Here is a 70,262-nt window from a genome sequence, read left to right as displayed (position 1 = left end):
GCACCTGCTGCATCGCCGACCTCGGCCTCGCTGTCAAGTTCAACAGGTACGCTGCTTCTCAGGAGATTCACGGCGTTTGTTTCTTTGCTTCCATGGTCAAAATCCTCTTTAGTCTCTTCGCCATCAGCTGTGTCCGAGGCCGAGTTATGTCGTCGACTCTCTACTCGAACATGAAATCACTGTAAGCTTCATCTGACTGACAGCGCTCTTGTTTGTTTGTTTGTGTTGCCGCAGCGACACTAACGAGGTGGACATCCCTCTGAGCACCCGGGTCGGGACGCGGCGCTACATGGCCCCCGAGGTCCTGGACGAGAGCCTCAACAAGAACCACTTCCAGGCTTACATCATGGCCGACATGTACAGCTACGGCCTGGTCATCTGGGAGATGGCCAGACGCTGCGTCACCGGAGGTAAGAACACACAAAGAAAACAACGTTTTTTTATTAACGTACGTCGTTTCATCGCTCCTCAAATGTGACGTCTCTGTCTGTTAAGGTATCGCGGAGGACTACCAGCTGCCGTACTACGAGATGGTTCCCTCCGACCCGTCTTACGAAGACATGCTGGAGGTGGTCTGCGTCAAAGGACTGCGGCCCACCGTGTCCAACCGCTGGAACAGCGACGAGGTGAGACTCCGGTTCAGCCCCGCGAGGCTTTTTAGCTGTTTCTGTTTCTGTGTTTCTGACTCTGCTCCGTGTCGCCGCAGTGTCTCCGGGCCATGCTGAAGCTGATGTCGGAGTGCTGGGCTCACAACCCCGCCTCCCGCCTCACCATCCTCAGAGTGAAGAAGACGCTCGCCAAGATGGTCGAGTCCCAGGACATAAAGATCTGACCGCTCCCTCCTCCTCCTCCTCCTCCTCCTCCTCCTCCCCTTTGTCCTCCTCCTCCTCGGACTCACCTGAACCCAGAACACACTCGACCTGACCTGGACCTCATCCGACCGCACCGGATCCCCAGCCTCAGCTCATTGCTCTTCATCAGGAGGAGGAGGAGGAGGAGAAGATGGGAGATTTAAATATGAAAAAGGACCCGCCTCAGGGCTGAACTGTGCGTCTCCTCCTCCTCCTCCTCCTCCCTCCTCCCTCCTCCATCGTCAGTCATCTGCGGCCTGGAAACAAACATAGGAGTCCTCCTCCCTCCTCCTCCTCCTCCTCCTCCTCTTTCTGTGCCGGTGTTTGACGCTTTCTGTGAAAGCCAAACGAGACGATAATTTTGATGAGCGAGGAGGAGGAGCTTCATGATGCTCGTTGTGAATGAACCGAGAAACAATTGAGATCTCCTTTTTTAAATTTTATGTTTTAAGGGCCCTCCTCACTTCCTCACCTCCTCGTCTCCTCGCCTCCCCCAGCCCTCCTCAAAACGCTAAAAATGCCAATTTTGTTGTTGTTGTTGTTGTTTTCTCTTCAGGACTGAGTTCTCCTGCCATATTGAAATATATCTCCGCTCTAAAGTAGAGTTAATTATAAAAATAAGGTACTATTATAATATGTGAATTTTAAAGTGTACATAGATGTTCTCATTAGACGCCGTGCCTCCTCATGAGAAGATTTTAAAGACCAGAACACTTTGCTGCAGACGTCCAGCCGACTCCTCAGAGACGTTGACAGAAAACGATGGAGTCCCCACGGAGAGACGTCTCCCGTCCTGTCTGTCCCGTCTGTCCTGTCCTGTCCTGTCTGTCTGTGTCCCGGTTCGTGTTTGTCCGTCACGTATGAAGAGGAGCGGAGCTGCTCTGGTGGCAGAGGAAGCGTCTCATTGGTGCTTGGAGTTAAACCTCAGCTGGGTGGAGTCAAAAGAGCCAGATCTAAGTCAGCTCTGCGAGCCAGTCAGAGAGAAGAGAACTTGTTTTTAATTTAAATGTATTGACTTATAACGAGCAAACGAACTTAACGTGTCCAAACCTCCTTTGTCAGCAGCTGTAACCAAAGATAACAAGGCGATCCACGTACGTTTCATCAACCTCCTGCCGGCCTTCCGTCACTGTTTAAAGTTTAAAACTCTTCGATCAAACGTGGGAAGAAGTTAAAATATTTTTAGATATTTAGTTTGTCATACAAAGACGTTAAACGTTAAAGATAACGGAGCACTGAGCTTGTTCCCGTTACCCCTAAATTCCACCGGACGCGGTCGCCGCAGCGCTGTAGTCGATGTGGTACCGTGGTCCGGTTCTCCTACACACCGAGCACCTGGAGCTGACAGGAAGCCAGACACAGAAACAGCATAGAGAATCTGGTGGATTTTCAAAATAAAACACCCCACGCAAACAGAAATGAACTACGCAGCATATTTACACATGTAGAAGCATTTTTAGAAGAACATAAACCAGGTAGGGTGACGGAGACGTGTCCGTGGTTCGGTCTCATCTTTGTCGCTCGGCTTCACCCTAACGTGGTATGCAAATTTAAAAAATTTGGCTCCTCCCACTGAGGTTTCACCCATCCAATCAGACGATTTCTTTCTTTCTGTGTAGAAGATTCATTTATTCCACAATAAAGAGTCAATTTCTTTTTCTTTTTTTCTTAAATTTAAGAATTTTCTTTCAGTTGCATTTTTTTGGGACAAAACATTTAAAATATTTGGGAAACCGGTCTTGAATGCCCCGGACCTCTGTGGATGAAAGTCGCCTTTAACGTTTGGTTTTCTCTCCTCGGCAGCAGGACGACGCGAGATTGTTGTGAATGAAGCTAACCTTTCATACCGTAGCTATTTAAGAGCAGTAACTTAGTGTTTTTCTCTGTATTAAATATGCAAGAAAACCCCCAGTATAGAAATAATCTCTAATATGTAAATCTTTTTTTTGTTTTGTTTCGGTGTTGTTCTTGTTGTTGTTGTTGTCGTTTTGTACAGCATCTGGTTCGGTGCCTTATGAGTTTACCAAGGAAATGAAAACTCTGTAAACAGTCTGTCCAATGTAACGATTTTTAAGTAAATAACCTTATTTTAGTACACAAGCTCTCAGCGTCCGCTCGCCTTCTTTCATTAACTGCACGTTTATTTATCTGTATGAGACGTGACGTCACCCACAGGTTTCTGAAGACACGTCTCAAACAAGCACCCACCTGTCAGTCAAAGCGTCAATCAAAACTTTAAGCCTTAATATAACCTGAACAGGTGAGTTGTATATAAATTCACCCTCAGTACAGTTGTCATGAACGGGGAAATTAGCTACAGAGACCAAAACTGTTTTTTGTACCAGGCTGTAAACATGTTTATTTCTGCTGTGAAGTTGGACATTTGAACATGGGGACTTATGGAGACTGACTCACTTCTGGAGCCAGCCTCAAGTGGACGACAAGAGGAACTGCAGGGAACGATTTGAAAACAATTTTCTGTTGAGTTAGATTTTTATGCTTGACGTTAAAATTAGTAACACCGTCACTAACGTCAGGTATACCCGATATAATATCCCGGATAAAATACAGTTTTTGTCAATTTATGTAAAAGTACAACACTGCCAAATTCTAGTACTCTTATATATTAAATATACAATATTACATAAAATAAAATAAAAAGGTACCATGGGGGACCTTTAAAAATGCAGCAAAATTATTGAAAAATCAGGAAATCCTTAACGAGAAATTTATGTCCACCCATTCCTGAAACATGTGAGCTTTGTCTGGTGAAGGCACAGACTTCCTGCATCACTGACGTCGGATCAGCTGTAGTAAGACTTGCCAGCTGATCAGGATTGGACTCATCTACAGCTACGTGGCAACTTGTCTGTGCAGTCACATTGAGACAGTGCGGTGAGAGGTGTGTGCAGCTCCCAATAGGTCAGTACTGTCAATATCTGCACATGTTTGATGCTGTTTTTGTAGTTTTCAAAGATCTTTGTGTTTGATTTCCACAGGTCTATAGTTCCTTTGTTCCAGATCATGTCTGCTCCTGCTACTTCTCGTCGTAAACGCCTAAAACAACCCTGACTCCTTTTTCTGTATTTGTGCTAGTTTCACCATTCCAAGTCAGAGGAAAGCAAACATCAGTGCGTTTGTCCAAAAAGCATATTTTACATATGTTAAAGTCAAACTCTGTGATCAAGAAAACAAGACATGGCCCCCTCACAAAGGGTGTGGAGAGTTTACGGATGTGGACCAAAGGAACACGTGAAGTTGGCGTTTGGTATCTCTAAAAAGATCATTGCACAAACTGTTACTTTGGTTTAGTGAAAACAAGCACATGTCTGTTCACATTTTTTAATAAAACAGGGATCCTATAGTTCAAAAACTTGACGTGATGGAGAAAAACTGAGATCAGTTTTGGATTCTGCTCCCAAAAATTATTTAAAAACAGCTGTCAGACCTAACTCAGTGTTATCTGAGGTTCACTATGTTTCCAATTATACTAATTAATGTTCTAATTAGTATAATTGTTACTGGTAACACCTGTGTTTATCCTATTTCATGTGGGAAAAGATCTATTGATTCATGAGCCTGACCTGAAAGTCAGTTTGCATCTTAATGTCAAATATAAAATCCAAAGATTTTCATGTTCTGGGGCAGTTTGCTCTCCACATGAACATTTCTTTGGTCCGTTTCTATGGAGATACACGTGGACACATAAACACTAAACTGCTTTAGTTCAATCTTGTAGTGACTCAGAAATCTGCCGACAAAGATATTTTTCCATGCACAGATAGATTCACTTTTATTTTGAAGCTCAGACTCACCTGCACAGCGTTGTAAAGTCCAAAATGTGTTGAACAAATCAAAATGTTCTTCAGTCAAATAATCCCTGATTTCTACAGTTCAAGTTACTAAAACTTTCAGACATTGTGGAGTATCAAACTGCTCCGATAATCTTTTTCCGATAAATATACAGAAATGATTCATTATGCATGAGGGGAGTTATAATTTAAGGGTCAAAATAAACTTTAATTTGGACAATGAGGAAAAGGTTTCTGTGTTTCAGTCAGTGGAACAGGTTAAAATGAGGTGCAAGCACACAGGGAGCTCTAAGTGTTGTGAGGTTATTGTTTCTCTTCGTGTATGTGTAGATTTTATTTTTGTTTTGTAATAGAAATATTTTATTTATCTGTAAGTATCAGGTATATCTAAACACGTTGCGAGGAAGCTTGGTGTTGTCGTTCATTATTTAAAGAGTTTATAAGTTAGTTTTCTTCTCACTCCTTTTCAAATATGTATTTCTATGTTTAAATGTTTTACCTTATTTTTATTTTGGTTTGCATGTTCGAAATAAACATTTCAATCAATCAGGCACACCTGTGTTAACGAGGCGGTCTCACAGCTCTAACACAGAATATTTTTAAAAAAGCTGAAATTGTAAATTCAGATGTTTTACTTTATTAAAGTTGATTTAAATTTGTTCATGTTCTGATTTTCAGAACAATGTGCAGTGATATTTCTAGTCTCCCTCTGCTGGACGTGCTGTGTTACTGCACCTCAGACACACACGGGAAGCAGCTGCTAAGAAACTTTTTAACAAGTTGAAACGATGTTACTCATCAGTTCGTCTCTCTAGTTTGAATCTCCTGCAGCTCCGAGTGAAGTCTTTAAACTCTGCATCGTCTGTCAGATCAGGAAGTGACTCACTTCCTCTTTCAGTTCCTCTTCAGAGCCCGACTGGACCAGCAGACAGCAGCTTTCTGTGCTGCGACTGCACCATGAGCAGGTTTTATAACAAGTGTTGCTTTGTGGCACTTAGAAACTTTTCGGTCGGCGTTTTGCAGATTAAACTTGATCTTAGGAGCCGCAGCTCTTCTCACCTTTATAAAGTCGTCCGATCGCTCGAGTACGGCAAACAGCAGCAGATTTAAGTCTAATTAAATCTGAACTTCTGTAATTGTAACTTTCATTGGTTCAGCAGATGCTGTGAGATTCTTGTGAACTGTTCTTGGCTCATCTAGCGCTCAGGTTTAACTGAACGTCTAACCTCAAACCTCCAGAAGAAGATAACCGACTTGTAACCCGTCAACCCTCGGTAAATTAAAGACAAGAGTCTTTGAGTTGTGTCAAACGTTTTCGTCTTTATTAACGCCCATCAGTCTGTCCCCGTCTACTTGTCCTCAGGCTTGTTGAAGCAGTAGGTCAGGCAGCACTTGCCGCAGTAGTGACGGTCGAAGTGGCTCGCCATGAAGACGCCGGCGCCGCACTCGTCGGCGGGACACTCACGCCTCAGCCGGTGGATTTTACCGTTCTCGTCAACCTGGAAGGACAGAAAAGGAGTCAGAGGCCGCTGCAGCACCGCCGGACGCTCGAGAACGGACAGTTCAAACCGTCTTTACCTTGTAGTACTTGAGCACAGCGAGCTTGACCTTCTTTCTCTTGTGCTTGTTCTTCTTGGGGGTGGTGTAAGACTTCTTCTTCCTCTTCTTTGCACCACCACGAAGTCTCAGCACTAAGTGCAGGGTGGACTCCTGAGGAGGCGGAGCAAACATTTAATAAACCCAAAACCTTAATACAGCTTCAAGCACTTTCAAGGTTCCCAAAATGTCCAAAATCCAGACCCTTGAATCCTTTATCACCAAGTCTAAACTGTTCAGATTCAGATGTGGACGACAGATAGTTTCAAAAACATTTTGAGTCCGTGAATTCAAGCATATTCCAAACCTTGAAAAGTTAGAGTTCACTATAGAAACTCACAGAGTGAATGAAGTACAGTTCACAGGTTTCATTCAGAGCTCTGACTCTGAACTCGGCTCACCTTCTGGATGTTGTAGTCGGACAGCGTGCGTCCGTCCTCCAGCTGCTTTCCAGCGAAGATCAACCTCTGCTGATCGGGAGGGATACCTGAAGACGAGAGAGCGACCCGTCAACACAGCAGCTACAGAAACACGAGCTGCATCCTCGAGTGCGTCAGGCTGAACTTCACGTTTCATGTAAAAGCCGATCACAGGAAAGTTAACATCTAAAACTTCAATGTTTCCTGTTTGCTCGACGCGAATATAAAAGAGACATTTGTTGCTGCAGCATCCTACGACTTTAACATGTTCGGAAATACAAAAGCTGCCGTCACTGACATCTAATAACACTTTAACTTAAACTGACAGATCAGGCTGATTTTAATGTAACATGATGAAAGACACTTCTGTCTGTTCACTGGGTTTGCCCTTTTTACTTTACTCTTGTAATGACGGTACACTTTTTTCGCTGCTGTTACCAAGTGAGGTATAATCTTAATTTAATGTGAAGCTGCAGTGAAACTAAAGTTGATTCTCACTTCATAAGAGACCGTATTATAATCTGTTTAACCTATTTTTAATGTTGTGTTCTTGTACGTTGATATACTTGTATGATTCTTTGTTTCTGTTATTTGCTGTCTGCTCTCGTTTATTGTAAGGCGACAGAAAGGCGCCTATGAAATAACAGTCTGTCGCCCAAGCACATGTATTATTATTATTATAAATCAATCTGCATGAGGCATGATGGAGGTTTTACTCTGAGTTTGTTCACTAACGATCATTTCCATTAGTCAATGATACTTTTGTAGCGATGGTACATTTTTTTTGCTGCTGTTAACGGGTGAGATTCCGATGTGGGACAAATAAAGTTTATTATAACGTGAAGCTAAAGTTATTCTCACTTTAACGACCATTAATCAATCTGCATGCGGCACCACGAAGGTTTTAATTTGGAGTTTGTTCACTAACGATCAATAAAGTCTGTGCTCAGCCTTTCACAGAGAAACTGAAGTTTATATACGAAGAAAGATAAAAACTAAATGTACAGTCACAGCAGGCTGCAGAAGAAGAATTTAAGTTAATTATTTATAGCAGAGACAGACGTCCAGGAACAGATCTGTGTTTTAAAAATGATACTGCATCTTAATTTAAAGGGGACTTAAAGAGATCTGCTGGTTACTGTAAGTCACTGATATCTGCAGCTCACAGGACCCGGGTCCACACACAGACGGACGACCCGGGTCCCCCACACAGACGGACGACCCGGGTCCCCCACACAGAAGACTCGGGGTCCACACACAGATGACCCGGGTCCCCCACACAGAAGACCCGGGTCCACACAGACATCCTCTCACTCACCCTCCTTGTCCTGGATCTTGGCCTTGACATTTTCAATAGTATCTGAAGGCTCAACCTGAAACAAGAAGAGGACGGGGACAGGTCAGCCGGTTCTTCCGGTCACAGCTTCAAACCACATGCTCGGTACAAAGAGTGAACACTTCATCTGTGACGTCAGCGTGACTTCAGGTCGTTAAACCCCGGTAATAAGCGCAGTTTAGAGGAGGCACGGCCCGGTTCAGCCCGGCACGTGTTTACGGTGCTTTAGCTTAGCCGCCTCGTATTTAACGAACAGCGGGACGTGTCGCGCAGTCAGCTGCAGTTTAAACACTCACAGTGATCAAACATGTTTATATCAGACTACACATGTGATGAAACGGGAAATATCCCGCCGGTGTCTGTCGGTAAAAGTCGGTTAAACTCGGCTAACGAGCGGCGCCTCCATCCCAGCTCACCTCGAGGGTTATAGTCTTCCCCGTGAGGGTTTTGACGAAAATCTGCATCTTGGCGTTCAACCCACCTGCAAAACACACACAGGCAACGTTTAGAGTCGGTTCAGAGCCGAAACGAGTTTTTAAAAAAACGTTTTTTCACGTTAATTAACGTAAATTCACGGAGCGCGAGCTTACCGCAGGTCACTGCTAATGGCGGATCATGAGAAGAGGTCTTCCCGAGGCGGACACGGGGTTTTCTGCACGCGTCCGCACGGGTCAGGGCGCCCGTCCACGGCGCCTGATCGAAAATAACAACAAACTGCATAATTCGAGGCGATTTAACGTCTTTATGGTGTTGACGTTAATATAACGTTAATTATAACGGCGCATAATTTAGTGTTTTCCAAGAAGAGATTTCTTAAAAACTTCATTTCCCAGCTACACGTTCGCGGTAACTATGGTAACGAGGTTAGTAGTTCGGTTTGCACGGGGTTAGGGTGCCCGTCCACGGCGCCTGATCGAAGATACCAACAAACGGTCGAATTTGAGGCGATTTAACGTCTTTTTTGGCGTTAACGTTAATCTCACGTTGAAGTTAATCTAACGGAACACAATTTAGTGTTTTTTAAAAAAAAAGAAATCGGGTAATCGTTTTTAAAAACTTCATTTCCCAGCGACACTTTCGCGGTAACTATGGTAACGAGGGTAAGGTATCTGTCCACTGTGCCTGATTGAAAATATCAACAAACGAATTTGAGGCGATTTAACGTATTTTTGTGAGCCGCCTTGGTGTTAACGTTAATCTAACGTTAAAATAACGTTAACGTTAATATAACGGCACATAATTTAGTGTTTTTAAAGAAGAAATCCGGTAATCGTTTTCAATAACTTTAAAAACGTTACTATAACGTTAACGTTAATATAACGGCACTTCATTTAGCGTTCTCAAAGAAGAAATCGGGTAATCGTTTTTAAAAACTTCATTTCCCAGCTACACTTTCGCGGTAACTATGGTAACGAGGTTAGTAAATTGCACGGGGTTAGGGTATCCGTCCACGGTGCCTGATCGAAAATAGCAAAAAAAAAGGGTCTAATTTGTGGCATTAACGTTAATACAACGTTAATATAACGGCATATAATTTAGCGTTTTCAAAGAAGAAATCGGGTAATCGTTTTTTTTTTTTAAACTTCCCAGCGACACTTTCGCGGTTTGATGGTAACGAGCCCTACCGCATCCGTCCACGGTGCCTGATAGAAAATACAAACAAACGGTCGAATTTGAGGCGATTTAACGTCTTTTTATGAGCCGCATCGGTGTTAACGTTAATCTAGCGTTAATATAACGTTAACGTTAATATAACGGCACATAATTTAGTGTTTTCAAAGAATAAATCGGGAAGTCGTTTTGAAAAGAACTTCATTTCCCAGCGACACTTTCGCGGTTTCATGGTAACGAGCCCTACCGCATCCGTCCACGGCGCCTGATCGAAAATACCAACAAACGGTCGAATTTAAGGGAATTTAACGTATTTTTTGGCGTTAACGTTAATATAACGTCAATATAACGTCAACGTTAATATAACGGCACATAATTTAGTGTTTTCAAAGAAGAAATCGGGTAATCGTTTTAAAAACGTCATTTCCCAGCTACACTTTCGCGGTAACTATGGTAACGAGGTTAGTGGTGGGTGTAGAAGCGGAGTTGTCCCTGTAAATCTGTGTAAGTAGCGATGTCTGAGCTCAAACACGGTAACAGTTCGTCTTTAAGTAACGACGAAGGTCACTCGACTCCGGATATTTTGATTTCTGACAGCGACCGAAGGTTTTTCCAGTCTTTGTGCGAGTTTATCGCTCATGAGAAACGGTACCTGCAGTGTCCACAGGAGGGCGCGGACGAGCTCAGGTACAGCGTGTACCGGACTGCGTTCAGCAAGGTAAACATACCGATACCGAGCAAACACGGGACGGTATCGCCGATACCGATACTTTCCAATAAATAAAGTGAATCTCAATCAATGTTCATGACCTTAAGTGTTTTTTGTGATGTTTCCTTTTTTTTATTATGAAATAGTTAAAAGCCAGGACAGAATTAGGACAAAGTAGAAAATGCTTTATTATCAAAATTAATTATTTTTCAGAAAAATCTTAAATAAAAAGTGCTAAACAAATTAAAACAAACAAGTACTGTGGAGAAACTATAATGATTTAATTTAATTTGTCTTAACAACAAAAACAACAACTGGTGAAAATATAAATAATATGTAAACAACTTAACAGCCCCAAAGCCTTTAGTTAGTTATTCTGTGTTTTGGTTACAGCTTTTTGTTTAAAAACTATCACGTGAACTTAAAGTGAAGAATCGATCTCACCAGGCTAGTATCGATCTGATAATATTATATATAATTTAACACACATGTTAAAGCACAAAAAGTTATTTCAGCACCACTTTCATTAAAAATAATAAAATAAAATAAAAACATTGTTGTTTATAAAGCAACTTTCTGTTCAGGCAATAGTTTATTATGTAAAATGTTTATAAAGAAAAGAACCAGATACTAGAAGCTTCATTTATAACTTTATTTAATAAAAAATAACCTTTAAAAACAGAGTTTACAAAGTCAGACAGGGTGTCCCACAGTCGAAGGGCCCCTTTAAGGTGTCAACATGTCTGCTATGTGACATTAACTTTAAAGGTGATCTGTGATCTCTGTTGTTTTTCAGGTGATTGCACGATCGACGACGTATAAGAAACTTCTGTTGACCATAAAGGGAGAGTATGACGACGCGATCAGGGAGCTGCAGAGGAGGGAGGGTGAGGCCAGGATGGTTCGGAGAAATCTGGAGGCCTCGACGTCACATCCAAGATCACTGATCACCTGCCAGAGACGAGCCGCCGAGCTGAGGGAGAGGTGTGTGTGTGTGTGTGACTGATTGTTGTGAAGATTATAGAAGAAATGTGAAGAAATACTTCTTTTTTTTTGTCTCTTTCTAGAATCTCCGCCCATCAGAGCAAAACAGCAGAACTTAAAGAGGAGATCAAGAGATGGAAATCATCTGTAGAGCAGAGCACATGGATTCCTGGTACTGATACTGACACTAAAGCCACAGTACTTACTAGGCGTCCTTTAACATTCTAGTGTATCACCGTATCATCTCCTTCATAGTACAACCTCACGTCTGTCTCACCTCCCAGGTCTGACAGTGGCTGAGTCGGTGGATCTCGAAGCTCTGGACAGACATCTGAAGCATCTTGAGGTCCAGAGAGCTGCTCTGCTGGACGAGAAGAGTCACCGCGTCTCTCTGGAGGTCAAAGCCGAGCTGGACGCCGAACTGCAGGCTGCCGAGCGCCACAGAGATCAGCTGCAGACGAAGAACAACCAGCTGAACGTCCTGTGAGAGTAGAAACACTCAACATGCTGCTGTCTCCAACTACACTGATTTTGTAAAAGGATGTAAGTAATACTGGAAATCTGTCTGCAGACACAAGCGTCTGAGGTTCGTGTCTGGCCATCTGCACACCTGGGAGGACAAGAAGCTCGTCCCTCTGGAGGAACTCCTCAGATCCATGCTGGAGGACGTCGGACAGCTCAGCGGTGAGACACTGACACTTAAACAGTGGAGATTTATTGAAAGAGTTTCACCAAACAAACACATTTCCACTATATTTAATACTTAAAACATTATTTCTATCATGATATTCATTTTTCATAGATTTAAAATGTATTCATAACCTTCTGCTGTTTGTCCTGCAGTGACGGACGATGAAGCCCGCGGCATCGACACCGAGCTGTTCGAGGACGAAGAGCCGACTGGAGTCAACGAGTCCAGATTCCGGACAGATTACCTGCACAGGTGCTGCGCTCACACTCAAGGTCTGATCGGTTTATCTGAACTCGGCAGACTGAATCTTTAATCTCTCTCCGTCAGGTTTACTGAGCTCTTTGATTCAGCTCGGTACGAGGAAGCTGCTCTCCACGCTGCGAGATCTCCTCGAGGATTCCTGAGGAACCTCGACACCATGGAGATGTTTAAAGGTGGGAAACGCACTCAGTGAAGACACTCAAGGACTGTAGTTGAGTACAGACTTGAGGTACTTCTGGGAGGCGTTCAGGAGTTGAGTGGCATGTTTTCTTTTGGGGTGATTAAGATCTCTCCCCAATAAGATGGAGGAGCTAACTCACTTTGGACTCGCTGGTCACTCTTGTGAGATATTTATATTGAAACTCTTCCTCTCTCTCTCTCAGGTGTGAAGGGGCCCCCGTCGTCTGCCCCCCCTCTCCTGCTCTTTTTCGAGGCCCTGCTGACGACCCTCTCAGTCGGCGACAAGCTCTCAGCTGCTCTCTCTCTGCATTTCACCCGCTGTGCCCTGGAGCACGGCGCCACGCAGCTCCTCACCCACGCCGTCAACACTAACAAGTAAAACGATGACACGCATTCACGCTCTGACCGTTTTCCAGGTCCTGACGGTCTCTTTCCTCTCAGACTGACCTTCTGCGAGGATCTGGGCGACGTCCTGACCGAGCACGCTCAGAAGAACCGACGTGCGGCTGACAGGTATTTGGCGTTTGCCAACGTCGCCTACGAGGCCTGCGGGCTTGACAGGAAGGTCGCACTGAGCATGTGCATGAGAGGCCTGACCCACAGCGCCGCCAGTTTCATGAAGGAACGCAAGAACTTCACAGCTGGTGAGCATGTGAGGACGTCATCTTTAGACATCTCATCGACTGATGGAGAAAATGATCCACAGATGAATTGATCATCTGAAAATAACCCTCAGCTTTGGTGTAAATAAGTAGGAAGACAAACTGAACAAACAAAGGGAAAAGACAATGTGCTGTGAGTGTGGGACAACAAACTAACAAACAAAGGAAGGACATAAAATACATGTACAGAAAAGAAACTGAACGCTCAGATCTAAATAACAGTAAAAGTACTTATGTGTCCATTATGGATCTCCAGGGTGGGAAAACAAACCAAAGATCTTAAAACGTGTATCCACAGTTATCACCACAGGGCTCTGCAGCAGTGTGTGTGCTGAACATAACCGCTGTGAAACAATCGGAAAACAACTTTTTATTTCGCAGATTAACCGGCTTGTGACCAGTGCTCGCTTGCAGCAGAATTTACGGATGAACTTAAATTGGACTTTTCTTAATATTTCATCCTGTGTATGAGAAATGTTCATCCCCCAGATCATTTTCCCAATCTTTAATAAATATAGTTTTTAGATATAAGATCCTAGAAGTCACTAATTCTGCCTTTAAATGTAGTTGAGGATGTGATTATATAACAATCTGTTTAAAACACAGATTATTGTGAGCGAGCAGACGACGGTTGTTGAGGTTGTTGAGGTCTCTGAAGGTGACCTGAGTAAAATTTTCGCTGGTCCTTAATAATCTCTCTCTCTCTCTCTCTCTCTCTCTCTCTCTCTCTCTCAGAGGACTCCATGTGGGTCCTGAGTCGCTGGCCCAGCCTCCCCCTCCTCCGGCTGTTGACGGATCCTGAGCCGGGCCACGCGGCCCTCTTGTCAGTGGGTGTGGCCTGTTCCACTCTGCTGGCGGACCCTCGGCAGCCCGAGCTAGCTCTGCAGCTCCTGGACGGCTTCGTCAGCAGAGGACGAGGTAAACACAAACTGTCAGCAGACACAAAGCCATTGTTTGTGTTTTTCCCGCCTGGCCGAGGCGAGGTGGTGTTTATGCTGATCAGGCAGACTGAAAAATGTAGTGATGAAGATGTTTTATAGTTTTTCACCTCGCTGCGTGTCTCTGTCCTCTCAGGGGTTTTGGAGAAGGTGATCCTGGAGGACAGCCGATCCTCAGTGGACGTTTGGACCATCGTGTCGTCTCTGTGCTTTAAGATGAACCGTGTTGACCTGAGTCAGGCCATCCGGTCCGTCCTGCTGGACCAGAGCGGGACCGGGGCCTTGTCCCCGGACCTGGAGGGAGCTCGGATGATGGAACACATCTTCCTGTGAAAAGACGTCACACAGGGAGGAGAAGTTCAAACTTTCAGACTCTCAGTGGTGAAAAAGTAAAACCACTTCTGTGTTTTCTGCCTCCTGTTCATTGAAAACTATTATCCTGTACCAGTTCTCCTCACCTTATCACAGACACGCCCGATCTGTGATCCCAGCGTTATCTGAACAACCTTCGACCTCCGGCTGAGTCAGTGAAATGACTCAGGTAAAAATCTGAAACAGTGACGTCTGACGGCCAGCAGGTGGCGAACAGATTGACAAACTGAAGCCTGAAGACTGAGCGTGGCCTTCACACACACCTACAGAGGCCAAGTGATGTTTGTTAAGTGTCATTTTAATTGTAATAATAATTATGATGCCGTTTACTGATGAAAGAAAGACTAACTAATGGAAGAAGAGCGGGTAGCAGCCTCTGTGGACATGATGACAGAGGAGAGGAGAGTGAAGAGAAAGCTGAGAAGAGATAAAGAAGGGAGCGAGCAAGAAGCCGCCGGACAAGAGTAAATGTGGGACTGACTTTTAGTGGTTGGTGAGAGGGGGGGGTCCACACATGCGTAGAGGTGACTCAGTGGAAGAAGGTGAGAGGTTAAAGGGGAGCAAAGAAACCCGTGAGGACGTGTCAGAGTTGGTGTCAGATGACTGAAACATATTTAACCGTTCTCCTTGTTCGATTTCACAGAGTAATCTGTCGTCGGTGCGGAGTGACGAGGTGATGCAGCTCCCATGGACCAGGGTGTAACTTCAGCAAGCTTTATATGAAGGCGGGAAGTGAGTCATGAGATAACTTCTGTTATGTAAATTAAAGATGCTACAAGTTGAACATCAGTATATAACATGATGTAGAGGTTACACGGCTCAATGTGTCCTGCGCTCTTCCCCGTGTTCGACGACATCCTTTTAATATGAGCGCTCTGCTTGTAAAGTTATTTACAGCTGAGGTCAGTCAGTAGAGTAGATGGAGGGTTTCTTCATCTCGGCGCCACACAGACACCAGAGTGCACATATCTGATTTATTAGTCCTGTTAAACTTCATCACAGATAAAGGCTGCCTAACGTCTGTGGAAGACGTATTCAGATCCTCCACTTAAATCTTAAATAGATATATAAAGATAGATAAATACAATTCGGCCACACACTGATAAAATGTTAGAATAAATAATAATACGCTCTCGCCAACGACTGAAAGTCAGTCCCAGCCTCTCTCACTCTTAATTTCTCAACGTCTTCTCCTCTGTCGTTAGAGGCTGCTGAGCCCAGTTGCTCCGGTTCTGGCACGACAATGGCTCTGCTCTCCATCAGCATGTCAGGAAACTCTGTAAGTCACAGAGAGTTGATGCAGTTTCACCAGAATCAGTGAAATAGTTGGTGGTGTGTGACTTAGTGCCGTAAAGCGTTACGTACTTCTCCCGACCCGGAGCCCAAAGTCACGACAGACAAAGGTATCCGTCTTAAGTCCTCATAAGTCTGTCTAACCAGACAACACGCTCACTCATCAGCAGGTCAAACAGAGGAGCCTTTGTGTCGGAGCAGACCACACTCTGATCCACATCACAGTGAATGACGCTACACACTCCGAACAAACACACTCCCACTGGTCTATAAACAGAGCCTGCAGCCACAGCAGGCCGACTGTTCACCCTGAGTCCTCCCTGTGAAATGTAGGAAATGAAGCTTTTATTGTGGCGTGACCTCGACCTCAGATCGGCCTGAGTGGACATCTTTCTGTGATCAATATCTGGAGCCCGGAACAATGAATGGGATCATCTAGGAACACTGTAGTCACGTAGAATCAGCTGCATTAGATTAGATTCTACCACCTGCTCTTCCACGGCACATCAGTTTTAAATAATAATAATCCTGTGTAAGAATGTAATATGAATTATATTTATTCTGACAAAGTTGTTGGATGCTTAAAAACATAACTGGAGTAGCACAGCAGGAACATTCATGCCTGAGTGTTCGCCTGCTTTTCGATGGAGAGAACGAGATTAAAAGAACAGAGGACGATTTTGAAGAGTCAGTGCTGACTCACAGCCGCTTGGCTCTGTCACAGTGTATTGATCTCCTGCAGTGTGTGTGTGTGTGTGTGTGTGTGTGTGTGATGCTGGCCCAGCATGACACAGCTTCTTTGACTTTCACCTATTTTCAACCCTTTTTTTTTCTCCCCTCCCTCCAGGATATTAAAGGATACGTTCAAAGTTTTTCTAAGTCAGTCTTGTGACATTTGTACATGTGTTCTACTTTTTAAATCAAGTCAGATTGTATTCATAAAGCCCAAAATCACAAATAAAATCAGTGAAATAGTTGCTGCTGTGTGATTTAGTGCCGTAAAGCGTTACGTACTTCTCCCGACCCGGAGCCCAAAGTTACATAGTGTGAGAACAGACGTACGAATGACAGAGACATCGTTCACCTGATCACAGGTCAGTGTGGGTCAACAGGAGTTAAACTCTGTTAGTTTAAGAGAAAACACACACACACACACACACGTCACCATGCATCGACCCACCTCAGAAATATCTCCCATCAGCCTCGTGGCAGCTCTGCAGAATATTTTCCACCAAACCAACAGCAACACATTTAATCCATGGAGTCAACACACACACACACACACACACACACACACACACACACACAACAGATGCCCATTCCTGATGTAATTCGCTCTGTCATGAGTGCAAGGGGAGGAGACAGACAGAGATAAAGTCTGACGAGGTGTGTGTGTGCAAGTGTGTGTGTGTTATAAATACTCAGACAGCAGACTTCAGTAGGGAAAATGAAAAATGCTGCGTAATACCCCCACAGGGTGAAGCTGAGGTGTGTGTGTGTGTGTGTGCGTGTGTTATTGTGCTTCTATTTTTGTGAGGACTTTTTCAGTGTCAGACCTTGAACATGGCGACATTTTGTCCCGTCCTCTCTTCTTCAAGCGGCTCTTTGAGGGTTCAGACTTGGTTTGTAGGTCAAGGTTGGGGTCAGGTTTATATCCTACATCACACATTTAGGGTACAAATTAAGACTATATATATATATATAGAACATATCTATGAGATGTTAGCAGTCGCCCCAGAGACATTTCCCTTCTTATTATTCTGAATGATTCTCGTCATTTGCCCATGTCGTCTCTCATAGTCACACCCTTTCCAGCATTTGCTTTCAGCGGGCTGGAGGTGGAGGAAGTGCACGAAACTTTGCAAAAATAGAAGCAGGGCGAGGGCGACACGTCGTTCGGCCTGTTCGCTGACATGTGGAGCAGGTTAGAACATCGTCATGTTTAGGAAGGTTAAACACACCAAACACCAACTCACTAACGTTTGTTTATCTGTTTGTGTGTCAGAACTTCTCTCCTCTCTCACGACCCCTCAGATTTATCTGGTGACCTTGTGGAGGCGCCCGACCCGTAGGTTGGACTAAACTAGCTATCTGTTTATTAAATATTTAAAAGTAAAGTAACAGTAAAATGCTGCTCTGATGCCGATGCATCAGTATGGATGATCTAATTATGTCGCATGGACTCATATATCAGTCACATGAGACATTTTACGACATCTCGCTTCATCCTCTGGACGGACCCGACTGGACCTTCGCCTCTGACCAGCAGGCGTCTGTTAACTTCCTCTAAAACACACTGTAAACAGTCCGAGCTGTTGCTAGGCAGCGGTCCCTAATCAGAGCAGCTGCCATCACCCTCAGCCTCCCTGCTGGAACGACTAAAGATAACCCTGCATGTCAACGCCTTCCTACAACAACTGGGTCAACACACACACACACACACACACACACACACATACATTTCACAACTATTTCACTGATTCTGGTGAAACTGGATCATATTTTATGGAGGAAATGTTTTCTGGTTTTCCCTCTGATGTCCTCCGGCTGCTCCGCCTCAACTCTCTGTGATTTACAGAGTTTCCCGACGGACAGTGAAGTAAACTGTAGCTGCTGTTAGATAATGTTAGCTCAGTTTGTTAACCGGGCTGTGAGCTCAGAACACCAGGGGAGTGTTTGTGTTTGTACCACAGGAGGTTTGGACCACCAGGAAGAAGAAGAAGAGGAGGGAATGCTGTCGAGGAGCCGGTGTCATGCAAGAACCAGCAGCAGCCTCTACGGACATAATGGCAGAGGAGAAGAGAGCGAAGAGGACGTTGACGAAGGAAGCTGAGAAGAGAAAAGGAGAGAGTGAGCGACAAGAGTAAATGTGGGACTGACTTCTAGTTTTTTGGTGAGAGCTTGGTGAAATAAAAGGCTGAAAGACAGACGCCGAGCTGGGCTGACTGAAGTAATGTTAGCTGGCTGCTGCGTCTGCTGTTGGTGACTTTGTTGATGTTTGGTTGTTTGCAAAGTTGTCAACCCGCTAGTTTGTGATCATAAGTAATGTAATCAGAACAAATACTCGAGTACAGCTGAACCACAGTGGGATTACACTGGAGGCAACAAATCACAGCAAATAGAAATTTAAATCTGCAGTGTCATGGGGTGGGGGGTGGCCTGACTTATCCAAGAAAAAAATGACTTGCTGCCTCGCTCGGTGGAAGGAGGCGCTGCAGAGTTGAAGTCAGCTAATCAGATCAGCAGGTGAAACAAGGAAACAAACGGAGCAGCAGCAGGATGGACTCACATGTACGGTGACTCACCTCGGTGCTGATAGTGACTCAGCGACTGAAGCTGCTGGTGACACACTGTACAAACAATCTGCTGCGACACGGAGGCAACATCAGCGCGGCGTTTGCATCCTTTTATTGTCACAAATCAAGTGAAACAGTTTGGTTTTGTTCCAGGGTCTTTTTCTCTTTGCCTCAAAACGCAAACACGGTGTAATATTACAAGTTCCCTGAGTCACACAGCAAGAAACGTCCCACCTCTGCCATCCTCCACCTGTCCACAACTTCTAAGGTGCATGGAGGAGGGGAAAAAGTCTGAAGAGAGCAACACTTGTAGGATGACCTCACCTTTATTTCATTTCTTTATTTAAAAGTGTCACTGGAGATGACTCCAGCCGGAGCTCTGAAACCTGAATTTTAACTTTTTAGGGTCACAGCTGACAGTGAGCGAGAGGCAGGGTACGCCGTGGAGACACACACACACACACTAAAGATGATGAGGTGAAACACACTCTGCTGGATTGGAACTTTAAACCTTGTTAACATGCTCCCAGTTTCTCGACCACGCGCTGCAACATGAACACCGCGGGGAGATGATGGAGACATGTGACCGTCATCTGTCCACATCTTAGCTTTCATTTCCCGCGTCTTTAAATACTCGACATGAGATACCGCGAGGGACCTGATGTCCCTTCGTTACACCTTTACAACGTGTTTTCAGTCTCTCTAAACTGGTTTCTGTTGAATGAACAGTTGCAGACACAAACCAAGAGACAAGAAACAGTTTCTTAAAAAAGGAGGTGTGATGAAGAGGGGTGGTCGAAGGAGGTGCAGGTGAAGGCAACACTTAGAAACAGAGCAGCAAAGTTTAAGAAGCACAGAGTTTGGCTGTAGCGTCGGTTACTTTGGAAACTGAATGATGGAGTCAGTCACAAGGCGGAGGCAAAGCCTGAAACAGTTTCAGTATTTCAGTGGTTTCAGGTCCTGTCAGTTACTTTTCTCTGTATGAGAGTGAACTGAAAATCCCCTTTCTGATTACCTGACATTGCAGAGAAACACTTCTCGCCTTTATTACTCATATCTCCACACTTTCACGTTGATATTTCCATAAATGAAGCATAGTTTGTTCCAGTAATGCAACCAAAATCATGTATTCCAGCAAAAACATACAGGAGGCTAGATAAATAGCTTAAAAATAATATTAACAAAGTAATGAATGCATCTGTGTTGTTCCGTGAAATTATGATTAGCTTCTCTGACAAGAAATTCTTTATCTGCTGATGACGGCAACGGCATGTAATCTCTGATTTTCTGACGATTTCGCCTCTGAGGCCAACAGACATCTGGGCCAAGACTTCCTCTGCAGTTTCGATTTGCAACTTGATACGTTAGAATGCTGAGAAAGAGACATTTCTGCTCGCAAAATCGTTGATATCGGTTGGGTTCCAAGAAAGGTGCAACCGATACAGAACTGGCAAAAACTGCAGTTCCTCTAACGTCCACTTGAGGCTGGCTCCAGAAGGTAGTCAGTCTCCATAAGTCCGCATGTTACAATGCAGAAATAAACATGTTTACAGTTCATGACAACTGTACTGAGGGTGAATTTATATACAACTCACCTGTTCACATTATATTAAGTCTTAAAGTTATGCAGGATTAAGAGCGTGGACGCTTTGATTGACAGGTGGGTGCCGTTACAAACTTCATTTAGCCCGCCTCAGGTCCATATTTAGATTAACCGGAGCCGACAGAAGCAGGACTGCCAACATGGTCCCCACACTGCACACTGAGCTTTACAATGGCTCCTGTGTGTGACATAATGAAGACTACATCCATGTTTTATACAGCCTGTGGTGCCAAGATTGTATTTCAGCCAACTGGTTCCTCTTCTTTACCTCTCCCCCTGCAACCAAAGCCCACTCAAGCGTGATTGGTCAATGTAACAAACCAGAACCACAGATTCTGCATTCATACATAGCTATCTGTTCATGGACGCTACACAAGATGTGACTGAAAACTCCAGCAAGATTTCCAGCAAGTGGCGACAATCTTTTGCCAAACTGCTGTCTTAGATTTCACGCATAATAAATAATAAAAATCCACTGACATTTAAAACAAATTAGAGTCACTCCAAGTAAAGGTAGTACAGGGTAATAAATACCAGTAAGGCTAACACTGTTTGTTAATATTAAATGTCATGTCATGTCTCATTTATTTTATACTTTTTTTCATATTGTCCAAAGATGAACGTCTTTAAATTTGTGACATGCCTGACCACACTCTGGTTTTATTTTAATTTAAATGTCTGTTTAATGCTGTTAGAGTTAGGACTGTATAAAGATTTTCTATTATTAATTTACTTATATCCTCATATTTATGTCTGCTTTTATTTAATCACTCTTGTGTTTGATTTAATGTCTCTATAAGGCCTTTGGGCATCATTTGTTGTTGTTGTTTGTTGATAAAACACAGATTATTTTGTTGGTATTTTTCTGCATTGAGATGCTTAAATTATAAACTTGTTATTTTCTGCTTTTCTTCTTGTCAGACTAAAACATCGGTGTGTTAGTTTGTCTCACACTTTTTTGGTGGGGGGACTTTTTTCAGCAGCGGATTAATCTACATTTGGTGATCTGGTGAGTATTTATGGCAGCAGGACAGTGTGTGTGTGTGTGAGAGTCAAAATAAGCTACAGGGTGTGTGTTCATGGTAATAAAGGACCAACAGCGTGGCTCATTGGTGTGTTTTTAATGGAGCTCTATGACACCACAGAAGAAGAAGATATATCAGATTATGTTCCCTGTTAGTTTGGGTCTGAACATGAAGAAAAACACACACACACATTCATCATTTAAGATACAGTACGTTCAAATAAATATTATATTAATAAGCTCGTCTTCTGTGTGCCTAAAGTTTCTTTTCCACACATTTAGAGTGAAAACTGAGACGTTTTTGTCCCCCTCCACCCTCTCGCTGCCGCGCTCTCACATTATCATATGTTGCTGTTCTATCTGAAGCAGCCATATATACTTACACACGTATATATTCACGTTATATATAGACTCCGGCCTGTCATCAGTATGCTGTGTAACTCTATATCTCAGACTGAAGCTATGCTCCCTGATCCTCTACAGCTTCATGCTTCCTCCAAAACCACATTTTCATCTTCTTTATTGATTAAAACAACATATATATATAAAAGTATAAACAAGTTTTTATCCATGCATGTCTAATTATAGCAGTCCGTTGGTCCAGGCCAAGCTGCAACCTCCGTGTCTGTGTGTGAAGCCAAAAACTGCAGTTCCTCTAACGTCCACTTGAGCCTGGCTCCAGAAGTGAGTCAGTCTCCATAAGTCCCCATGTTCAAATGTCCAACTTCACAGCAGAAATAAACATGTTTACAGCCTGGTACAAAAAACAGTTTTGGTCTCTGTAGCTAATTTCCCCGTTCATGACAACTGTACTGAGGGTGAATTTATATACAACTCACCTGTTCACATTATATTAAGGCTTAAAGTTATGCAGGATTAAGAGCGTGGACGCTTTGATTGACAGGTGGGTGCTGTTACAGGCGGCTTGTTTGAGCAACCAGGCGTCATTCAGCCCACCACAGGTCAGTTGTCATTGTCTTGTTGTCACATTAAGCACTAAAACAACACGTGTCTGGACAGAATGCCGTTCAGCAAGGCACTGATCTGTAACTGCTGATATGGTTTCTAGATTTTGTTGAGTCAGACTGCGGCTCATGCAGTCGCAGTGTGTGTTTTCACATAAACTGGTTTGGATTATAAATGTCAGGGCATTTTAAACAAAACATTTCCGTGTTCCCTGAATGCAGCATTTCTCTGCAAAGGATTGTGAAACCTGTGGTTAGTCATCTCCTGGTTGAAAGAAATGTTGCCTCAAGGATTTGATCTTTCCCCTACATGCACATGCAACATATGCTCTGTGGTGGAAAGTCACTGTATGGATCAATTCAAGTATTTAACTACAGTTTGGACAGAACTTGCACTTTGCATGAGTATTTCCATGTTATGTCACTTTATACTTCTACTCTACCGCATCTAAAAAAAGGAAATACTGCACTTTTACTACATTCTTTGAGGGCTTTAATTTGCATAATACTTTTCGTACCCTCTGAGCATGAGAACTGAGAACAACGTGTTGCTGCTGGTCCAAGTTCAGCCGGGACTTTTGTTGCATGTCCCCTCACTTCCCCCTTAAAATCTTAAAAGTTTTAATGCAGTTTTTCAAGATTTTAACGCAATCAAATAATACTTTAAAAGCACTTTAAAGTATGAGTTTTACTGGAGTATTACTGTACATATATTTTGAGTTGAGTATGGCTAGATTTACTGAGGCAAAAATTCTGAATACTTCTTCCAGTACTGCTTGTCTTTGTGTGACATGTGTGTTGGTGCTGGTCCAAGTTCAGCCAGGACTGTTGTTGCATGTCTCTCCCCTCACTTCAAGTTTTAATGCAGGTTTTCAAGATATTAACGCAATCAGAAGCACTTTAAAGTATGAGTTTTACTGGAGTATTACTAGGTTTACTGAGGTGAAATCTGTGAATACTTCTTCCAGTACTGCTTGTCTTTGTGTGACATGTGTTAAAGTGAGCTGGCTGTGAATAGCAGGAGGAGTTGGTGTAAAAAAAAAGAAGGAGTATGTTAAAGTTATGTAAAAACTGCCCCGCTGGAGGAGCAGTTATATCAGAACAGGCTGAACTGTGCTCTAAATTTTTAGAGCTGGTTTAAATAGAGGTCTCACGTTACGCCCCCTTGCTCCGCTTTGGGCCGCTCTGATTGGCCACACCTGGTGTCACTCAAGGGTTAAGCCGCAGGTGATTGGTCCGTGGAGTTCCCCTCGTCTCCTTCTAAACTTCGCAGTGTCCATCTGAGACTCGGGTCCGACTCGGAGTAACTGTCGTGTGGCGCACTTGTTCAACTTCGGTCCGGTGTCAGAAGCAGACGAACCGGAGGAAGTTACCGGCTCGGTTTCATTAGCAAGGACGTTTGTTTAAAGGAGCCCGACAGTTTACCGGATCTGAAACTTTTTTCCCTTCAGGAGACAGTTTTTTTGAAAATGGCAGACGGCGTGGAGCATGAAGTCTCTACCACCACTCCTATGTTCAGTGAGGAGGTGCACCACTACCAGGCCGAGCCGGAACCCGAGCTGGAACCCGAGCTGGAGAAGCCCAAACAAGACCTCTTCAGCTTGGATGATATTGTGGACTTGGTCGGCGGGGCTCAGGACGCTTTGGACCGGCACATAGCTGAAGATAGTGCGCAACAAGAGTCCACAGACACTTCCTCCGCTCCACCAGAGGACCTAGTAACGTTATTAGAGCCTGTCCACGTACCGGAGCCAGAACCAGAGGTAAAGGAACCAGAGCCAGAGCCAGAACCTGAAGTGGAGACTGCCATCCCAGACTCCACCACCTTCTCTTTTGTTCCTGAACCCCCCACAGTTGTCGAGGAGCCCGAAGTAGTCGCCCCTAAAGCCGAACCGGAGATTATAAAGCTCGTACCAGAGCCACAGGCTGCTCCCGAGCCAGAACCAGAACCAGAACCAGAACCAGAGCCAGAGCCAGAACCTCCTGCCCCGGTGAACGACGCCCTCCCAGTGGCTGAACCCCGGAAAGCAGCCCCAGCCCCCGCAGAGGCAGCAGAGCAACCTGCGGTGACAGAGGAAGCACCGGCTCCAGCATCTTGTGAGTATTTAACACGATAAATGAAAGCAGGGGCGAGTTTTTTATCGATTTAATACGATTAATAAACATAATATTTAATTATCAGCGAGTGAACTGTAGTTAAATTAAATATTTTTTACGGTATTTCTCCATCAAAGCAGCCGGGTTAGCTTTGTGTGTCCACACCGCCGACATGCAGATCAGATTTCTGACTTTTTAATCAGGTTTAACCAACTTTTATTCACCAGAACACGTTTAAATCTTATAAAACATTTTATATTTTTATATTTTTTTTGTTTTTAATATGTATTCAGTCCAGTCACGGTGCGAGTTAGCCAGGTTTAGCGAGGCTAGTGATGCTACCCTGAGGCGGCGGCGGAGGGAGGTGGTGGTGGTGGAGGTTTAGCGGATGGTCGTCCATCCTGAAGCCGAGCTGAATGTTTGACAGCCGGGGGTGAAAACTAGTTTTATCCGCCCTTTTTGTGTGCTAAGGTGTTAGCATGTTAGCTCCGGTTTTTTTGCTGTGTTGTAGTAGAGAGATGCGGCCCACCTGTTTTTTTTAATTTGACAAATAAACTGCAACTGTTGACTGCATGAGCTGGCGATTTTTGAATTTATTGTTCTATTAACAACTCCCTCACCTTAACCTAACATCAGTTATGTGTTTTTTTTAATGTAATATCGGCGAATTTATCGATTTAGTTATGTGTGTGTGTGTGTGCGGTGTGTCATTAATCGAGCGGCGGCCCCCCATCTGCTCTAACGGCTGCCTAACGGCTGTTGGTAGCCGAGTTCCATTATCGGACAACGGCTCTTTTTTTAAAAAATAAAAATAAATAAATGTCAGTTTAAGCACAAAACAATAAAAAAAACACTTAAGATGCTTAATTAGGTGTAAAGCTTTAAATCTGGGTGTAATGTTTTCGTTTTGTTGGACAAGTCAAGTCAAGGGTTGACTTACGCGCTAACGCTATGACATGATGTTTATTAACCGGTGGTGATTTATGTTATAAGACGATTTTTTTAAGGTGGATTTATACATATACATATATATATATCTGACAGCATGTTGTCCGATAATGGAAGCCCGTTAGCACAGCACAGCACAGCAGCGGTGTGTACCAAAGCTGTAGCCCCAGCGATTAGTCACAACAAAGGAATCCGCTCTGCGTCCACTCCCTGTCTGCTTCCCAAACGTTTCCATGCTACCAGCCCTCGCGTCAACGCCTTAAATCCGCGCTGTGTTTCTTTTATTCTGTGTTTCCAGTCATTCAGCCGCACACCCCTCTCCCTTCTCATCATCTACACCCAAACCAACACCCTAAAAAAACAAAAACAATCTAGGCTAAAGAGGCCTGTGAGCCTGCCTCCATGTGTCCTCACTGCTCTGGATGCTCTTCAAGTGGCTTTTTGTTGTTGTTATGTTTGGACTAATTTCAGGAAGAGCTGTTGTTGTTGTTGTTGTTGTTGTTGGGATGTAGCAGATAGCAGGTAAGCAGCAGGCCCTGTCTCCCTCCTCCAGCCATAGGGAAGCAGAGAGGCAGGGTGGGGCTGCTTTGGCAAGGCCCACTGATGGAGGTGGATAAACCAGGAGCTCCAGTTAAAGCATGCAGTCACCAGTCTAAACAAAGACACATTTTCTCCACCTTGTAACACAGATTACAGTCTGAGTTCATCTTTTTTTTAATGCTTGTTAATGGTGATCTGATTTGTTTTTTTAAATTCTGGTTATATATATAATTGGATTTTATCTCGCAGTGTTGTTAAGTTCTGCCCGAATCGAATGACATAACAAGTCAAATGTGTTGATTTTTCGTTTTTCTCATGTGGGGATTTGTTCTTTGTCTCGTGTGACAGTAAAGAAGACGTTAACTTGAGCTTCAGGAAATGTGACCCAGCATTTTCTTTAGTTTTTTTTAACTATTTTCTGGCTTTTTTTATAGAGGAAATGATTAATTTAGAAAATGACGTGGATGCCGTCTCTGTGACGTCACCTACAGGTTGTCGGACCTGGCTGATTCAAAAATGAGCAAAGACGAGATTTGTGGGTGCAGCCGGTTTCTCAAACAAGCCACCTGTAACAACACCTACATATCAATCAAAGCGTCCACGCTCTTAATCCTGCATAACTTTAAGCCTTAATATAATGTGAACAGGTGAGTTGTATATAAATTCACCCTCAGTACAGTTGTCATGAACGGGGAAATTAGCTACAGAGACCAAAACTGTTTTTTGTACCAGGCTGTAAACATGTTTGTTTCTGCATTGTAACATGGGGACTCACTTCTGGAGCCAGCCTCAAGTGGACTTTTAAGAAACTGCAGTTTTTTGGCACTTGGAAAATAATCATTAGTTGCAGCTCCGACAGCGAACTCTGTAACCTGTCGTTAAATATTTGCCAGATTGGTAATTGTTATTTTTTTTACTTATTTGTTTATCAAAAAATTCCTTAAATATAAATCTGTCCAGTTTTAGACTCTTTGAATTGGGCATATTTGAAGACTTTGGCTTCTTTTGTTAAATTTAAAAAGAGTTTGGGAGGAAAGCGTGTGAAGAGCTATAACATCATTATTTAAGTGAACATTTGAACAAAGATGATAAACATTTGATGGTTCCAGCTTCTCAAATACTTACTTACTTGCTTTAAACGTTTAAAAATGTCACCACAACATTGTCTGTGCTAACAATGAAGAGGATTTCACATCCTTGTCACCCTAAAAAAAGTGTTTGAAGGGAGCTTTCGTCCCCGTCAGACGGTGTGACTGACAGGCTGCCTAATCGTCCGGGGCTCGGCGAATCACCGTCGGCCTACATCTTATTTTTGGGTCACCTACATCCGTCAGTGTGTGCTTGTGAAGAGCTTGTGATGTGGTCAGGTGGATTAGACGGAGAGGGGAGATGTCAGACGCACCGTTGCGGAGGCTTACAGCTCAGTGTTGTTGTTTTTCCTCTGTATCCTGGTGAAGGCTGCATTAAAGTGGGGTTAAGTGCTTCAGAGGCGGACCCCTCCGCCCAGACCAGCGACACCAGGCTTGTGTCTGTTGTTCTGGCTCTGCCAACACAGCAACTGGCTTTGAACGTCCTGAATGTGACGAGAACCACATGTTAATCTGTTTTAAATCTCGCCTCTTATCGCCGTGATAAGTGCAGATTTCCAGAGCCGCGTGGTGAAAGATGATATTCAACCACGTTGTGCTGATGCATCATTTTGATGCTGATTTCAGGGCGTTAACGCTGTTCTGAGTGACATTTAATGTGTAAATATTATGATTTTTATCGGCCAAGGACCAGAAAATGTGTATTTTCACATACGTGAATGACAATGTCGAGTAAAAATCTGTTTATTTTTTATTTCAGGGGCTGTTAAAATTTTTAAAGCTAAAACAGTTTGTCACTTGATAGAATTTATCATTTACAGGCAAAAAAATAAATAGTGTCAAATATTTAGTTTCCTGTAGACTTTCTTTCTTTGTCCTCCTGTAGGGAGCGATATACAGGTTTACGGGCGTGGCCGATACATAATGGGTTAATTATAGTAATAATTTTGATAGGCTTCATGTTCTATGGAAGCCAAAGTGTGTTTTAAGGTTTAAAAAAATATATAAATTAACATTCGTTGAGTCAGAACTTGTTATTAAGTCTGATTTTTATATTTCCTTTAATACCAATGATGAGAGAAACAGATCGGTTAACATATCTGCTTTTATTTTAATTAACTATAATTGAAAGAAACATTAAACATTTGAAAAAATTGAACTGCAGCTGCTGCTTTCAGACATTAACTTCATGTCTGTGTGAAGGTACAGTATAAAGACTGGTCATGTCAGCGGTTCAGTAACAGGGTTGACGTTAGGTTTGATGTTGCTGGAGGCCGTTTTCCACTCTGTGTCCTCTCTCTGCAGGCAGGAGCAGATCTTAGTGGGTTTTTGTTAATGTTTTTTTTGCATAATTACATAACTGTGTTTGCAGCAGAGAGCTGAGTGAAATCAATTGTCTCTGCAGATATTCTGTCTGTCATTAAACTAACCAGCAGGAACTGAAGTAACCTGCTCCGGCTGGAAAACTTTTTTAGATGAAGGAGAGAGTGACGTACCTTTGGACTCGTACATTGAGTTCTTTATTTTACAAGATGGCAGCAGCAGGTGAGTTGTTGGCCTCAAGTCATATATCAGTGTCGAGCTGTGAGGCCTTCGTCGAGATACTTATAGCTCAAAGAGGAGACAAATACCTCGGCGCTTGGAGCAAGGCAGTGAAGCCTGCAATTAGAGGTTCGGATCCCAGTGGAAGGCCAGAGACTAAAAGGGACAGCTCCTGTGTGGCAGCGTGGTTGTATATAAACTGTTTTGTCATTTTCAAAATATATGGTATTTCTACTAATACTTATATATTTGAGAAGCTAGGGCCAGATAATTGTTAAATGCGACTCACGTCAGCTCAAGATTATTTAACACATTCTTCACATAAAACTTCCATGAACTTCAGTTTTCTAAATTTGTTGTTTGTAAATTTAATTAGTGGATTTTATAATTGCAACGGTTCAGCAGTCGTGTATTTCTCTACTTTGAACCGAGGACGGTAGATTAAAAATAACCTCCACGGGGTATAACATGACCAGGCTATGCTGATGACTCCATTGTTTAACCTGAACCCGACCATAGTCAGCTAAATCGAACCTCAGGTTACCCAGTCCTGACCTCAACTTCATCTGATCTTCGAGCCACCCGCCCCCCAAACATGTCAGAAGATTTAGCTGGATATTATTTGCAGCGTGTCACAGAAAAGGTTTTATTGGTTTGTTTGACAGCTTGGGGCTGAAATCCGCAGCTTTGTTATCTGTAGTCCGAAGCTGAGCGGTAACCATGAAGGTCAGAACGATCTTCTCAATGTTGAGGCGTTCAGAGATATTTCTTGTCATACTCAAATGCCGCCATTTTCTTGGATTCCCTTTTCTGTCTCTGGCACAGTGAGATGTTTGACCCCACCTGAAAAGCTCTGATTGGTCAAAAAAAATCAGAATACCTTGACCTAAGCTTCCATTATAACACATGGACGACTTTTTATTTATTTTATTTTTATTGAGCTACAGTCCAGAAACAGTTTAATGCAAATACAGGCAGGCATGATATCATTCATCTGATATTTTAAACCGCAGCTTAATTCCTTAATGCCTGCTGTAGATTTGAACCGTCTGCAGCCTGGAGAAGTGTCCATTCATGCCGGCTATGTTTAGGAGCACATGTGATGTTGAGACTAATCTGGTTACATTTGCTCATGATGGCCCAGTTAGTCTATATCTTACAGTGTGTTCATCAATAACAGGTTAACACGCTGCAGATTAAATTCAGTTTGTTTCATGCCACACACTTGCTCCCTGTAACAGATCAGGGCTTTGTATTTGGTTCACAACCCTGCTGCTGTAGTTTAATGTTAAACGTGTCTTATTGGTTCAATCCCCACAGGTTGTCGTCATGGCTGGAAAGGAAACCTCGACAGCAGAGGTAACCAAACAAAACGGCCTGATATGAAGAATCATTTCGACCGAATGATAATCAGATTATAAAATCAGCATAAATCTGTGTGACAAACTGATTCTGACGTCCGTTAAACCAATAAATTTGATAATCAACTAAAGATTGATTCATGGCGGTGATCGTCAAAGCTTGATTTCTATCCATGATATGATTAAATCTCCCATCTGCATCACAACAGCAAATATCCTGGATTATATTGACCTCACAGTGAGAGCTGCTCAAGCCTTCAGGCCACAGGTTAACTACAGTTCCCATAAAGTTTTAAGGGATGTAAACATTGCCGTGGATTCAGTAAGGACTACAACTTCCTGTTTTTTGGCTTATATATGACTACAATTTGCTAATTTTGCACCATTCGAACTGTCAGCAGTTCCTGTTTGTACGTTTACGACTACACTGCAGAGAAATATCTGTCTATGAGCAGATTTATAGGTGACTGGCGGTTCAATCCCCGGCTCCTCCGATCTACATGTCCTTGGCCAAATTGCTCCTGAAGGCTGCACCATCGTGTGTTGGCTTCCAAAAACCAATGACCAGTGGCCAGTGCCATCAGTGTATGACTGTGTATGTGGCAGTCTATTTGCCAGGATTCATGATGGACAAAGTGTAAGTCTCATTGAATCTAAAGACATGTGTATCGGTGCGTGTTCACCTGTGCAGGCTCAGTCTCACCAGCCTTACAGCACATGCATCGGTTGGTGATTCAAACTGCACAGCGGTGGAAAGGCATTCAGCTTTTCAAATGTGAACTTCTTGCTTTTCCCTGGAAACAACGTGCCGAACAGTCTTTGTGTTTTTTTTTTTTTGTAAATTTTACACCTGACGTCAGTCTGCCAGACTTTACCGCTGGAGCTGACAGCACGAATACTCACCGCCTACAGGAAGTCTCTGCTGCAACACACATCTCACACCTGGTTTATTGTCAGCCAGAGGGTTTCTCAGGTGGGAAACTTTATGACTGAGCTTAGCACTGTTTAGCTTTTGAGTTACAGGGATGCTGAAACTAGAGTTGAGCTGAGGACTCTTGAATCTGACTGAAATGCCCTCGTTGTTTGATGGATTATTATTTGTTTATTTTGTTTTTTCAGGGTTCATATATTTTTTTATAGGGCTTTACTGCATGTACAAAGAAAAACAAATACTATTCTAATTATTTTTATTGGATTTGATGCTGACTGGGTCCCTGGATTTTGACAGGCAGCTGCAGATTGTGACTATAATCCACCAAAAGCTGTTTCTGGATAAGTCTGGCTCGAAAAATAGTGCCATGTAGTTTGAGAGTTTTTATCCTTATCCTTTGTCCTCCTTTGCCCTCACACTGGATTTTTTTTTTTTTAGCGTCCTGTTATATGCAGTTAATAAAATAAAATTTACTTTGGTTACAGCCACAGAAACATCTTCAGCCTGCAGCCTTTTAACCGTCTGCGCTTCAGAGTGTCCAAAGTTTTGGCAACGTCGCAGATAAAATCACTGAAGCCATGTTGACGTGTCAGAATGCACAGCGGTTATGCCAAAGCATTGAAAGTATTTGTCGTACAACACGTTCACGTTGACAACTTTAAACCGTGTGTGTTTATCACTGTGTTCCCCCTCTTGTTGCTTCCTTCTGTCAAGCTGAAGATTACACAGCCACTTCCTCCTTCCAAAGAGGAAATTCTTTCTCTTGCATCATGGCAGCTGCCTCTCTTTGCTTTTCGGTCTTCGTTTCTTTCTTTATAGCAAACAGACGTCCGGTCTTACCAAATGAAACCTCGTGCCTTGAACAAAAGTTCACGTACCTGGGAGAACAAGTTGACTAAACTATGTAAACATACAGTATCTCCTTCAACGTATTACAACTGTTTTCATGCTCTGGGTTTCACTCCCAGCTTTCTGTGCTAACTGTAATAACAGTATTATGAAACTAGGTTGAGAACACCCTACAGGCACCCGTGTGTCCCCCTTTTGGTTCACTTTAACTACGCTGTAGCTGTGATTAAGGCGTCCCAGCTGAGAGTTTCTTACAAATATGTGAATAAAGACGATATCTATCTGTCGCTTTCCCCGGTCTTTCTCTTCTGGGCTTACTTGCTGACTAAATCTCCTTTCCGCTGCTTTCTCTTGTTTCTTCCACAGATGTACCTTCTCCTTCTAAAGCTCAGCCTCATCCTCTGATGCAATTCCCTACAGGCAAGTTCTCTCTGCTCGCTGTTTTCCCCTGACCTCCTCATTTATTTTCTTTCACCACTTCTTTAGTTCACAACCCGTTTGTCATTTGAGTGGCAAAAATAACCCATTGCATGTAAGAAGCGGTAGATTTTTGTCACCTGTTATTATAACATTGATGTAGGATGCTTGTGGATCCGTACAGAGTATCTTTGAAACACTAAAACTAACGTTTGACTTTGCTTGTGTTTGTGCTGCATTGTGACTCACATGTGATTGTTGCCGTAGTGTAGATTGACATGAACTTACATGAATAGTTTTAGAAGAATAATGATTCACCTCATTGATTGACAGGCCTGGAAACGATATCAGTGTTTGTAGAACTACTTCATTATATTAAAAAAAAAAAGGCCTTTGAGAGGAATCATTATCTATCGTCACTTAACAATATGCGTTTGTTTGACACACTGGGCATGATTTATTGCCACCAGACCTGGGGCAAAAGATTATTTACCACCAGGCATAAAACCGGTGTGGTAGACCGACCACCAGACAAATGCTGCCAAATCCTGACTGTTGAACATCTCCTGCTCTCTGCGTTTATTGTGGTCCTGTTATGATTTAAAAATAAATAAATAAATTAAAGCTATAAATGTAAAAAGTGTCCTGAAGACAAAGAAGTTTCCTTTCTGTGCTTTTTATAGGATCTCATTGTTCGTTTAGCTTATGCATTTACCTCATAAATTTGATTGCTGAGAACTGAAAATGGGGCAACGTTACTTGAACTCAAATAGGGCAACAACTGGTCTCACTTTTGCCAGACACATTTCAGTAGACATCATAAAAGTTAACTTTTAAGTTAATAATAAAACAGTCCAGTGTAAAAGTGACTTTAGTCTGTCATTTGCTGACTGGACTGTGGTGGAGGTGTGGTGCATCAAGATCTTGGCGGATAACCACAACCACCAGATGATTATCTGTATTTTCTCCTTCAGTTTTCACCTACTGCACACTACAATATAGTGAACGATTAACAGACGTTCAGGGTGCATTCACCTAGACTTCCACTTCCAAATGTATAGTTAAGATAATGTAGTTTTGACTACAACTTGAATGATTGTTGAACAGTTACGTTGCCTCTCTACTAGGCTCAGTTTAAGCAAGTAAGCCCTATTTCCACATTCAAGCAATTAATGTGGTGAGTAAGATGTGTTTACTGGTATCTTGTAAGAGAAATTGACTAACTGCACACCAGATCTTGAGAATAAATATTGCTGCACTGATCTGTATAGGTTTAAAAGTTACTGTGGTCAGGTGTGGCCTGTACCTTTTTGTAGATGTAGAGTTATATTACAGCGCAGTGGTTTGGCATTTGTCAGTCATTTATCAAACTGTGTGAACTGTCTACCAGCCACAGTCAATATTTTAGCAGCACTTGTCTGGTCCTAATAGTTTTCCCCAGGTTTGGTGGGCACTGTAAGGAATGGAGTATGTCTTTGATATGTGCTGTATTGCATTCTCCCTCCTCCCTCTCTACTCAAGCACTTGGGCAGAAGGGTGATTCCCCTGCTCCCATCTCTCCTCTCTCCCCTCTTCACTCCCCCGACTCTCTGGAGGAGCTCTCTCTGACCGAGAGTCCCAACCAGCCCCCTACTTTGGGATCTGCTGCACCTTTGGGCTCCTTCTCCACTGAACCCCCCACTACTCAGTCCAAGGACATGCCTTGGGCGGGTGAAGAGGGTGACTCTGGACCAGGTCGTAGTAAGAATAAGGAAGACCTTCTAGATCCGTTAGCTGGTCCCTACCTGAGTTTAGGGAAAGACCCAGGGCCTCATAATCCGTGTGAAGACAGCGGAGTTTCCTTTTCACCTGAGGAGAAGCTGGTTAGCTCAGCCAGGTCCTCCACTGGCCCTTCCCCCATGAATCCCCAGATGATGGTCCCTGAGTCTCACCTTGCCTCCTCTAACCCAACAGAGCACTGGGATTCACCATTCCTAGCATCTCAAGACAACTCCAAGGTCTCCATGGATAACTTCTCCAAGGACACAGCTCCAATTAGCTCTTCCAGGTATGAGCAAGACCTGCATGGCAACCAGTCTGATGAAGATGATGACCTGATGTACGAAGTGAAGAAGAATAATAACCCATTTGAGGGCTATTCCCCACTGGCGGACAGTGGCTACTCCCATTTTGGAGACTCCAAGTCCGACAGCAGGGCCTCAAAAATGTCTGAGAGTCCCACTCCAGATCTGGTCCAGTATGGCCAGACTGGAGATTCCCAGGAAAGCCCACCATCTTTCTTGGATGAGGGGAAAACATTTGAGACAAGCAAGATGGCCGCTGACTCGCTCATGCAGTCAGTGAATCAGTTCTCATCTCATCTGAAAGATGATGATGATGATGAAGAGGAAGAGGATTCTGCTCTGCCACCGTCGCTTCCAGACATCCTGAAGTCTTCTCCACTCAACCCTGACAAAATCGACTCTGGCTCCTCAGAGGGAAGCCCGGAGGAACAGAGTCCCATTCTTGAACGGAGGATGATGGAGTCACCCAACCCTCCAATCAATCTGTCTGCTAACAACCCATTTGCCTTTGACGCTAAAGTGTCCCTGCTGAAGGAGATGACTGAGGAGATGGAAGTGAGAGCAGCCGACAAAGTAAAAGTCGAAGACGACAAAAGCTTTGGTGCATTTGATCTTGTTAAAGAGGCTGAGGAGACCACCCCCACTAAGGTCAAAGAAGATGAACCTGTCAAGATCGAGCAGAAAGATTGGTTTTCAAGCCATGATTCTCCCAAAATGACGGAAAAGTTTGAGCCACTTGACTTCCAGAGCAAAAAGACCCCTGCAGAGGAGTCGGATTCAGAATCGCCGACTGCAGACTCGCTGTCTCCAGTCCTGGAAGCCATGGCCAAGAACCCCGCCAGCTTCCAGGTGGAAACGGAGAAGAAGGACCTGACGATGGAGATGGAGGAACCAGAAGTGGCAGAGGAGGTCTCAGAGCATGAGGTCTCCTCTGAGGAGTTTGAGTTCATTGAGCGACCACCCAGGGGCGTCATCGACGAGTTTCTTGAGGCTCTGGATACTTCCAAGTTTGCCTCTTCCAAGCCCCCAGAGATCCCCATGGATGATGAAGATCTGAGCTTTGAGCAGAAAGATGTGGCTCCAGTGTCTGCTCCAACTCTGACAAATGTAGCCCCTGAGATCGAAGAAGAGGCTCCAAGTCAGAGCTCCTATCGCCTCCTCACCCAGGCTTCCCCCCAAAAGAGCAAGGCAGAGCTGGAGAAGCTTGACATTCAGCAGCCCCCACCCCAACCTCTGGTCACCCATTCCCCTGTCCACAAACCAGAAGAGGTGGTCGCTAAGAAGAGCCCGGAAGGCGGCAAAGTGTTTAAGATGCCAAACGTGAACATAAGAGCAGGTAAAATAAACCAGTTCCGGCATGGAAACCACCCCCCACCCCCCACATCCTCCTCAGTTTTCACTGGCGCTTCCATGTTCATCGGCATAATTTTCATCTTCACTCTTTTGTTCTCCTCAGTTATTTTCTCCCAAACAACCAACCAACCAACCAGCAGCCAGTATTTCCTTTAGCTCCCATCACCTTCTCCTTTACTGTTCTTCCCTTTTCTTGCATCATTCCTTTTTCTTTTATTTGCATTTGCTTTAAAAAATAACCCTTGCATTTAGTAAAGTCTGGTTTAATTTGTGTGCTTGTGTTCCATCGTGGTGTTTTTACTGCATTTTGTGCATTTCTCTCTCACCAGAATAACATCATCATTTCTGTGTAACTGATCATATATTTCATTTTATTTCACATTTTAAGATGTGGTAAGTAAAATGTGACTTTTTTTTCTGTTCTCTCAAGCTCCTTGTAATGTCTTTTTTTTATTTTATTATTATTATTTTTTTAATTATGTTCATATTTTATACCTGAAGAGCAGAAATGAGAAGTCGTGGGATACAGACAGGCAGGTTTTATCTTTTTCAGTCACCTACAAACCCCTGTTCACACGTGTATCTGCCCTCTAAGCGTTTTTTCCGTCGGTTAGATTACCTTTGCCATCTGGTTTTAGCTTCTGTCTACTCTGGAAATAACTCGAGATGCCAATCTGACACCCAACACCACCTTGTAGACCCCAACACCCACCCACATCCACATACACACTTCAAAACACGCTGAGCTACCGACCGCACCCTGTTACCGATTGAATAAGCTGTCGCTCTTGATTTACTGTGTGCTTTACAATCTCCGACACGCCCTGTAGTGTAGGGTTGCATCAGATTTTATGCACCTGAGGCTAAATCGTTTAGGAATAACCTCTGTGCCAAATAACTTGAGCTGTAATGACTTCACAGGATGTTGAACCAGGTATTTATTTACACAGGAGGGTTATTTAGTCAAAACTGATTTAAAACCGCAAATTTAACTTGGTTTGATTCAAGACATAACAGATCTATCAATCCTGTCATTGAGTAAACTGACTAAGTGACATTTTATATTATATTATATTAGATTAATAGTATATTATATTATCTATATTATATTATATTATATTCAATGCAGAACAACAACAGAACAATTAACCCAAGCAGTGAAACGCGATAACTGCAGAAAGTTTGTGTCATGATGAATTTTCAGCAGGTTGACGCTTGGCAATTGTTATATCAGCTAATAAAAGCTTGTTGACACACAGTTAAACTGTTCTTAAATCCCTTTAAAAATCAAGAAGGCCTCCCACCCCCTGTGTAGCTTCGATGACCCCTAGTGGGGGTCAGGATCCCCACTTTGGGAACCAGTACATTAGACTACAGCATGAGCTAAACATGAAACTTTGAGTTAAATTAGAAACGACTGGAGAAAACACAACTGAGGAAAGGTCACACTCGCTGCTGCTTCGACATCGCAGTGAACCAAATATCTTTGGACTGTTGGTCAGACATTCGAAGACGTGTTCGGCTCTCAGAACTTGTATATAATGGTCAGTTGTAACTCTTAAGGAGGATTAGTGTGTAACTGATTTGAATCTATTTTTGGGAGGTTTGTTTCCTCCGATAATAATGGAGAATTTATAGTCGACTTGATGATCTTAATAAACCTGCTCTAGATAGTATATCTGACAGGTTTACTGAGGTCATGTGTGTATGAATAAACTTTGATATTTCAGAGATGGTTTATCAGACGCACAGCTGCCTCCTTTAGGGCTTTTAGAAGGTGATGAATGGCCCCCGATGCTCAGCGGCCCGTCTAAAGACAACAGCGCTTAGTCTTCATTTTAATGGATGACTCAGTTTTATTTAAACTGGTATTGATCGGTTAATGTATACACACTCATATTAATGCCTCCACACACACACACAGTGTTGCAGACAGTTACTGTGTAACTAGAGCAGTAGGACTTTGCTCTTTGGGACAAGCTGCCAACGCTTTAACCGTGTGTGTTGGAGGGATCTCCAGTTAATTAAAGCCTCCTCCTCCTCCTTCTCCTCTTCCTCCTCCTCCTCCTGCCTGCATTGCGACACTGGCAGGCCCACAAAGGGTTCTCCGACCCAGAAACCACTCAGCAAATGTTCTTCATTATGCATCTCGAGCTGCAGAGCTGCGATCTGAACATAAATCTTACTGATAGTCACCGTCACGCTGAGAGCGGCTCGGCCCATTTGTTGCATCACGCTGACGGACGGTTCTGAATCTGTTCTCGACCGATCTAAGACGATGCCAGGGTGATGTTTGCGTTTTTAACACAAATGACAACAAGAAGGCTGCAACTGTCTCTTAACTACTCTCCTGATTAATTGGTTTAGTGTTTCTTTTAATAGTGAGTTATTTATTAGTTCTGTCTACTGAATAATTGAATTATTGACTCATTGTTTCTAATGAGAGGAGCTTCAGGTGTGTCTGTGTAGTGATCTCAAAGAGATGTAGACATCTAAAATGATTATTTTATGCTTTTGATGAGTTATCACGTTAACCGTAGATTACGTGTTTGGTGTTTACCAGACAACTGATTCAGTTGAAAATAAACCAGAATAACTTCAGAGTGATAATAACCAAAAATTAGTTTATTAATGTAAAAATAATACAATATTAACTTTTTACTTCATAAATGATACATTAATTTATTGATTTATTTAATTGTTCATTCGTTTTAAGCTCACAGCAGACTTCACTGTTAATCCCAGTGGGTGATAAACAGATTAAGAAGAAGTTAACTTGACAGATAAAGACTTGACTTTAGACATGGTGACTCCAGTGATGTTTTCAGTTTAAGTGATGGTCTGTGGATCAGATCAGATCATGTCTAATGTAAGAAAGAAATGAGCCTTTATAAATTTTACTTTACATTAATACAGATTCAATACAATGTCCTATTTATATTATTATTAGACGGGTATGAATACCTTTTTCTTTTCTCTTTATAAAGACCAGATCCTGCAGGTAACACTGCATTATGTTGAGGGGCAATGAGTGACTTTTTGTCTGCTCTGAACCACGTGGATGTGACTTAATCTGCACGTGGTCGTGATCTGACTCATCCAGTGGAAACAGGACGAGAGGTCTGACTGTCGATTGTCACTAAATCACGCAGTTTGAGATTTATGGAAGATTAAAATCATAATGAAACTCATCTGTGTGAAAGTGTAACAGTTTTATTGTGTGTGTGTGTGTGTGTGTGTGGCCACGTCAGTGATTACATCAGTTCACGACAGACTCAGATGAAGGTAAAAGGTCAGAGACAAACTTTGTACCTTACGTAATCAGTGAAGTCACTGCAGGTTCGTGAAGTACAGGTTTGTTTCTCCTCACTGGAGACACACTCGTCAGCTCAAATGTGGATTTTTCTTAGATGAACCTCTGATCTCTTCGTTTATAGACCTATCTTGTACCTGTAGTAAAATCATAAACACGCACATGCAGGTAATCGGTCCATATAGCTGTTGATAAGGGAACATGAGTTTTCCCTCTGTCAGTCTTCTTTTGTACGTTCAATGAGTTTTCATCTGCGAGGTCCTTTTTGAAGAAGCGTGGAGCTAGTTTATAAAGTGAGACAGCTGCCCTCTACTGGGACAAGTCTGCGATTACCACTCAGAGCTCAACAGCAATGTGCACAGTTATATTTCTATCATAACTCGGATTACTTCAGCCCGTAAACACCAACGTTAGTCAGTTGTCTTTGTATGCGAAGGTGGATTTCTGGTCATGTAAATACTCGGAAATCTTGACAGCAGCTGGAAAATGAGCTAAGTTGGCACAAGACCAACCATTATGTTGTATTCTTTTCTTTTTTTCCCCCTTTAAACTCTATTTCCGCAACATTGAAGGTGACCGGGCATCGCTCAGACTTCACTCTGGTCCTGAGTATTGATCATTGAATGAAAGATCTATAGAGCTACAGAGTGACTTAGGTTTTATGACACTTTTACTTTGGGGAAAACTACAAAAGTTTTATTCATTTAATGAAATGATCTCAAATATTCAATGTTTTTCAACTTCTTCAACTAAAAGATATCTTCAGAATAAGACTGCAAGGCGTCTCCTTTTGTCTCAGGGGGAAACTATGACGAGTATTTCTAACATTTTTCTAGACAAATCCATCCTGACAATAGACGGCACATTAAATCAGTAGTGAAAATAACCGTCGCAGTCTGAAACAAGAGCAGGAATCTGAGCAGGAGCGATATTTGAGTTGACCGTGTACTTTGGTGGTTAACTGCAGTATTTTCATACTCTGTGTTTTTAAAGAAACATGCAGGTTTATCTTTCCAGAGAGATCTGTGGCTCTCGTATTTACTGTGTTTTACCAGACAGCATTGAGCGAGTCACAGAGACGGACACATATCATTCATTCATCAGTCCGTATCACTGCTTCGTCAGCAGATTCGAGGCATGACGAAGGGGAGGGAGGAGGGATGACAAAGGAAAAGCAGTGAGATAAAACATAAAGGGGGAAAGGGGGAGTGGAAGTTAGAGGGAGAAAAGGGGAAGAGGAGGAGGGAAGAGGGAGCATGCCAAAAATGCTGAGCAGAACGGGGGGAGGAGGAGGTGAGATGTTTATAGTTGCTGCGTCAGAGCACTGGCAGCAGACAGTCAGCTGACGGCACGCCTGCAGGAGGGAGTTCGTTTGCTCGCTGCAGTCGTCTCCCCTCAGCGGAAACCTTGCTCGGGTTCTTCCCACCCTCCCCTCTCTTTCTTCTTCCTCCTCCTCTTCCTCTCCAACACCACCTCCTCCTGCAGCCGAACACACACACACACACACATTTAACTCACACACGTTTTACATTTACTGCCTCTGGTCGGTCCTTCTCCATCTGGAATGTGTGTTTGCTGATCGGACGGCATGGAGAACAATTCTGTGGACACAAAGGAGTGCGAGCCTGCAGCAAGGCACTGGAGAGAACAGGGTATACCTCCACCTTTCTGTCTTTGTCTTTGGCTTGTTTGACACTTTCTCTGACCGTCCTGAACGGAGGCAGTTCACTGCTGCAAGGTGCTTCGGGGAGAAACGGCATCTCGAACAGCTTTTTTATTGCTTCGGCTCTTCTTTCATGCTGACTGTAGGACGTAGATGTTTGACATTGACGCTTTAAACACAGATGTACTCGTTGTGGTCGAACATTGCAGAATCAAACACTGCAGCACGTCTCTGAACGTCTTTCATCGCTGCTTCGAACACACACACAAGCTTTGAAAACTTTGAGTCAAAAGATAAAAAATGTCCGGCTGAAGTCATTTCCATTTGATTATGGTGCAGCCATAAAAGCATGTCGTCTTGAATTTGAATATTTTACTCACGTTAAGATCATATATGGAAATTTAAGACTGTGGATGTTTAAGATGTTAACTTCTTGTGTGGGGACTACTTTTTGCATTACGGGGAGGCTCCGAGTCCTCACAGGTATTGCAGATTTTTTTGGACCGTCTGTGCGGGTCTCGTCCTTGGACAACTGCAGCAGCTTACAGAGAGGACCTTTGGACAGTCAGCCAGTGTGACCAAAGGTAGACAGTAAAGAGGAGGAGGAGGAGGAGGAGGAGGAGGAGCAGAGTGACGTTAGCTGGAAGTTTCATGATTGGTTAGTGTGCCGGGGATATGCTAATGAAGTGTGAGTCAGGCAAAGTGGGCTTTGTGTATTTGTGTTTCTGCACAGGCTTCATGTTTACTGTGTGTGTTTGGCAAACTAACATGTAACAAACCTGTTTTTAACGTCAACTTTCAGAAGCTCAGGCATCACTTTTGAATCAGTCGCACTGCAGCCTGGCCAACGTGTCATGAACACTTCACCTTCATCATCTGGTAACATGTTAATCCCTTAAGTGCTTTTCATGCTTTTTGGAGCCACAGTAAATGAACCGTTACAGGAACAAATGCTCAGGACCAGTTACAGAAGGTCAACGAGCATCAAAACCCAAATATATGCAGGCGACATTTGGTAAGAAACAAACCCATAGTCATTTCCTACCGAGGTCGTAGTTCGTTATTAGTTATTTAACGCTTCAGATGGGAGGTTTTATATACGGGCAGGGCCTCGATTTAGCAGCTCCAGGCCTGATCATGACTGCGGAGACCAGCACAAGATGGCTACCTCTGTATTGTGGAATATTTTGGCTTCATTATTCGTCGTCCATCTTCATCAATACTCTCATATTTTTCTGTTTGCTTTGAATCTGGTCCACCATTGTGTGCATGTACTTCAGGTATCCTTTGAGGAAGTTGTTCCTGTGGTGTTTTTAAAGTTACGGGAAGGTTGTCGGTGACAGTGAAACCATACACACTTCCTGTTACGCTCGAGTACTGTCCGTTATGAAGTGATCACTTATATACACACACAGGCTGTAATAGACTTTATATGGACTGTCAGCATTAGCATGTTATCTCACGCTGTCTGCTGATCTTCGTGAGTCCCGCCGTCGTTGCATCATCTGAGGCCGCAGTACTGCTGTCGCTTCACGCCTCAACAGTGAAGGCTTTGTGCTGTGTATGTGTGTTTGGTGTGTGTGTGTGTGCGCTCTCGCTCTGTTCATTGAGCCGGTATTGAGTGTACACCATGAAGCTTCAGAACGTATGCAAAGCACGACTAAAAGAAGCTGCTGTGTCTGTCAGGAGGGTTTGTGTGACACCACAAGACCGAGGCACACAGTGACTAAGCAGTATTTTATATGTGTGTGTGTGTGTGTGTGTGTGTGTGTGAGACGCTCTGTGGTTGCAACATTAGTGAAATAACACAATGTTTTTTTCGTTGCATGTCAGATGAGGAACACCGTCATCTTTTTGACCTCTCACACATTTTTCATGACTTCCCCTCCTCTCCGGCCCGAGGTCATCATGTGTTCATCAGGGAGAAAGGCTGGACTACTGTTCAGTAACGGCAGCAGTCAGTAGAGTTTAACACACTTGCTTTGGTGGCTTCTTGTGCAACTTTTAAAAGTTTTTAGCCACTGAAGTCAAGTAAAGATTTTCCATGAGCCTCTGCTTCTTGTTTCTGCCAGATGAGATGATTCAGGACAGATTCTCAGACCCTCTGTGTTTACAGTATTATCTCAATGAAGACATATAGAAGAAGAAATGGGTTTGAGGTATTGTAGAAAGTGTTTGCATTACACAGTTTGTCCTCCAGAGATCGCTGACGAGGTGGGCAAACTGTAAAAACGTCCCACTTTGTCTCCATTCTTTTAAGATACCGGTCCATACGTCGTCATAAAACTTTCAGATTTCGCAGCTCGTGTCGAGCTGAAGTTCCTGTTCGTCTCTGCATCATTCATGAGGAACAACATCTTTGTTTGGATAATGTTTCATATGCAGATGATTTTCTGTTCCGTTTACCTGCAGGTGAGACTTTTGTTCCAGTCTCACAGGTTTTTTTTATGTTTTAAACCTCCTGCAGCCTGGAGCTGTCCAAACAAGACCAGTGCTTTGTTTCGTAAGTGGACTGAGCCAAGGATGTTTGCATTGACTCCAGAGCTTTTAAACAACACACTGTTGCGTTAACGTGAGCAGCTGCTCTCCTGCAGCACGTATTGGTCCCAAATCACATCATTAATGTATAAAAATGAGCAGGTAGCTGTGACTGCAGCTCTCCGAGCATGCACCTGGGTGTTCCTGGACAGCCTGTAGATTTCCCTTCCTCACTTTGATCTCTTCTGCTCGGCATTTCTGGAGCAGCTTGTCACTTTACAGCCTGGTTATGCAACAACACCTCCACCCTCTTCCTCTTCCTCCTCCTCCTGCTGTCACAATCCTCATTAAAAAAAAAAAACCCTGTTTCTTCATGATAACAGACGGCCTTTCACACAGTGACGCGGTGCAGCCCACGCCTGTCTGCTTTCATTGAACTTTGGACATCCATTCATACTTTACAGATTAACTATCTTGAAGAATGACCCACATTGTTAATGTACATCATATGTGTAATATTAGATATGATCTAAATCAACTAAAACCACTTTATATTTAAATATAATTCCACTTTATAGTATAGTATAGTATAGTATAGTATAGTATAGTATAGTATATAAATATAAGGGGGTGGCAGTAGCTCAGTCCATGGGGACTTGGCTTGGGACCTGGAGGGTGGCGGGTTCAAGTCCAGTATGGACCAAAAATATGGAAGGTGGACTGGTAGCTGGAGAGGTGCCAGCTCACCTCCTGGGCACTGTCGACGTTCCCTTGAGCAAGGCACCGAACCCCCCCAACTGCTCGCAGGGTGCTCCTCAGGAGGGCTGCCTATCACTCCACCATCTCTCTCCACATTACATTTGCATGTCTATGAGCCTTTGTACTGCATGTGTGTGTGTTTTTAAAATGGGTTAAAAATGCATTGTAAAATAAAAACAGAGTGAAGTATCTCTTAAATATAAAGTGGTTTTAATATAATTAAGATAACTGGTGAAAGGTTTTTATTATTAGTGTTGATATTTGTTCATATTTCTCTCATTTTCACCCCTCGGTGTCAGTTGTCTTTCATTTAAATATTAAAAACTACATTTGTAGTCCTTCGGTCGTCAGCTCAAGCTGCGCATGCGTCCTCTCTGCCTCCTGTCGTCAGCCGGGCGGAGCCGCCGTGCTGCTGCTGCTTCATGCTTAGCGGAGGTTCAAGATGGACGCCAAACAGGGTTAGTCTGGTCCTAATCTTTTGTTTACCGACCACCTCTCGTCTCTCTCGTTTGGTTTTGTTTACGTGTTTTGCATGAGCACACCGGGACCGTGTCAGCTCAGCCGCCCGGGGGGGACGGTTGCGTTGGGAGGGGATCGGGCCGCCTTGCCTTGCCTTGCCTGCCGGAGGTCATGCCGGACGGTTTGACGTTTTGTCCCCCCCGCGGTGAGGACTGTCAGTGGGGGAGAGCTGTCTCTAATAAAAGGCTTCGTGGATAGTGAGACAGGAAGCGGGGGACCGGGCTGCTGATTAAACACAGCCGGGGTTTAGCTACTCTGATGCGGGGTCTATTTTTAGCGACGTTAGCACGCCTGCTACCATATGTAGCCAGGCAGCCACATTTGGACCGTTGTCTCCCCTCCTCCTCCTCCTCCTCCTCCTCCTCCTCCTCCTCTCACCTCGGTTGTGTCTTTACATCCAGACAATGTCTCTCTGTAACAACCGACCACAGCTGCTGCTGCTAGCGTCGTGTTAGCATCCTGAGCCGTAAGATAACAAGGGGAGAGCTAGCTGTCAGCTAACGCAGCTGTCAACGCCCACGTTTGCACCCCGCTGCGCGCAGAAAGCGTGAAGCCTCCCGAATATTCATCATATATGTGATGGGGTCAGTGTCTGCAAAACCTCCAGGGAGCCAGGCGTTGTCTCCTCATGGGGGATGACCCTCTGTCTCAGAAAACAGCAGCTGCACTGAGATCTGTTTGTCTGTGAGCATCACCTGAGCAGAAAGGGTTAACCAACTAATGTATGATGGCTGTGATGTCTTACATGTGCCTGTTATTGGTCATGCTTGTTTATTTAATCTGCTGACCTTGTTTTCCCCACATGAAACATCCCAAATTTATTAAAGACTTCAAGTAAGGCGATAAATAAGATAAGATAATACTTTATTGATCCCACAACGGGGAAATTCACTTATTACAGCAGCGAAAAATAGAAACCAAGGAGGGAAACACAGTGTACATATTTACAAAAAGTACTAGAGTATAATATAATGTGCAGTGAGTATAATGTGCAACTCAACTCAAATCAACAAATAACAAAACACGTACGCTGCGTTCGAAAGATGCGTGCAGGTTAAATTTCTGTCGATTTGATCGATCGATTTTAGCTCTCACACAAGTCGTCTGCGTTGGAGTTTAAATATTTATTCTGTTTTTACCGTTGGTATGACTTAAGAGAATGAAAGTGATGATTAATTAAAGTCCAGCTTGATGTTTACTTCCCGCGTTTCATGTTTGAGGAGCAGAATTCAGCGTTTTTATGTTGATAATAAGTGATGCACAGTTTATCCGTTTGTCACTTTGTCTTTCTTTAGTGAGCGTCTGAACAGGTGCGGCCCGATTTCGCCGCTCGGCAACAACTTGTTGCAGTAGATCTGATCTGATGTGAAGCTCTTTTTATTGGCTGTTAAACGCTCTGGTCAGCTGCCAAACACACGGAGGCCTTTCAGTCAGTCGGTCTGCGGTGCTAAGCGACATGACTCACTGCGCCTGCACCTGCCATTGTCTCTCTGTACAGAGCGTCGGCCTGCAGCCTCAGCATGGATTTTAATGCTCGTTTCTTCTTCAGTGGTCGGTGATCGTGTTAGTGCAGCAAAGACAGACTCTGGAGGAAAAACCAAGGACTCCTTCGCTTCTAATATTGTCCGCTGACCTGCCTGGAATTCCCTGGTGAAATATAAGCGTGCTCGGTGCAGGACCCAGGTCATGAGCTCAGCTGTCTCCCAGCGGAGTGCGACCCCCTCCACCCACCACCCACCCGTTCATCTGATCTGTCTCCTCAGAGAGCGAAGGGAGCTCCCTGCGGCACCCAGAACCTCATTTAACTCGGAAAACCAGCACTATTAACGTCAGATTATTATCGGTCTGATTGATGGACCAAATCGACATAATCAAAGATCGATATGTTCTGAACTTCAACACTAACTGTATCTCAAATGCACAGCGTTGATGCCCTGACAGTGCTGACGCCGTGCTAGTAATGAAGTGGCTGACATTTCATTAAATATGACATGATTTATTGTAGTAATGCAGTTTGCTGCACCACGTTTTGTCTGTGAAATGCTGTCGCACTACAGACTAGTCCACGATACAGTCGTTATTGTTTGTGAGCAGGACAGGAAGCAGCGCTTCATAACATAGACAGGAAGATGAGAGAACGCATATTTTTTTTCAGCTGATGACCTCCGATGTGTCTGGTGGTGTCATCGTGTCGATTTAAAGTCTGAAAAGTCACAAAGGGGGAAGAAGTCTGAGAGTCAGAGAGTCAGTCCTGCAGGGTTTTAACCTCCGACCTCGAGCGGAGCTGCAGCACAGGGTTCAGTGCCTCCACATAGTCACATGCACCAGAAAACCGAATCAGTATAACAACAAGAATCGGCGTGAGATTAAAGTGACTTCAGGGAGGGTCGATCTGAAACAAACGCTGATCGTCTCACATGTCTGGACCAAAACGAATCGAATTGGTTTTTATCTTTTCTCCACAACCGTCTCGTGATTTCTGATCTCAGCGTTCGATAAAGAATCACATTCACTGATTCGGGCTCGTGTTGGAGACGCCCTCTGATCATGCAAATTTCAAGGAATGTCCTAATCAGTTATTTGAGAGATCTAGCTGCGTTATCTAACTTTTACTCTCACTGATACTGTCCATCGATCCGGTACTTTAGTGGTAATCTTTTTTTTGTTTTTGTCCTGTTAATAAATGACCTAAATCTGCAGGTATGCTCTCCTGATTAGACGTCATACTCTTAGCTAACCAGTGTGTGACCTCCACTTTAGTCTGGACTGAGTGTCCAGAGGAAAATCTTTAACATTGGAGCTTATTGAGACTACTGTCTATAATAATTTGGCCCAGAGAGCCGCTCAATCTGTCAAACACAAAGCGGCACGTTCGTTATCAGAGGTATTAACGACCCAGCAGTAAGACTCTGATATCCTTGTTGGCTCTGATCTGCTTGTCTGTCAGGATGTAGTGAAAGTTTCAGTAAACATTTAGTTACCTCAGTATTAAAAATCATAAATGCTTCACAGCTTCCAAACATAAACCGGAGCTCACTCGCTTCTCTCTGGATGATGACACTAACCTTCACTCCTCCTCCTCCTCCTGTAGTGGTGGATCTCCTCTACTGGCGCGATGTCAAGACCACGGGAGTGGTGTTCGGCGCCTCCCTGCTGCTCCTCCTCTCCTTGATGGTGTGCAGCATCGTGAGCGTGTCCTCCTACATCGGCCTGGCTCTGCTCTCAGTCACCATCTGCTTCAGGATATACAAGGGCATCCTGCAGGCCATCCAGAAGTCAGATGAGGGACACCCATTCAAGTGAGTACCCGCAAGAGGAAGTTCATCCCGTCTGTAATTGAATAAGTACGAAAGGAAAGTAGAATATCGAGAATTGTGAGATATAAAATCAAACATTAGAAGGCGTCTGCTCGTCTGATTTCATGAATTTAATCAATGACCCGATTAACCACAGTCTATCTGCTGATGTCATGATGTGTTGGGCCCAAATTAGATTAAAAAATAACCTTTTAAGCCATGACAACAACAACACATAGAAACCAACGACCGTATAAAGAATGGACAGCGTATGCGTGACGTTACTCGTTGGTTCATCCTCCCCTCTGGCTCGTGCACAAAACCTTCTTACTGCGTTTTCCCCTGCTGGTCTGGAAACTGACCTCACGGCACGACAGAGGCCAGTCGGCTCAGATTAACATAAGCTGAAAAAAAGAAAGAAGCCAAACAAACACGTCTGTGGAGGTCACTCAAAATCCCTTTTTTTTAAAACTGTCAGAAAATATTCTGAGAAGCTGAAATCAGAACTCGGGCTCAAAACAGTCACATTTATTGAATCGAATCATGGCAGTGATGTCGTGATTCAGTGTTTCGTACACGTTGGTGTCATCTCCCTGCTCTGTATCTAACCCTGCTCGCCTTCTGCCCACCCTCACAGGCAGTACCTGGACCAGGAGGTGGCGCTGTCTGAGGACATGGTCCACAAGTACAGCGACATCGCTCTGGCCAAACTCAACAAGACCATCTGTGAATTAAGGCGCCTGTTCCTGGTCGAGGACCTGGTCGACTCCATCAAGGTGAGAAAGACTCGAGTTTGCACTAATTGGACCCAGAAATGATTGCCAATATACGTAAACATAAAGTAAAGAGACACGGGCTGGTGAAAGAGTATTTAACGACTAGTTAAAAGTCACAAATACAGGGTTTGATAAGACTCTACAGTCCTGCTCGCCTCCATCACGGATCTCTTATTATTGATTATTAATCTTCTGCTTTGTCCTAACCCTTACTCTGTTGTTGTACTTTTAATTTGGTGATCTCCTGTACGCGATGTGGACCGGCTGTCCTTACAGGCTGTGCTTTCTGAAGGCTCAGCTGTGTTAATCAGTGTGTTAATAAAGGAAACCTCAGTCCAGTCGCACTGCGAGCTCTGCAGCTGTCAGAAACTTGTCGCCACCTTCCTGAACCCCCTCACCCTCCGACCTGCAGTCCAAATACAGATCTGCACTCGGGTTAAGCGCAGCAGAGTCAGACCAGAAGAAATTCCATCCAGAGGGTAAAAAAAAGTCTCAATCGGATCAGGAGGAGGTTTGAGCCTCAGAAGTTTTCACATTTCTCAGCAGATTACAGACGTGTTTGTTTCCAGTTATCCAAGCAGGTCATTAAAATGTCACACAGATTTGATCTGCCTCACAACCTCCACTCAGCACTCTGACCGTGTAACTGTTGGGTTTCTTCTCTCTGGTCGCCGTTTTGGCTCATACTGTTTTTATGTTCATCACTAACATGAGGTTAGTCGTCTCCGTGAGCTCTCTGCAACAACTAAAAATCACTCTCGCCTTTCCTCTTCTTAGCTTTCGTCGTTCACATCTGTCATTGTGTCCACCGAGGCTGCTGAGCCCAGGTTACGTTGCACGCTTGCCCAGCTCCAGTTCTGGCACGACACCGGCTCCACAGCAGCTACAGCTGTCAGCAGTTTACTTCACTGTCCATCATAAACTCTGTAAATCACAGAGAGTTGAGGCGAAGCAGCCGGACGACATGAGACGGAAAACCAGAAAACTTGATTTAGTTTCGTAAATCGTTACGTACTTCTCCTGACCCGGAGCCCAAAGTTATTCCTGTCTCTGTTTTTTATAGACGGATCGATCCATCTGAGACGACTCCTGTCCGTTTTTAGATCTGCTCTTGAAGTGTTTCTGTTCATTTCGGCGTCTGAACCTGCTGCCAAGTTCTGAGCACGAAGAAAGATGAGCGGAAACTTTGATTCCTGAGAGAAAAAAAAACTCATCTGTATTAATCCAGAGCTGTTTATTTCTCTTCTCTTTCATTAAAATGTCACAGGAATGAACTGTGCTCCACTTAACAGCATCAATTTAGTTGCTTATTAAATACTGCCGTTATGACCTTTGACCACTTAAACATTTAATGTCTTCTTATATTTAAAATGTTTCCTCCTTTGTGTCCTCTCTCTCTCGGTCGCTGTAGTTCGCTGTGTTGATGTGGATCCTGACCTACGTCGGTGCCTTGTTCAACGGGCTCACTCTTCTTATTCTGGGTGAGGAAACGCTTCTTTTAAAGTGTGGAGGATATGAACGCGTCTCAATTTAGCTTTCAGTGTCTTCAGTGTTGTCGTTTTCCCCTTCAGGTCTGATTGCAGTGTTCAGCTGCCCGATCGTCTACGAGAAACACCAGGTAACAAGCAGCCTTCATGAGACTTCATCATTTCCTTTAAAAGTTAACATGACAGAGCAGTGTTCTTTATTTTTTATGACACCAGACAAACATTTTTAGATTCAGTTTAACTTGATTTTATTTAACAAACATCTAAACATAACTAAAATGTATCTGTAACCCATTTGTACACTGATGGTGCAGCAATTTTGGGGTTCAGTATCTTGTATGTTTTCAATGCAGGACTTTTATTTGTAACGAGTATTTTTCGAGATTTGGTGCCACCTAGTGTGCATCTCACAAACCACAAACAGATTTATCTGATGTTTCGACGCTCCGTCCACCCTGCACACTGACTATTAGTGACTGTGTGTGTGTGTGTGTTTCCAGGCTCAGATCGACCACTACCTGGCTCTGGTCAACAACCAGGTCAAAGACGTCATTGGAAAGTAAGTAAATAGTTTCATGCTCGTGCGATATCTCCTTTTAAAAACCAGCGTCTGTGTCGTGGTCACTACTTCATTGACCTGTCCTGTCGCTGACGTGCAAACATCGTCCATTTCTCCTCGACGGTTTCGTCTTATGTATGTCCAGCACAAATTTCAGATATTCGTCTTGTTTCAACTTTAAACTTCCTACCCCCACTGCCTTGTCATCGGGTGTCTTATCTGTTCTTTGCAGACACGTGAAGATGTTTTAACCATTCATTCATCTCAAATTTCGATACCTAATCCACTTTTCCAGCTTCGCATACAGCGTGTTTCCTTTTCTCTCCACTTAGTGTTGATATAAAGTTGTTATTGAACTTAAACTCACGACCTTCTCGTCTTTTATTACGGTACACACAACTTGGGGATCCGCTGGTTATGTCTGATCACGAACATTTGGCTCGTCCTGAGCCCGAATCATAAGCTAATTATTTCCAATGTAATAAATCTTTGACAGATATAATCAGTGTTATTGATCTCCACGGATATCTTTAGTTTTTCAGTGCAGCTGATCACGTGATCCTCTTCTGTCATCGACCGATGGCACCCAGTTGGTTCGGATCTGTAATCCAGTCTTTAAACGTGTGATATCAAAAAGACGATTGAAGTATTGACACTTATGACAACATTTAAAACCGATAACTAAGACATCAGAGAAACAACCAGCACACACTGAACCGACTGGAAGAAATGACAAGTGTCTGTCAAGAAAAGAAATTAAACTAACTGAATTATGAAAGATTAAAAACTGTAAATCTTTAAGTAAAAGTTCTTTCTTTGACATTCTTTGATCAAGTTTTAAATGTTTTAGTGTTTGAAAAGCTACAAAAAATGATTAAACATTTAATAAAGCTTTGGTGGTTTATAACCTCATGTCCTGTCGTCCTGCAGGATCCAGGCGAAGGTGCCCGGGATGAAACGCAAGACGGAGTGAAGCAACGACAAGTCGGAGTTTGGATTCAGGAAGTCCTGAGAGGAAAATGGTTGGAGGGGGGAGGGAGGGAGGGAGGGAGGGAGTGTCTGGGAGGTGGGAGGTGGGATGAATATGAAGGAAGGCTGGAGGAGGAGAGGAGGGATCTGGCGAGGATGCAGCCCTTCTAACTTTATTTGTTAAAATAATAAAAACACTTCTTTTTTTTTTTTTTTTTTTTTTTGTTCCAGTTCAGAATTCCTTTTTGTTTTTTGTTTTCTGCAAAAAGTTGAAGCAGGAGTTCAGCTGAGGTTCACGACGACACCGAGGTCGGCTCGACGATACTGAACTTTGTTTTAAATCAAGTTACAAAATGTTTGTTTCTGCGAAACTCACAGAAAACGCATTTTGAGCTTTGAATCACCCCTCCCTGTTTCCCACCCAGCGAGAGTTCAGACGCTCCTTCTGTGTTTTTTGTTTGTTTTGTTTTGTTTTGCTCTTCTCTCGTTTCCCCGCCCGCAGTCGAGCCGAGCGGAGAGATATTTCTTTCTTCGCCTGCTGTTTTTTGAGAAAGACAAGAGCGAGCGGCGAACAGCACCTCATTTGTAGTTTTTCTTCTTTCTTTTTTTTTTTGGTATGATTACTGAGTTAGAAACACTTTGTGATTTTACTGTCGTGTCCCTCAAGCTTCGAGCTCGTTTACTCGGTTACCTGCTGCGTGGTTTCGCCTCGATGTGACGAATTTGTGAACGTCGACGTCTTTGACTCCTGATGAGGCAGCGGAGGGGAGGTCGGGGAGGGGGGTGGGGGCTTGTATTACCATTTAAAAACTTCATTGCTTCTGAGTAACTCTAGCTAGAAACATCTAGAAAACCTTTGCCAGACAAATAAAACATTAATTACATACAAGTTGTTATTTCCATGTCATTGCAGCTGTCTAGTAATGAAAAACTCTGGAAGAAACACGTTTACATTCATCCACATGAGATAAAATATTTAAAAAGTTAAAAAAAAAAAAATGAAATGGGATTTAAAGAAAAAAATAACCATACTGTCTGTGGAGCCAATATCTTAATAAAGTTGCAACTTGATGTGACTTTGGGAAACCTTTGAGCATTTTGTTTGTTATGCAAGTATAATTGTGAATGATAAACTTCATACTTCAATTGTGACGATAAAAAGCTTCCACCTGGGAGCCGTGTTTGTGGAATGCATTGTGAGATGTAAACAATTATCAATAAAGCTTCTAGACGAAGAAAGTCCCGTCTCATGTGTGTATGCTGTCTCATTCTAAGGTACCAAAACAGTATTTATTTGCATAATACACTAATGAAAACATAGTTATGCATATTTTATTTAAGTTCTGCCATATTCTGCAAATCTGAGACGTCCAACATGAGCTTTCATCCTGGATACCAGGCACACCAGGCCTTAGCACACTCCCTGCAGACACCAGAGAGGTATGACAGGCTTCTTTACACCAACAACCACCAGCTGATTTATTCAGTTGATCTCATTTATCTGTTTTTCATTCAGAAAAGATTCCTTTAAGTTTTCACAGACTGATATTAGACTTCAAAACACAGTAAACCTGAACGATTTTAAACTCTGTGTAAAGTCGATTTCTTTCCAAATACGTTAAATATGTTTGAAAAGTTTCTGAGAACATGAAAAGACTGAATATTTTTCACCAGTTTTCCAGTCCACGATTTCGTGGGCGGTCCTTTTTAAAGGGTGGCTCGATGACACGCCAAGGCCACCCCGAACAGAGAGACAGAGATGAATTCATCTCAGCTCAGAGTGTTTCAAAGTCGGTCCTGTCATTTTCTGAAGTCATCACGTTTCAGTCACTTCAAAGCGGTTTCTTGACTGCTCCCACGAGTGGCAGTGGCTGGGTGGTTAATAACTTTTTCTTGGAAAATACAATATAATGTTATATCCAAAACAACAGGTGCTGCCACCCAATAGATCAAGCAGCAGAGCTGAATGATATCAGAGATGAGAAGGTTGATGACGTAGTTTGGAGCAACTTGACCATTTCTCACCTGCAGGAAAACATTGGTAAAAGTGAACAAGCAGCTGTAAACATGTTCTGAACTGAAGGATAAGGATTAAGGATACTTAAGTAAAATAACCATACTGTGTATGTCATTACAATTTATCATATTTTTCATGCTTGACTTGATCAGACCAGACTAAAAATGGATTATTTCAAAATGTGAAATGTTTCCACTTCAGGAGGGACTAATGCATATTCATGCCTCACTAACTTCACACCTTAAAAATAAAGCTTGTTGTGGTTTTAGTTTGGTTATATTTAGGAAAAGTCTGTACCTGACGAGTTAATGTTGACTTTTGGTTTCACTCAGGACTCTGACAGTGAACTCCTGGGTGAAAATCCTGTGTTCATCCATCCAGCCTAACATGGACTTTGTTGTTCTTCACTCTACTGCACCATGTTTCCTTGGCTAGTGTTAAATTCTTTCCCTTTGTCTGTGTTCACAATCAGGGGACTTCACAGGATGTTTTATTTTGAAAATTGTCCAGATTCTGCTTCTAATCTTTGTTTCATGATTTTGGTGTGATGACCAGTTTTGGCTTCATGGTGTGTGTCTGATCATTATAATACTCTATAATCCTTTCTGTGTTGTCCTGATGTTGGTCATATCGCACAGACCAGGGGCCTCATGTACGAATACTTGCGTGGATTTTCACGTGAAACTTGGCGTGCGCCAAAACCCAGCGTCACCTCTAAGTGTCGCCAAAGGAGCAATAGCTGTAGAAACGTGCGTACGACAGCTATGAAGTTGGCGTTGGGACATGGCATGCACATTTCTACGATCATTTCACATTTGATACATCTGAACGTGAGCATGCCACTTTTTTGTGCTTTGTACATGAGGCTCCTGGTCCTGATTGCTCCACCACCTCTCCATCTCCCTCTTCATAGCCCTCCGTGACCACCATAGCTTCTCCTAGAAAAGGGGGGTGAGAGGGGGACTGTTGAGTTCAATGCAATTGTAAATATCACCACTAGATGGAGTCAAATCTCAGACACAGCACCTTTAATGTAAAGGGAGGTTGTAGCACTGTTCAGGAATTTAATGAATGAAGTTCATGTATCTAAAAAGTGCTGATAAAAAAGGAAGATATGAAGTGATGTGATCATGAGAGAGCAGCAGCTCAGAGCAGGTGGAGCTGGATATATGTAGTCATGTCAGGATACTGAAGCAGAAAAACAGATTTCTGTTCATCCTTCAAACTGACCATATTTTTCATTGAACCACAACAGAATGATGCATCCACGAGCACTTGAACAGAAACTGTTTTTTATCAGAGATTATTTCAAAAAGTGAAATATTTCCACTGTGTTTTACTCTGGACAGCAGGAGGGACTAATGCATATTCATGACTGACTACTTGTTTCTCACTTCCTCTTATCAGAGGAGCTGTAGATTATCATAAACTTCCTGCATGCCATCACTTAGCATATTTACTGCAGACTGTTTGGATGCAGAGGACGACACATCAGACGCTGGTGTAGTGAACTCATTCAGGTGTTGCAGCTTTCAAAGGTAAAGTTTGTGACATTATTTTTTCTTCTATGTAGAGAAGATAAAAACTTCCACTTGCAGTTGTCGTGATATCACTTAAACAATGTTCATGAGAAAGATTATGATCTCTGGCACACACTGCTAGGACTGGGTGATGAGCTGATGGAAACCAGGTAGCATGACAGTTCCTGTATCATAGCTGCCCCCTCTTGTTTGCCTAGTTTCAAAGCAATGACTCTTTAGGTGACAGGTAGAGGAATCTGAAGCAACGCAAGATATGAAACGTCATTGTTTTACATTTTACCTCAGGTCTTCAGCTGTCTCCCTTCACCTCACCAGGCTCCATGTGAAACTACCACCATGTTCAGGTATTTATCGCTGTCCTACATGTCTCTGTGAATTTCTGTGTCATAAATACAATGTATAACGTGTACATGCAGTACTCACAAAAAGTCAGGGATATTTGAAATTTATGGAAAATATAAAAAGTTCATGCTAAAGTGATATTATATCATGAAAGTAGGACATTTGATTAGAAGCATGGATTGGTAATGTCTTCATATCAAACAATGTCTTGAAACAGAAAATTAAAACAGTGGCATGTAAACCACAACAACAACAAAATTGAACGTATACTTGAAATCGATCATAGCTCGACTAGACGTCTCATGCTGTTCACAAGTCGACTTATTGCAACCTGCTGATGACACTCTGTGACACTCAGTGGCTCAGTGGGAACTTCTCTCTGAGTGCATGAGTGCTCACCGTCTCACGTGTTAAAATATGAACGCATGATGAAGAGGACTGTTTTAAACAAACTGTCATTGACCAGGCATTCAGTGGTCCATTCAGGGATCAGCACCTAGTGCAAAGTGCTGTAGAGAACTTTTTCTGAGCTGTGTGTGTGTGTATATATATAATACAATAATTTGAAAACGAGTTGAGACGTTATTGTAAGATGATTGGATTGTATTTCTTCATTTATCCATGATTTTAAATGAGCACCACCTAATAACCTGTAGAATTACGTTATCTGAAGTTACAACTGATAATCTGTGTGGACATTTTCACCCACACCTTTGTAGTTAGTACATCATTTATGCGAAATAACATTAAACATTGAATTGGATTAACGGATGGTCAAAGTTTCATTTCAAGAGCAAAAAGGAGTGCCTTTGTCATTGCTGTTGGCATGTGCTAGAATCCTGTTTGACAACATCATCATTTCATCATTTATGCAACGCCTGATACCTGATACCTTGTGTTTAATTATAAACTGTGCGCATGACAACACAAACTCTGAGGTTCTTATATCAGTGCATGTTTGATAAGAGCAAAAAGGAGTGCCTTTGATACAGCACTGTTGGCTTGAATGAAAATCTAGTTTGACAGGTTTGGTGTGTTATCACACAGTAAAGACAACTTAATAAATCATTGTAGCTGCGGTAACTATCATCAAGTGAACAAATACAAGAAGAGAGAATTAAAATCATCCGTGCTTTTCATACAGGTTAGTTTAGTAGTAGTAGTTTTAGTAGACCCCGTGTAGAGTCACTGTTTAGTTTTTCTGTTCTGGGCTACTGTATATGTCCATATTGTATGGTACACAATCTCTCCATGGAAGAGGACCCACTCCCACTGTGGATATAAAAGGATGATTTTTAAGTAACACAAATAAAAAGATTTTTTATTTTCAGGTGACTATAACATAATTATGTATATTATATTTCATGCACCTTTAACGTTATAAATAATGTTTCTGTTATTATCATTTCTGACTGAGATGTGATTTTTTTTTCCCATTGCTGAATTTTAAGGAATAGACACGTCATTGCAACATTGCAAGTTTTCGTTTTGTTTGGAAGTCTCATGGTCATTTACCTCCTTTATTGCGCCGAAGATGTGAGAAAAGTCGACAGTAAAATAAGACAACCACCCATCAAACACAACTCCAATGTGTTCTCCTGGATGCCAACATGTCAACAAAATATGTCCGCCGCTGACTTCACAGACTTTCACTCTTTTCCTGATAGAGTGAATGACTTTCTCTACTATCAACACTGTCGCCATTTCCCCTTGTTACTGGACCTTCCTGACAAATGTGGAGGAGCTGATGACTCAGCAGAAGTCTTTCTTCTGCTGATCATTAAAAGCACCCCTGAGAACTACGACCGTCGAGAGGTGCTGCGCAAAACCTGGGCTAAGGAGAGGTTACACAAGGGTGTGTGGATCCGAAGGATCTTCATCTCAGGAACAACAAATTCTGGTTTTGAGAAAGACAGAATGAACAAATTGCTCGAGCTGGAGCAACGTGAGTACAATGACATCCTTCAGTGGGACTTCAGGGACACATTCTTCAACCTCACCTTGAAGCAAGTTCTCTTCCTGGAATGGATGGAAAGAAACTGTCCAAACGTTCGCTTCCTGTTCAACGGTGACGATGACGTCTTTGCCAACACAGACAACATGGTGGAGTACCTCCAAGATCTCAAAGATACTAATGGAAGTAAACACCTTTTTACTGGCCACCTCATCGAGAATACGAAGCCTATCAGAGACCCAAATAGCAAGTATTTTGTCCCAGTCCAGGTGCAGAAGTCCGACTTATATCTTCCTTACTGTGGTGGTGGTGGCTTCCTCTTGTCTGGTTATACAGCTTTGGTCATATACAAAATGTCACACTCTATTGCCCTTCACCCCATTGATGATGTTTACATGGGAATGTGTCTGGCTAAAGCAGAACTTAGTCCTACTCGCCATATGGGAATGCTGTTGGATGGTCTGTATGTTCCCTCCAAGAAACTAGATGAATACGACCCTTGCTATTACAGAAACATTTTAGTGGTACACAGATTCCTTTCAGCTCGCATGTATTATTTGTGGCAAAGAATACATGATCCTGATCTGAAATGTGGCAGCACCAAACTGTAACTTCCAGCTGGCTGCACTTTGCTTGATGATGATTTGGTTTGGACTGTTTTCCTTCTACTGGTCAGATGTCCAGTGGATCTTTTTTCTGAGAAAATTGTCTGGCTGACATAATAATTAATTTTGAGTGTTAACATTGCCACTGTTATCACTGTTAGCCGAGAACGTCCAGAAGGGCGTAGCAGTAGCAGCCTAAGTAAGGAAAGGCAGGATTGAGGAAAGAGTAAATATCTGTGAATAAACATACACAGATTAATGTTTGATATTAGGAGTTTAGGAGGTATTTCTCTGGTATTTGATTAATTCAGCTTCAGCTCGTTTCCTGTAAATGTGAAGCTATGCTGGTTGTTGTTGTGACCTCAGGATAACTGAACACAAGAGTTTTGTAGTGTGTCAGGTCACAACATATCACATCACGTTGACTTGGGGACTTTAATCTTTAATGATGGCTGTATGTGGGAGAGTGTTTGTATTTCACTATTTGTATAACTGCGGCTGTGTTGTGTAACCCCAATCGACTCATGTCCACAGCAATTGTCATAAGGTGATGATGGACTTTGCTTTTGTATATCAGATATTTCCTGTTTTTAATAGATAAAAGAAACAATACTGAACTGGTGCGGGGATATAAAGTACACCGTGCTGTACATGTGGTGTATATGTTTTGTCCATAAATTTTTCTCAGGGTTTCTAAAAAACTAACGATGTACTGTTACTTAATCTTCTGCTTAAGTTAATAAGTTTACTGTTTTCTTTCATTTAAAGGGTCTGTTTTGTATAGCCTGTATATTCCCGTTAGAACATTATTCAGAGAGAGACTAATGTATGTTTTTGTGCATTACATCAGAGCTCTTCACTGTTTGCATAAATAAAAACACCTTGGAAAGTGTTTATGTATTGATTATGATTTTACACATTTACACTGACTACCGGTTGTCTTCAGAGTGGATTTTAAGATCTTACTGATTACTGTTAAAGTTATTTAGATGATGTGTATAGAGTAACACAATTGTGCCATCTTGTGTCCAATATCTTAATACATATGTTCAGTGGCGATTCTAGGTCAGTGGGGCCCCAAGCAGAAATTCATTGGGCGGGCCCCCCACCGCCCGACCCCCCCACACAACAAGAATTTCATCGGGCCTTTGTATTTTAATAATAACCAACCAAATTGTAGCAAGTATAGTTTTGTTTATTCACAAGTTATAAATATTACTTACACAAACATTGAACGTTAAACATTGTGAAGTTTCTGTTTATTTTAACCAGAGAGTGCAATATCAAATATAATATTATATCAAATCTCTTATTTTAACATTATATTAAAACAAACAAACAAAAGAAAGCCTTTAAACTTGAAGTCTTTGTGTAGGCAACGGTTCTCAACTTTTTTTTAAAAAAACAAATGCCCCCTGAACCTCACCATTACCTCCAAAAAATAAAATGGACCAATAGGGTAGTGCTGGCTGGTCTACAGGAGGAGGTCTCGACTGTGTGTGGAGGTGGATGCTGGTTGTCATCACAGGAGGGAGGTCTCGATGTGTAGTGGAGGTGATTCTGCTGGGGTATCTATCAGAGGCGAGGTCTCGACTGCTGTAGTGGGGTAGATGCTGGATGACTCAGCACTGACCATAGACTGGCATATAGAATCTGTGAACATTCATGTCCGCGTTTTTTCTCTCTCATATTTTGTTACTGCTTATATGTAACCGATGTAACTTAAACTTCAGAATGAGTCCAATGTACTAAAGAAATTCGTTATGGAGGAAAATAGTATGGCATGATTGGTTAATAGGTATATTATCTACATGGGTTTAATATTTCACATTTTTAACAATCTTCAAAAACACAGTTCATTGTTTATTGTGACTGAACCAATTGTATAAGTTAAGTTTACACAAATGATTGAATGCAAAATCTGCGCACGGATGATGATTGTTCACAGCTTGAAATGCAGTTGCGGCTGTAAATTAATAATACAGACTAGTGGCCTTACTGTCACAGATTGGCTGATGACAGCTTTCACCTTTCCAAACAACTTACTGTGTCTATAACATTGCCACGTTTAAAACACTAATTTCTGGTTCGAGATACATCATTGTTCTAATCTAATGGCAATCATAAAGCCACCCATTCTATGTGTAATCTGTATTACTTAATAGGTTTTAAATCAAAACTACTATTGTTTGTAGGCTACTTCATTATAGTAATAGCTTTTGACGTTTAGAAAACACATAATAAAGTCTGGTCATGCTAGCGTGAGTGAAACTAGACTAGTCTAGCACCATTTGCACAACCTCATTTTTATCAGGTAGGGAAAAAATACTATGATTCTGTTCATTTATTTGCTACTGACTTACCACATCTGCTTTCTTCTTTCCTCTTCTTCTTTTTCTTCTTTCTTTTTTCATTCCCGGATGGATAGCTTCTCTTCATACTTAGCTCTCTATATTTTTCTCTCCATAGTAGCTAGCGCAAGAGGTCTCCAACAGTCAAAAATGTTCACGATGTACTACAGGTTTCCGATTTGCGCATACGCGCAGCAAGGGATTCCTCTGCAAACGCGGATTGCTTGAAGACTTTTGTCACTAAAATGTGGTCACGCAATTGGCTGCTTAGCATTTTGTTCCTCCAACCCAGCTTGTTGTAAACGGGAAACCCACGAAAGTTCAGACTCAGCGAATGACTTTTCAAAACGCCAAATTTCGTTTCTTCACTCTCGACTCTGTGCAAATTTCGACTCTCTGTCGCCAGCTAGTGGGGGCCCCAAGCAGCTGATGGCTTGCCTGGTGAGAAAAAATCGGCCTCTGCATTGTATGATGAGCATAGTGATGGATTAAAAACATCCAGTGTGTTGCCAAGGGGGAAAAAACCCTTTAAGTACTTATTAGCTACATGCATCTAATGGCAGGTCAGAGCATATCCAGGTAAGTGAGAAATCAAAGTGAGCTGAAGAGCTGCAGACCACAGGCTTCACTTTTCCTGTTCACACACTCATGTGTGCAGCATACAGTCAGATCACAGTCGCTCACAGAAAGATGGAAACACATATATTACTGCCTGACTTCTTCTTTAAACAACAAGTTTCTTTTGCTGCCCCCAGAATTTGATTAACCAGGTGTCACATGCACAATGAACAATGATTAACATTGTCAGTCAAAGTCTGAACATAAGAGACAAGTTGTCCATTTATAGCTCTTCGTGTTTCCCTCTGACAGTAACCAGATGACACTGGGCATGAACAGCAGTGTGTAAATAAGGCCAGAACCAAAACTCCCACAATTCTTCGTTTTTCATCAGAGGGGACCGTGCAGGCAGACAGAGCTTTGAGGGTCCCACCCAGGAAGAATATGAGCAGTGGGAAGGGGAGGAGGAAGAAGATGGCAAGGATGGTGGAATAGACCTCCAATTTAACCGAGAAATATAAAGTGAGGAGAAAGACAAGAGCAAAGACCCAGACCAGGACACAGACCACCACAGAGGTCTTGATGGTTCGTCTGAAGCGGGACTACAGTGGCCAGGCGACGACCAAATACCTGTAATCAAGATGGACACATGTCTTTGAGGAGCTTCAGAAATTAAGTATATAATGATCCGACACAGAAGCTACACACATACTGGATAGACAGATAGTTACCTTTCCGGGCGACCCACACCATGAAGCCAACACTGGTCAGCAGACTGAAATCGTGATTAATTAGTAAAACTATTTTAAACTCTTGGCTGTTGTCACTCTAACAGTCAAGCAGCAGAACTGAATGATGTCAGAGATGAGAAGGTTGATGACGTAGATCGGAGCAACTTGCCATTTCTCACCTGCGAGGCGTAAACATAATGCAATCATATTTAGAAGAGTGGTGGTGAAAAGAAAACATTAAATATGGACCTACATGTGACTACAACCAGATTATTAGAAACAAAAATGAAAAATTAGTCTGTTATTAATGAACACCATGTTTGATTTCTGTAATATGAACAAAATTGGACTATGGGGTTGCCGTTTGTAAAGCTCTCCGCTCTGAAAATACAGCAACATTTTGTCACATTTAGCTAAAAACATGTTTAAAAACTGGTTTGAATTTTGAGTCACTTTTTTGCACATTTAGAACCAATATTTGTGAACTTAGAGATATTTTAAATATTTAAATCCAAATTTTAAATGTAAAATCTAATGCTAAATTTAAATTCTAAATGTTAAATAAACAAATCTAAATGTTAAATTAATCTAAATGTTAAATATAAATGTTAATCTAATGCTAAATCTAAATCTAAATGCTAAATCTAAATCTAATGTTAAATTCTAATATAAATATGTTAAATCTAAATGTTAATATAAAATCTAAATGTTAAATTTAAATATAAATCTAAATTGAAGCTAAATGTTGCGGTGAAACTAAATTCAGCTAAAATGCTAATTCAAATGCCGGTAACCGAAGTGCCAAAATAAAAGCATGTGACTACAACCAGATTAGAAAAAAAAATGAAACATTAGTCTGTTATAATGAACACAATGTTTTGATTTCTGTAATATGAACAAATAGTGACTATGGGTGCCTTTGTAAGAGTCTCGCTCTGAAAATAACAGCAACATTTGTCACATTTAGCTAAAAACAATGGGAAAAGTGGACAGTATACACAGTTAAAGAGGTCTTGTAATCAACCCAGAAATAGAAAATGAGGACGACAAGAGGAGGAAAGAACACAAAGTAACAAAGCAAGGACAACACCAAGATTATGTATGGCAGCATTTTCATAATATCGTAGTCGTAGGTGATGTTGCTGTAATCAGAGCTGTTGTTCTGTGAGGAGTTGTTGATGTAGAAATCTTCCATCCTTCTCAGTGAAACCTGTTGTTTGAGAGCTCAGGTTAAAGACGAACAGAAATCTGTTTTTCTGCTTCATATCCTGACATGACTACATATATCCAGCTCCACCTGCTCTGAGCTGCGCTCTCTCATTATCACATACTTCATCTCCTTTTTGTTTCCTGTAATATTTCCATTTTTCACTGAGCTGCAACTACTGACTCTGCCTCTGGAGGGCGATACCTGCAAACTCAATGAACACAGCAGCACACGTTTGCATTCACCATGTCCTCATTCAGTCTGACACTAAGGCTGTGGACAAATAGTCAAAAGTTACCTTTCTAAGGACACAGGAGGAGTTATGCTGTCTATAGCCACAGATAATGAGTTCTGTGTAAACCTCTAGTAAAACCTTGTTTCTAAAGAAGTTTGTTTTTGTAAAATGCCCATTTTTGAATTTGATGCCAGCAACGTGTTTGAAAAAAGTGTGGACAGGGTCATGTTTAGCACTCTGTTCATCAGCTCTTCTTGAAAACACTCTGTGAGCGTCCGTGAACTGAGGGGCAAACAGCCTCACATGACACCAACAGTGTTTCCAGTTGTTTTCCCTGCCCTTGTGTTTCTGTCATGTCTGTCTCTCTGGTTAGGTCAAACAGTCCTTTCCTTTCCTAAGTCCTTTCCTAACCACTTTTTCTTGACCTTCGATGGAAAACGTCATGAGGTCAAAGAAAGACGTGAAGGAGAATTCATAAGGACTTGGGAGAGTCCGACTGCACTCACACTAGGCCACGTCACAATGTGAAGGTATACACTGATGTCATTATCTGTCTTTATCTGTTCAACCAATAAACTTATTTGTGTCTGCATCTGTATTCTTCAGAAGACAGGAAGAGGGCATGGTTTATAGCAACAGTCACGTCAAATCGGGCAGCACGAATATCAGAGGAAGATGAGGACATGATGAAACCAAATATAAACTCCATCTTTATAAGGAGGAAATTCATCATGTCTTACACACACGACTTGTATCATTACTTACTGTGTGGAAGCAACACAGCAGAGTTTGGCAAGAGTCTTTTTGTTTGTATTTAAAGGGGGTTGTGTGATTCCAGAGTTTAGTGTGTTTGAACCAAACAAAGTGGAAAAATATAAAAAGATGAGTCTCGAGATTCTGTTTAAAAAAAAAGAAGAAAAAAAACTCTGGACTGAATCGAATCATACATACATGTGATGCATTTTCAGAGAAAGTTAACAGAGAGTTAGTTGTTCACGTTTGAGTCTTTGTTGATTACAGTGGCCGTGCAGAGCAGCTTGTGTCTAAAAACAGCATCCCAGAGAGTCTTTGTGAAGTAAAGATGGGGAGGGGTTCACCACTCTGTAAAAGACTGTGCTGACAACACTTTAAGGACAATGTTTCTCAACGTAAGATGACAAAGAATCTGTGGATTTCATCGTCTACGGTTCATAATATCATTAAAAGATTCAGAGAATCAGAAGAAATCTCTCAGTATGGATGGCCGTGATTCTCGCGCCCTGCACTGACAAAAACAGACATGATTCTGTCTGTCGACATCACTGCACAAAAGAGCAAAGTTCAAAGGAACAGTGTTGGAAAAAGAAACTCTTGTTACCACTATGGTGAAGGAACAATCTGGGCAGAAGAGCCGTCAGTTTACTGCAGTAGGTTGTAGTAGTAGTAGGTAATCAGGCAGGTGAGTGGTAATGGAGGCCACACCCAGCGACATTTTACAAAAACAATCAAACTTCTCAGTTTCAACATTTGATGCATTTTCTTTGTGCTGTTTCTAATTAAATATGAGGTTTCAATGTTTTGTGTTTCTTTTTACATTTTACACAGCATGCAAACTTCTTTAGAAACAAGGTTTTACTAGAGGTTTACACAGAACTCATTATCTGTGACTATATCTGTATTACCCAATAAAATGATCTGTGACTGCATCGGTATTCTTCAGAAGACAGGAAGAGGGCATGGTTTATAGCAACAGTTATATCGGGCATGTCAAACATATCACTTAGCATATTCCTGCAGCTTGTTTGGATGCAGAGGACGACACATCAGACGCTGGTTGTAGTGAACTCATTCAGGTGTTGCAGCTTTCAAAGGTAAAGTTTGTGACATTATTTTTTCTTCTATGTAGAGAAATAAAAACTTCCACTTGCAGTTGTCGTGATATCACTTAAACAATGTTGTAGATATTTAAAAAACCTTTAACCTGATCTCTCAAACAACAGGTTTCACTGTGAAGGATGGAAATTTAACACATGAAACAAACACTCACAGAACAACAAGCTTTACAGCAAACACACCTACAATCATGAAAATGCTGAGTTCGTTTATATGTGCTGACATACACAGTCGTTGGTGTCGGCCTTCCTTTGACCCTCGTGGCCACTCTATGCTCTTATTCTCACCGGTATGTACATTATGACTGAAATGTCTTTATTTCTTTTTATTATTTATTTCTTTGTGTCGCCAGTCTGTCTGTAAAGATCTTGATCTGGGTTGTGGTTAGTCGTCAGGTGCTGGGGTGAAGGTTTGTAATGACCTTTACCATTTAGAGGAATCATTTCATATTTCAAATTGCTCCACATTGACTCTGCAGGTGGGGAGAGAGCTCAGTAGGTGCAGTTCCGTGATGGGATTTCTCTGAGATCACCAAGATCACAAACTAAAAAGTCGTGATCGTGTTTAAAAATAGTTTCATTTGGTCATAATCAACTCAACCTGAGAAAAACTGGTAGACTGTTACTGGAATATCACTTACGTGTTATTAACACATCAGGAAACAAACATGTTGACAGAAACAAAAAGGGATGAAGTGATGTAATAATGAGAGAGCAGCAGCTCAGAGCAGGTGGAGCTGGAGGGGTGTTGATAATAAAGTTCATACTGACGTTAATTCAGACAAACACACTTAAAGTCTGAACAGAACACAGAAAAGTTTAGCTGCAGCCTGTAGTGATTTTACACTTCATTGATGGTCAAGTTTAATGAAACACAGAGCAAAACTCCCGTCCACTATTTGTTCATATACAGAATCAAACATTGTGTTCATTTAATAACGACTAATTGTTTCATTTTTTGTTTCTAATATCTGGTTGTAGTTCACATGTAAATCCATATTTAATGTTTCTTTTCACCACCACTCTTCTAAATATGATTTGCATTATGTTTACCCTCGCAGGTGAGAAATGGTCAAGTTGCTCCGAATCTACGTCATCAACCTTCTCATCACTCCGACATCATCAGTCTCTGCTGCATGGGTTTGTGACACCACTGTGGGTTTGAATAAAGTTACTGTAATGATCATTCACATTTCAGTCTGGGCAGCCAGTTGGCTTCATGGTGTGTGTCGCCCTGGAAAGGTAACTATCTGTCTATCCAGTATGTGTGTAGCTTCTGTGTCTGAGTCTATTATATACTTATAATTCTGAAGCCTCTAAAGACTATGTGTCCATCTTGTATTACAGGTATTGGTCGTCGCCTGGCCACTGTGGTACCGCTTCAGACGAACATCAAGACCTCTGTGGTGGTCTGTGTCTGGTTTGGGTCTTTGTCTTGTATTTGCATTCCATATTTCTCCACTGTCATTTGGGTCACTATGACTGTCTATGTATCCTCCTCTTCCCTTCCCACTGTCTATATTTTCCCTGGTTGGGAACCTCAAAGCTCTGTCTGCCAGCACTGTCCCCTCTGATGATGAAAACGAAGAATTGTGGGAGTTTTGTTCTGGTTCTGCTTATTACACACTGCTGTTCTGCCCAGGTTCATCTGGTTCCTGTCAGAGGAAGCGAAAAACTTTACCTTTGAATTACTGTCTGACATCTTTCTTAGGTTCAGTTCCTGCTTGCAGACTTCATTCCGTATGTGTGTCATGAGGAAGAAGGATCATAGAACAAGCTTTTGGCTCTGTGGTTGTTGCAGATGGACAGCAATGATATCAGCAGATCACCAGGAAATGATGACAACATTCCCACAGTCAGCTCTGTGTAGGCAGAGAAAGAGGGAGAAGAGAAGAAAGGAGAGAAAACCGAAGAAATAGTAGTCAAAGAATAGAAATAGAAAGACGACAGATACTGTCATCTACTGATACGATTTCCAATCAGACACCTAACTGTAGATAAAAGGAAGCATTGCTTTGACTCTGCTGTGGGAAAACTGGTTGCTGGGAAATGTTTTGGTCAACTTGTTCTGGTCACTGTGAGGCTTCAACACATGTAAATAAAATATGTTTCTTATTATTTTGTGCTGTAAGTTGATGTCTATCATTATTATATATTATAACAAAATCTGGCGATTCAGAGCATGTATTTTACAACAGCTGTTCAATAAAACTTTATATTGCAGCATGTGTCATTTTGTGAATTTGTACAATTTCACACTTTTTTAATAATAATTTGGGTCAGATTGTGACAGAGACAGTCACAACAGATGAGATGTTTCCTCTTTTAAACTTCATTAACTGAGATCTAACTAAACAATCTTTTATAAAATGTCAGAGTGTTTCTTTAAATATAGAAAAAGTTTAATTTCAGAGATAACGTGTGTGACTGTTAAAAGCTTGAAGTTACTCTACCTGAAGCTGTACAAGTGTACACTAGAACAGACTGGTAACATCGCTTCCTGCCTCGCAAACTCGCTTGCCTTTGACACCATGTTAAAACCTTGTCATAAACTTAATAGTAAGGTAGGAGACAAACACTGTTTCAGTCATCTCTGGTGTGCTATCCATCCATCCATCCATCCATCTAACCTTGATGTGTTTTGCAGCTTTCTGATAAAATGAATAAATAAATTCAGGCCTATTATTACAAATAACTAAGAATTCATGTTATTTTTATTAGCGTGGTGAGAACAGTTTCAATGAATCGGCTAGAATGTGGAGAGTTGTTTTGCATATTCCCATAATTTGTATAACGTGTCGGATTCTGTGTTTGTAACTGCCAATCGACTCATGTCCAAGACCATTGGTCACTAAGGTATGATGACTTTTTTGCTTTTTGATATGTCAGATATTTTCCTGTGTTTTTTTAAATAGATAAAAGAACAATACGAGATTGTGCGGGCTATAAAGTAAACACCGGCTGTACATGTGGTGTTATGTTTTGTCCAAATTAATTTTCTCAGTCTAAAAAACTAACGATAGTACTGTTACTTGCATCTTCGCTGCAGTTAATAAGTTTTACTGTTTTCTTTCATTTAAAGGGTCTGGTTGTTGTAATAGCCTGTATATTCCCCGTTAGAACATGATTCAGAGGGAGACTAAGGTAGTGTTTTTATGCATTAGCATCAAGAGCCTTCACTGTTTGTCAAAATAAAAACACCTTGGCATGTTTTAAGGATTGTTTTTTGAATTTAGAATTTTACAACATTGTAACTGACTACCGGTTTCTGCAGGTGGATTGTTAAGATCGATACTGATTACTAGTTAAAGTTATTTAGATGATGTGGTAATAGAGTAACACAATTGTGGCCATCTTTTGTCCAGATAAAATCTTATACCATATGTGGATGATAGATACGATGGAATGTTAACCACCGTGTGTGCCCGGGGTGAAAAAACCTTTGAAGTACTTTTTACACATGCATCTAAGGCACGGTCAAGAGCCGATCCCACCACGTGTAATATGCAAAGCAAGTGAGCGAAGAGCGGCCGAACCACAGGCTTCACTTTTCTCTGTTCACACACTCAGGTGTGAGGCCGCATACAGTCAGCATCACATCGCGCTCACGAGAAGATGGAACATATTGATCTCCGCCTGCCTATCTTCTGTTAACAACAACCAAGTGTTCTTTTGCTCCCCAGAATTTGATTAACCAGGTGTCAATGCACAATGAACAATGATAACGATTGTCAGTCAAGTCCTGAAACATAAAGAGACCAAGTTGTTCCATTTAGAAGCTCTGTCGGTTTCCCCCCCCCTCGACGTAACAGATGACACTGGGCATGACCGCAGTGGTAAATAAGCAGACCAGAACCAAAAACTCCACAATTCTTGCTTGTTTTCATCAGAGGGGACAGTGGCAGGCAACAGAGCTTGAGGGTCCACCCAGGAAGAATGAGCAGTGGAGGGGAGGAGGAAGAAGATGGACAAGGATGGTGAATAGAACCTCCAATTGAACCGAGCAATAAAAGGTGAGGAGAAAAGACAAGGCAGACTCCAGACCAGGACACAGACCACCACAGAGGTCGTTGATGGTTCGTCTGAAGCGGTACCACAGTGGCCAGGCGAACGACCAAATACCTGTAATACAAGATGGACACATAGTCTGTGAGGAGCTTCAGAATTATAAAATATAATAGGATCAGACACAGAAGCTACAACCAACTGGATAGACAGATGTTTACCTTTCCAGGGCGACACAACCCATGAAGCCACACTGGTCAGCAGACGTGAATATCGGAAATATTAAGTAACTTTATTAAACTCGTGCTTGTTGTGACCTAACAGTCAACAGCAAACTGAATTGATGTCAGATGAGAAGGTTGATGACGTAGATCGGAGCAACTTGACCATTCTTCACCTGCGAGGCTAAACATATGCAAATCATATTTAGAAGAGTGGTGGTGAAAAACATTAAATATTGAACTTACATGTGACTACAACCAATTATTAGAAACAAAAAATAACAATTAGTCTGTATTAATGAACACATGTTGGATTTCTGTTAATTGAAACAAATATGGACTATGGGTGTGCCTTTGGTAAACGGATACACAGTTAAAAGGTTCTTGTAAATCAACCCAGAAATAGAAAATGAGGACGAAAGAGGAAGAACACAAAGATCAAAGCAAGACAACACCAAAGGATTATGTATTGGCAGTCATTTCAATATCATCTTGAGTCGTAGGGATGTTGCTGTAATCAGAGCTGTTGTTCTGTGAGGATTTGTTGATGTAGAAATCTCTCATCCTCTCAGTGAAACCGTGTTGTTTGAGAGCTCATGTAGATGAACAAATCTGTTTTTCCTGCTTCAAGTTCCTGACATGACTACATATATCCACCCCCTGCTCTGAGCTGCCTTGCTCTCCCATTATCCATCACTTCATCTCCTTTTTGTTTCCTGAGATATTTCAATTTTCTCATGCCATCATGGCTGACCCTACGAGCTCGGCCTCTTGAGGGCGATCCCTGCACAACTCAATGAACACACGCAGCAACACGTTTTGCATTCACCATGTCCTCATCATCTGACGACAATAGGTGTGGACAATATGCAAAACAGTTACCTTTCCTAAAGAGACACGGAGGAGTTTATGCCTGTCCTATAGCCACAGATAATGAAGTTCTGTGTAACCTCTAGTAAACCTTGTTTCTAAAGAAGTCTGTTTTTTTGTAAAATGCCCTTTTTGAATTGATC

General features: G+C 42.4%; 5 protein-coding genes across 14 annotated transcripts in view; 4 read left to right on the top strand and 1 right to left on the bottom strand.

Annotated features, from left to right (window-relative positions):
- LOC104934248 (bone morphogenetic protein receptor type-1A) overlaps positions 1-2,951 on the top strand; it is a 46,503-nt gene extending 43,552 nt beyond the window's left edge. For both annotated transcript variants that reach the window (XM_010749872.3, XM_010749871.3), the window contains exons 10-13: positions 1-46; positions 235-410; positions 496-626; positions 707-2,951. The exon at positions 1-46 is cut by the window's left edge and continues 252 nt beyond it. In XM_010749872.3, the coding sequence (XP_010748174.1) occupies positions 1-46; positions 235-410; positions 496-626; positions 707-832 (479 nt within the window). In that variant the 3' untranslated portion in view covers positions 833-2,951. The remainder of the gene's footprint in view (positions 47-234; positions 411-495; positions 627-706) is intronic.
- A 3,012-nt stretch (positions 2,952-5,963) lies between these two features.
- Positions 5,964-8,749, bottom strand: rps27a (ribosomal protein S27a). The gene is made up of 6 exons (XM_010749870.3): positions 8,605-8,749; positions 8,431-8,495; positions 7,997-8,051; positions 6,661-6,746; positions 6,242-6,373; positions 5,964-6,162 (listed from the first exon to the last, which is right to left on the bottom strand). Exons 1-6 carry the CDS (start codon positions 8,732-8,734, stop codon positions 6,013-6,015), a joined length of 618 nt encoding a protein of 205 aa, XP_010748172.2. The 5' UTR covers positions 8,735-8,749; the 3' UTR covers positions 5,964-6,012.
- LOC104934246 (clathrin heavy chain linker domain-containing protein 1) lies at positions 8,058-14,853 on the top strand. Of its 3 annotated transcripts, none has more exons than XM_027275883.1 (11): positions 8,058-8,164; positions 11,131-11,318; positions 11,402-11,490; positions 11,603-11,801; positions 11,890-12,002; positions 12,162-12,261; positions 12,337-12,443; positions 12,654-12,825; positions 12,892-13,094; positions 13,848-14,030; positions 14,187-14,853. In XM_027275883.1, the coding sequence occupies exons 2-11, from the start codon at positions 11,233-11,235 to the stop codon at positions 14,381-14,383; spliced, it is 1,449 nt and encodes a 482-aa protein (XP_027131684.1). In that variant the 5' UTR covers positions 8,058-8,164; positions 11,131-11,232; the 3' UTR covers positions 14,384-14,853. The 3 variants fall into 3 exon arrangements, with proteins under 3 accessions (XP_027131684.1, XP_027131683.1, XP_010748171.3); XM_027275882.1 differs by having other exon boundaries at positions 8,058-8,178; XM_010749869.3 differs by lacking the exon at positions 8,058-8,164 and adding an exon at positions 9,874-10,343.
- Positions 14,854-23,853: 9,000 nt separating this feature from the next.
- Positions 23,854-52,850, top strand: rtn4a (reticulon 4a). 7 transcript variants are annotated; one of them, XM_019262769.2, is made up of 9 exons: positions 23,854-24,700; positions 32,326-32,379; positions 33,898-35,775; positions 47,616-47,823; positions 48,458-48,596; positions 50,008-50,077; positions 50,168-50,214; positions 50,584-50,642; positions 51,573-52,850. In XM_019262769.2, exons 1-9 carry the CDS (start codon positions 24,073-24,075, stop codon positions 51,613-51,615), a joined length of 3,126 nt encoding a protein of 1,041 aa, XP_019118314.1. In that variant the 5' UTR covers positions 23,854-24,072; the 3' UTR covers positions 51,616-52,850. The 7 variants fall into 7 exon arrangements, with proteins under 7 accessions (XP_019118314.1, XP_010748165.2, XP_010748166.2 ...); XM_010749863.3 differs by having other exon boundaries at positions 23,855-24,700; positions 34,330-35,775; XM_010749864.3 differs by lacking the exon at positions 33,898-35,775 and having other exon boundaries at positions 23,864-24,700.
- A 1,892-nt stretch (positions 52,851-54,742) lies between these two features.
- LOC109139347 (N-acetyllactosaminide beta-1,3-N-acetylglucosaminyltransferase 3) lies at positions 54,743-58,474 on the top strand. Its single transcript, XM_027275888.1, has 3 exons — positions 54,743-55,166; positions 55,455-55,513; positions 57,046-58,474. Exons 1-3 carry the CDS (start codon positions 55,066-55,068, stop codon positions 58,074-58,076), a joined length of 1,191 nt encoding a protein of 396 aa, XP_027131689.1. The 5' UTR covers positions 54,743-55,065; the 3' UTR covers positions 58,077-58,474.
- The last annotated feature ends 11,788 nt before the right edge of the window (positions 58,475-70,262 follow it).

Source organism: Larimichthys crocea, unplaced genomic scaffold (assembly GCF_000972845.2).
Source record: "Larimichthys crocea isolate SSNF unplaced genomic scaffold, L_crocea_2.0 scaffold239, whole genome shotgun sequence".
NCBI lineage: Eukaryota > Metazoa > Chordata > Actinopteri > Sciaenidae > Larimichthys > Larimichthys crocea.
This window is presented reverse-complemented; position numbering and strand designations above follow the sequence as displayed.

Excerpts from the sequence above, each read along its gene's own strand:
- LOC109139347 (XM_027275888.1), top strand. The coding sequence starts at position 55,066 with ATGCCATCACTTAGCATATTTACTGCAGACTGTTTGGATGCAGAGGAC. Across the intron at positions 55,167-55,454 it reads AGGTGTTGCAGCTTTCAAAG|GTCTTCAGCTGTCTCCCTTC; the intron begins GTAAAGTTTGTG and ends ATTTTACCTCAG. Across the intron at positions 55,514-57,045 it reads GAAACTACCACCATGTTCAG|ATGTGAGAAAAGTCGACAGT; the intron begins GTATTTATCGCT and ends ATTGCGCCGAAG.
- LOC104934246 (XM_010749869.3), top strand. The coding sequence starts at position 10,140 with ATGTCTGAGCTCAAACACGGTAACAGTTCGTCTTTAAGTAACGACGAA. Across the intron at positions 11,802-11,889 it reads AACAACCAGCTGAACGTCCT|ACACAAGCGTCTGAGGTTCG; the intron begins GTGAGAGTAGAA and ends ATCTGTCTGCAG. Across the intron at positions 12,003-12,161 it reads GGACGTCGGACAGCTCAGCG|TGACGGACGATGAAGCCCGC; the intron begins GTGAGACACTGA and ends TTTGTCCTGCAG.
- rtn4a (XM_019262769.2), top strand. The coding sequence starts at position 24,073 with ATGGCAGACGGCGTGGAGCATGAAGTCTCTACCACCACTCCTATGTTC. Across the intron at positions 24,701-32,325 it reads AGCACCGGCTCCAGCATCTT|ATGTACCTTCTCCTTCTAAA; the intron begins GTGAGTATTTAA and ends TTTCTTCCACAG. Across the intron at positions 35,776-47,615 it reads AAACGTGAACATAAGAGCAG|TGGTGGATCTCCTCTACTGG; the intron begins GTAAAATAAACC and ends CTCCTCCTGTAG.
- rps27a (XM_010749870.3), bottom strand. The coding sequence starts at position 8,734 with ATGCAGTTTGTTGTTATTTTCGATCAGGCGCCGTGGACGGGCGCCCTG. Across the intron at positions 6,747-7,996 it reads CAAGATCCAGGACAAGGAGG|GTATCCCTCCCGATCAGCAG; the intron begins GTGAGTGAGAGG and ends TCTCGTCTTCAG. Across the intron at positions 6,163-6,241 it reads CTGTGCTCAAGTACTACAAG|GTTGACGAGAACGGTAAAAT; the intron begins GTAAAGACGGTT and ends CTGTCCTTCCAG.